Genomic DNA, 70,529 nt, shown 5'->3' with positions numbered 1-70,529 from the left:
AAAAAGTACCTGGATGTGCACTTGAAGTGCCGTAACCTACAGGGCTACGGACCGAGAGCAGGAAAGTGGGATTAGGCTGGGTGGCTCTTGGTCGGCCGGCGCGGGACACGATGGGCCGAAATGGCCTCCTTCCGCGTTGTAAACGTCTACGGTTCTGTAAGGACGGAGCGGAATAGTACGCCCCCCATGACACGGGGCCTGCTCAAAAAGGCTTTGCTCGGAGACCGAGGAGCTTTGCGGCTGAGGGGCTCAAGCCCGGCGGGTAGGCCCGGCTGGAGCCTGACTGTGGGGGGTGAGGTTGCTGCATTTGTGGAGGGCGAACCAGGCAAAGGGAATACACGTGGAGTGGGTAGGGCACTTGAGGAGGGCGGAGGGTGAGAAACGCAGCAAGTAGGCCCGGGCTGGGGCCTGAGTGGGCCGAGAGCCAGTCGCTCTCCTGCAGAGCAGGGCGATGATGGGCAAGGCCGAGGCCTCCCAAGCGGGACAGGTAAGAGCCTGTTTTTTTTTTTTTTCCCTGGGAGCTCAGCTGAGTCGGGTGAATCACGCTGAGTGACTCAGGCCCTGAGTTATCCTCCTCCCTGACCCTAACACGTTGTGACAGCTGCAATTGCCAGCCCTGGCCCCAGTGACTGGAGGGAATGCTCCACTGACGGCCTGGCGGGGGGGGGTTAAGAAAACCAGCCTGTTCCAACAAGATTCCTTTCGGGAAGAATGTTTCTCGCAACTTACAGCAGAATCAAGATTCAACCGAGATTCTGACGGAGGGGGCCTCCCGATCATCTTAACATTGTACAGGGAGCTTTACTCTGTATCTAACCCCCTGTACCTGCCCTGGGAGTGTTTGATGGGACAGTGTAGAGAGAGCTTTACTCTGTATCTAACCCCCTGTACCTGCCCTGGGAGTGTTTGATGGGACAGTGTAGAGGGAGCTTTACTCTGTATCTAACCCCGTGCTGTACCTGCCCTGGGAGTGTTTGATGGGACAGTGTAGAGGGAGCTTTACTCTGTATCTAACCCCGTGCTGTACCTGCCCTGGGAGTGTTTGATGGTACAGTGTCGAGGGAGCTTTACTCTATCTAACCCCCTGTACCTGCCCTGGGAGTGTTTGATGGGACAGTGTAGAGGGAGCTTTACTCTGTATCTAACCCCCTGTACCTGGCCCCTTTTTATTACGCTAAAGGTACTATATAAATGCAAATTGTTCGGGGTGAATGCAGCTATGAGAGGGAGCTGGGATCTGCTGAAACCGCCCCCTACTCATTCCCCCCCCCCCCCCCCCGCTACCCCCCAGAGAATCAGTCGGTCAGTGCAATCTCGTGGATGAGCCCCTGAGTCCATTGACTGCATGTTTGACCTTTGGCCCCGAACCACAGACATGGACCGACCTCTGAACCTTGCCCAGAGGCACTCTATGGGCGACTGCCTCGTGCAGTGGGGGTGGTCATGACCCGAGCTCGACCTGCCTTGGGACCCTCTGGGGTTCCCACACCCACACCCTCACGACGGGCGTGTGTCCCGCTGCCGCTCCTGCACCCGTTGGGGGTGGGGCCGAGGAGGGGCAGGGGGATCGTTGGCCGGGGAGGGCCAGAGGCCTCCTCTCCGAACGCAACTCTCCCGCTGGCTCTCTCCGCTGTCGCTCGCGCGGGAACACGATGTACGGTTGTATGAAAGGGAGGCGCTGGACCAATCGTGGAGTTGAACACAGTGTGTCGGGGGGGGGGGGTGGGTGGTGGGAGGCTTGCATTTATATAGCGCCTTTCACAACCACCGGACGTCCCAAAGCGCTTTGCAGCCAATGACGTACTTTTGGAGTGTGGTCACTGTTGTATTGTGGGAAACGCGGCAGCCAATTTGTGCACAGCAAGCTCCCACACACAGCAATGTGATGATGACCCAGGGCACAGTGGGTGGCAGGAGGGGGAGGGGGCATTAAAAAGGGCTAGGCCCAAAAGCCTCACTTTAGTTTTGTTCGAGCCTGTCCTGCCCTTGGCCTAACGCGAAGCGGGGTGGGGCAGGGGGGGGGGGCGGGGCGGTGGCTGGAGAAGGAGCTAAGGCTCTACCTCCTGGTTGTAATCTGTGTTTACATAATTTCCTGAGAGGTGACATTGATGTGTAACGACAGTGCGATAACAGATCTACTTTTCTGAAGGCCTCAGGCTATCTTCTGCACACTTTCTGGGCTTCAGCTGGCTAAAGTCTGCCGAGCCCCTGTTTCTGGGCCCCCCCCCACCGTTTCGAGGCCCCCCTCGCTCTCCTGTTTCTGGGCCCCCAACCCGTTTCTACGTTCCCCTAATCCTTTGCAAAATGGCATAATTCTGTGATGGAATAAAGAACAAAACTTGCATTTCTATAGCGCCTTTCACGACCACCGGACGTCCCAAAGCGCTTTACCGCCAATGACGTACTTTTGGAGTGTAGTCGCTATGGTATTGTGGGAAACGTGGCAGCTTAATTTGCGCACAGCAAGCTCCCACACACAGCAATGTGATGATGACCCAGGGCACAGTGGGTGACAGGAGGGGGAGGGGGCATTAAAAAGGGCTAGGCCCAAAAGCCTCACTTTAGTTTTGTTCGAGCCTGTCCTGCCCTTGGCCTGATGCGAAGCGGGGCGGGGGGGGGGCGGGGTGGCTGGAGAAGGAGCTAAGGCTCTACCTCCTGGTTGTAATCTGTGTTTACATAATTTCCTGAGAGGTGACATTGATGTGTAACGACAGTGCGATAACAGATCTACTTTTCTGAAGGCCTCCGGCTATCTTCTGCACACTTTCTGGGCTTCAGCTGGCTGAAGTCTGCCGAGCCCCTGTTTCTGGGCCCCCCACCCCACCGTTTCGAGGCCCCCCTCGCTCTCCTGTTTCGGGCCCCCCCCCCCCAAACCGTTTCTATGTTCCCCTAATCCTTAGCAAAATGACATAATTCTGTGATGGAATAAAGAACAAAACTTGCATTTATATAGCGCCTTTCACGACCACCGGACATCCCAAAGCGCTTTACAGCCAATGAAGTACTTTTGGAGTGTGCTCACTGTTGTATTGTGGGAAATGTGGCAGCTCAATTTGCGCACAGCAAGCTCCCACAAACAGCAATGTGATAATGACCGGGATCATCTGATTTAGTGATGTTGGTTGAGGGATAAATATTGGCCCCAGGACACCGGGGAGAACTCCTCCTGCTCATCTTTGAAATAGGGCCATGGGATTTTTTACGCCCACTTGAAAGGGCAGACAGGGACTCGGTTTAACGTCTCATCCGAAAGTCTTTTCTCTTAGGTGGTCCCTCGAATCGAGGATGACTTGACGTCTCATCTGAACACGGCACTTCCGACAGTGCGGCACTCCCTCAGTACTGCCCCTCCGACAGTGCGGCGCTCCCTCAGTACTGCCCCTCCGACAGTGCGGCGCTCCCTCAGTACTGCCCCTCCGACAGTGCGGCGCTCCCTCAGTACTGCCCCTCCGACAGTGCGGCGCTCCCTCAGTACTGCCCCTCCGACAGTGCGGCGCTCCCTCAGTACTGCCCCTCCGACAGTGCGGCGCTCCCTCAGTACTGGGAGTGTCGGCCTGGATTTATATGCTCAACACCCTGGAGTGGGGACTCCATCCCTCTCCCCAACTCCTGTCTGAGGCTGAACCAGACTGTTCGCAACCTCGGCATCATATTTGACCCAAAATTAGCTTCCGGCCACATATCCGTAGCATAACTAAACCCGTCTATATCCCCCTCTGTAACATCGCCCGTCTCCGCCCCCCCACCTCAGCTCATCCGCTGCTGAAACCCTCATCTGTGCCCTCGTTACCTCCAGACTTGACGATTCCAACGCACTCCTGGCCGGCCTCCCACATTCTACCCGACGTAAACTAGAGGTGATTGAAAACTCAGCTGCCCCCGTGTCCTAACTCGCACCGAGTCCCGCTCACCCATCACCCCGTGCTCGCTGCCCCCGTGTCCTAACTCGCACCGAGTCCCGCTCACCCATCACCCCCTGTGCTCGCTGCCCCGTGTCCTAACTCGCACCGAGTCTAACTCGCACCAAGTCCCACTCGCCCATCACCCCCTGTGCTCACTGCCCCGTGTCCTAACTCGCACCGAGTCCCACTCACCCATCACCCCCTGTGCTCGCTGCCCCCGTGTCCTAACTCGCACTGAGTCCCGCTCACCCATCACCCCCTGTGCTCGCTGACCCCGTGTCCTAACTCGCACCGAGTCCCGCTCACCCATCACCCCCTGTGCTCACTGCCCCCATGTCCTAACTCGCACCCAGTCCCGCTCACCCATCACCCCCTGTGCTCACTGCTCCCATGTCCTAACTCGCACAGAGTCCCGCTCACCCATCACCCCCTGTGCTCACTGCCCCGTGTCCTAACTCGCACCGAGTCCCACTCACCCATCACCCCCTGTGCTCACTGCTCCCATGTCCTAACTCGCACCGAGTCCCACTCACCCATCACCCCCTGTGCTCACTGCTCCCATGTCCTAACTCGCACAGAGTCCCACTCACCCATCACCCCCTGTGCTCACTGCCCCGTGTCCTAACTCGCACCGAGTCCCGCTCACCCATCACCCCCTGTGCTCACTGCCCCCGTGTCCTAACTCGCACCGAGTCCCGCTCACCCATCACCCCCTGTGCTCACTGCCCCCGTGTCCTAACTCGCACAGAGTCCCACTCACCCATCACCCCCTGTGCTCACTGCCCCGTGTCCTAACTCGCACCGAGTCCCACTCACCCATCACCCCCTGTGCTCGCTGACCCCGTGTCCTAACTCGCACCGAGTCCCACTCACCCATCACCCCCTGTGCTCGCTGCCCCCGTGTCCTAACTCGCACCGAGTCCCGCTCACCCATCACCCCCTGTGCTCGCTGCCCCCGTGTCCTAACTCGCACCGAGACCCGCTCACCCATCACCCTCTGTGCTCGCTGCCCCGTGTCCCGCTCACCCATCACCCCCTGTGCTCGCTGACCTACATTGGCTCCCGGTTAAGTAATGCTTCTGTCAAAATTCTCCATCCTTGTTTTCAAATCCTTCCATGGCCCTCGCCCCCACCTCCCTAGCTCTGTAACCTCCTCCAGCCCCTACACCCCCTCCCTAGCTCTGTAACCTCCTCCAGCCTCACACCCCTCCGAGATATCTGCACCTTGAACGTTGTGAAACATCCCAAGACGCTTCACAGGGGCGATTATGAGATAAACAAAGTGACACCGAGCCACATAAAGAGAAATTAGCGCAGGTGACCAAAAGCTGGGTCAGAGAGGTCGGTTTTAAGGAGCGTCTTGAAGGAGGAGAGAGAGGCGGAGAGGTTTAGGGAGGGAGTTCCGGAGCCTGGGGCCCAGGCAGCTGAAGGCACGGCCACCGATGGTGGAGCGATTATAATCGGATGGTCAGGAGGGCAGAAATCTTGGAGGGTTGTGGGGCTGGAGGAGGTTACAGAGATAGGGAGGGGTGTAGGGGCTGAAGGGGGTTACAGAGATAGGGAGGGGTGTAGGGGCTGGAGGGGGTTACAGAGATAGGGAGGAGTGTAGGGGCTGGAGGAGGTTACAGAGATAGGGAGGGGTGTAGGGGCTGGAGGAGGTTACAGAGATAGGGAGGGGTGTCGGGGCTGGAGGGGGTTACAGAGATAGGGAGGGGTGTAGGGGCTTGAGGAGGTTACAGAGATAGGGAGGGGTGTAGGGGCTGGAGGAGGTTACAGAGATAGGGAGGGGTGTAGGGGCTGGAGAGTGTTACAGAGATAGGGAGGGGTGTAGGGGCTGGAGGAGGTTACAGAGATAGGGAGGGGTGTAGGGGTTGGAGGAGGTTACAGAGATAGGGAGGGGTGTAGGGGCTGGAGGGGGTTACAGAGATAGGGAGGGGTGTAGGGGCTGGAGGAGGTTACAGAGATAGGGAGGGGTGTAGGGGCTGGAGGAGGTTACAGAGATAGGGAGGGGTGTAGGGGCTGGAGGGGGTTACAGAGATAGGGAGGGGGCGAAGGCCATTGAGGGATTGAAAACAAGGATGGAGAATTTTGAAATCGAGGCGTTGCTTAACCGGGACCAAATGCAGGTCAGCAAGCACAGGGGGTGATGGGTGAGTGGGGCTTGGTGCAACATCTGGGAGTCTCTGGCCAAAGACCGCCCTAAGTGGAGGAAGACCATAAGAACATAAGAAATAGGAGCAGGAGTCGGCCATTTGGCCCCTCGAGCCTGCTCCGCCATTTAATACGATCCTGGCTGATCCGATCATGGACTCAGCTCCACTTCCCTGCCCGCCCCCTTATCGGTTAAGAAACTGTCTATTTCTGTCTTAAATTTATTCAATGTCCCAGCTTCCACAGCTCTCTCAGGCAGCGAATTCCACAGATTTACAACCCTCTGAGAGAAGAAATTCCTCCTCATCTCAGTTTTAAATGGGCGGCCCCTTATTCTAAGACCATGCCCCCTAGTTCCAGTCTCTCCCATCAGTGGGAACATCCTCTCTGCATCCACCTTGTTAAGCCCCCCTCATAATCTGATACGTTTCGATAAGATCACCTCTCATTCTTCTGAATTCCAATGAGTAGAGGTCCAACCTGCTCAACCTTTCCTCATATAAGTCATCCGGGAGGGCGCTGAGCACCTCGAGTCTCGTCGCCGAGAGCGTGCAGAAACCAAGCGCAGGCAGCGGAAGGAGCGTGCGGCAAACCAGTCCCACCCTCCCCTTCCCTCAACCACTGTCTGTCCCACCTGTGACAGGGACTGTGGCTCTCGTATTGGACTGTTCAGCCAGCTGAGAACTCGCTTCAGGATTGGAAGCAAGTCTTCCTCGATTCCGAGGGACTGACTATGGTGACGTTGTTGTGTGGTTATGCCACACCCCGGGTGCGAACCTGGTCAAAATGTTGGCAGAGCCTGGCCCAGTCGCTGGGCATGCCGCGACATCTGATTCGGAGCCGATTTGGGCCCTCCAGCACTTCCTGTCGAGCTAGAACAACGTGCTTTGCCAGGCGTGACCTCTTCCGGGCAAAGGAGGGGTGGGCACCTCTGGGGGTGATGTCCGAGACGTGGACCATGTACAGCAGGCACTTCCAAAGCACTGGAGAAGTACCCCCAACGCTGCCCCCGCACGATCCTGCAAATTTGTCGGCAGGATTGGTGCAGCAACGTCAGTATTCTCGCTCAGGCCAACATCCCCAGCATCGTCATCATCGGCAGTCCCTCGGAATCGAGGAAGACTTGCTTCCACTCTTAAAGTGAGTTCTTAGCTGACTGAACAGGCCAATCCGAGAGCCACAGTCCCTGTCACAGGTGGGACAGACAGTGGTTGAGGGAAGGGGAGGGTGGGACTGGTTTGCCGCACGCTCCTTCCGCTGCCTGCGCTTGGTTTCTGCACGCTCTCGGCGACGAGACTCAAGGTGCTCAGCGTCCTCCCGGATGCACTTCCTCCACTTAGGGCGGACTGGTCTTTGGGCCCAGGGACTCCCAGGTGTCGGTGGGGATGTTGCACTTTATCAGGGAGGCTTTGAGGGTGGTCCCTTGTAACGTTTCCTCTGCCCACCTTTGGCTCGTTTGCCGTGAAGAAGTTCCGAGTAGAGCGCTTGCTTTGGGGAGTCTCGTGTCGGGCATGCGGACAATGCCAGATCTGACCACATTTGACCAGCTCTGCTGGGCGGGCCACATTGTTCACATGCCCCCGACACGAGACTCCCAAGGCAAGCGCTCTACTCGGAACTCCTTCACGGCAAACGAGCCAAAGGTGAGCAGAGGAAACGTTACAAGGGACACCCCTCAAAGCCTCCCCTGATAAAGTGCAACATCCCCACCGACACCTGGAGTCCCTAGGCCAAAGACCAGTCCGCCCTAAGTGGAGGAAGTGCATCCGGGAGGGCGCTGAGCACCTCGAGTCTCGTCGCCGAGGGCGTGCAGAAACCAAGCGCAGGCAGCGGAAGGAGCGTGCGGCAAACCAGTCCCACCCTCCCCTTCCCTCAACCACTGTCTGTCCCACCTGTGACAGGGACTGTGGCTCTCATATTGCTCTCATCAGCCACCCGAGAACTGGTGTTAGTGTGGGAGCAAGTCATCCTCGACTCCGAGGGGCTGGCTGAGAAGTTGATGATGGTGATGTCATGTGACCGCCACCAGGCCACGCCCCCACACACTTCCGCCATTGGTCGACCCTTGTCGTGCGCCCCCAACCAATCGGAAATCGCACAGACTCTCCCTAACCCGATTGGACGGTTCTTGGTCTCGGCCGAACAGCCTAATTTCCCCAACTCGACATTTGTATTACCAATAACTAAAGTATTCAAGGACTGTGTTTTTTTTTTAAACCCCAATGTTACTTAAAGCCCCGATGGTTTTACTCCCGAGTGTTGCTCACAGCAGTGGCCTGGAGATGTATTTCCAGGGGCAATCGTAGAGACTTTGCAGCACTGACCTCGGTGTTGTGCCGATAAAAAATCTAGTCACGTTTGGTCGCATTTTTCGTTAGTGTCAGGTGCCCCTCCGACAGTACGGCACTCCCTCAGTACTGCCCCTCCGACAGTACGGCACTCCCTCAGTACTGCCCCTCCGACAGCGCAGTACGGTGCTCCCTCAGTACTGCCCCTCCGACAGTACGGCGCTCCCTCAGTACCGCCCCTCCGACAGTGCAGTACGGTGCTCCCTCAGTACCGCCCCTCCGACAGTGCAGTACGGTGCTCCCTCAGTACTGCCCCTCCGACAGTGCAGTACGGTGCTCCCTCAGTACTGCCCCTCCGACAGTGCAGTACGCGCTCCCTCAGTACTGCCCCTCCGACAGCGCAGTACGGTGCTCCCTCAGTACTGCCCCTCCGACAGCGCAGTACGGTGCTCCCTCAGTACTGCCCCTCCGACAGTGCAGTACAGCGCTCCCTCAGTACTGCCCCTCCGACAGTGCAGTACGGTGCTCCCTCAGTACCGCCCCTCCGACAGCGCAGTATGGTGCTCCCTCAGTACTGCCCCTCCGACAGTGCAGTACGGTGCTCCCTCAGTACTGCCCCTCCGACAGTGCAGTACGGTGCTCCCTCAGTACCGCCCCTCCGACAGCGCAGTATGGTGCTCCCTCAGTACTGCCCCTCCGACAGCGCAGTATGGTGCTCCCTCAGTCCTGCCCCTCCGACAGCGCAGTACGGCGCTCCCTCAGTACTACACTGGGAATGTCGACCTGGATTATGTGCTCAATTTCCTGGAGTGGGACTTGAACCCACGACCTTTACTCCGAGGTGAATGTGCTGCCCACTGAGCCACAGCTGACACTACACAATTAAATAATTGATCGCGATTGATTGCTAAGATTAGTAAACAGCACCATTTCAGTTGTATCCGGTGACTACCAGCATGGCAGAAGATGAACTAGATGAACCGGGGTAGTTTTATTTGACTTGTGTTCTTATTAGATAGTGATGTGACCTCCTCATGCTCCAACTCACAAAGTCCAAGGTTGAACCCATCAAAGCCCAGCAAGACCTTGCACCTGTTTCCCCCCCACCCTCCCCTCCCATATTCCTCCCACCTCACAAGGGGATATCGTCCTCATCATAGGCAGCCCCTCGGAATCGAGGAAGACTTGCTTCCACTCTTAACACGAGTCCTTAGGTGGCTGAACAGTCCAATACGAGAGCCACAGTCCCTGTCACAGGTGGGACAGACAGTGGTTGAGGGAAGGGGAGGGTGGGACTGGTTTGCCGCACGCTCCTTCCGCTGCCTGCGCTTGGTTTCTGCACGCTCTCGGCGACGAGACTCGAGGTGCTCAGCGCCCTCCCGGATGCACTCTCTCCACTTAGGGCGGACTGGTCTTTGGCCCAGGGACTCCCAGGTGTCGGTGGGGATGTTGCACTTTATCAGGGAGGCTTTGAGGGTGGTCCCTTGTAACCTTTCCTCTGCCCACCTTTGGCTCGTTTGCCCGTGAAGGAGTTCCGAGTAGAGCGCTTGCTTTGGAAGTCTCGTGTCTGGGGCATGCGGACAATGTGGCCCTGCCCAGCGGAGCTGGTCGAGTGTGGTCAGTGCTTCGATGCTGGGGCTGTTGGCCTGGTCGAGGACGCTAACGTTGGTGCGTCTGTCCTCCCAGGGGATTTGCAGGATCTTGCGGAGACATCGTTGGTGGTATTTCAACAGCGACTTGAGGTGTCTACTGTACACGGTCCAAGTCTCTGAGCCATACAGGAGGGCGGGTATCACTACAGCCCTGTAGACCATAAGCTTGGTGGTAGATTTGAGGGCCTGGTCTTCAAACACTCTTTTCCTCAGGCGGCCGAAGGCTGCACTGGCGCATTGGAGGCGGTGTTGGACCTCGTCGCCAATGTCTGCTCTTGTTGATAGGAGGCTCCCGAGATAAGGGAAGTGGTCCATGGAGTCCAGGGTCACGCCGTGGATCTTGATGAAAGTGATTAAGTGAATGGGCAAAACTTTGGCCACTACGGGCCAATGTGAGGTCAGACACTTTGGACCTAAAAAGGAGAGAACAGGGAACTTTCTAAATGGTAAAAAGCTATAAACATTGGAGGCCCAACGAGACCTGGGAGGGGCCCATGTAGATCAATCCTTAAAATATCATGTACAGGTACAGAAAATAATCAAAACAGCCAATGGAATTCTGGCCTTTATATTTGGAGGACTGGAACACAAGGCGGATAGATGTTAAACTGCAGCTGTACAAAGCCCTTTAGACCACACTTGGAGCACTGAGGGCAGTTGTGGGCACCATAAGAACATAAGAAATAGGCCATACGGCCCCTCGAGCCTGCTCCGCCATTTAATATCATGGCTGATCCGATCATGGACTCAGCTCCACTTCCCTGCCCGCCCCCTTATCGGTTAAGAATCTGTCTATCTCTGTCTTAAATTTATTCAATGTCCCGGCTTCCACAGCTCTCTGAGGCAGCGAATTCCACAGATTTACAACCCTCTGAGAGAAGAAATTCCTCCTCATCTCAGTTTTAAATGGGCGGCCCCTTATTCTAAGATCATGCCCCTTAGTTCTAGTCTCCCCCATCAATGGAAACGTCTTTAGGGAGAATATATTGGCCTTGAAGGGAGTGTAGCGTAGGTTTACCAGCACGATACCCGGACTTCAAGGATTAAGTTACAAAGGGGAGATTAGACAAACTAGTATTGAAGTCCCTGGAATTTAAGATGGTTATGGGGCGATTTGATCGAAGTTTCAAATTATTAAGGGGAACAGGTAGAGTGGATACGGTGGAATTCGCTGCCTCAGAGAGCTGTGAAAGCTGGGACATTGAATACATTTAAGACAGAGATACCGTGCGCAGTTTTGGTCTCTGTATTTACGAAAGGATATACTTGCTTCGGAGGCAGTTCAGAGAAGGTTCACTCGGTTGATTCCGGAGATGAGGGGGTTGACTTATGAGGAAAGGTTGAGGAGGTTGGGCCTCTACTCATTGGAATTCAGAAGAATGAGGGGTGATCTTATCGAAACGTATCAGATTATGAGGGGGCTTGACAAGGTGGATGCAGAGAGGATGTTTCCACTGATGGGGGAGACTAGAACTAGGGGGCATGGTCTTAGAATAAGGGGCCGCCCATTTAAAACTGAGATGAGGAGAAATTTCTTCTCTCAGAGGGTTGTAAATCTGTGGAATTCGCTGCCTCAGAGAGCTGTGGAAGCCGGGACATTGAATAAATTTAAGACAGAGAGAGACAGTTTCTTAACCGATAAGGGGCCGGGCAGGGAAGTGGAGCTGAGTCCATGATCGGATCAGCCATGATCGTATTAAATGGCGGAGCAGGCTCGAGGGGCCGAATGGCCGACTCCTCCTCCTATTTCTTATGTTCTTATGTAAACTATTCCCGCTGGTTGGGGAGTCTGGGACGAGGGTGCAGAGTCTAAAAATTAGAGCCAGGCCTATTCAGAAGTGAAATCAGGAAACACTTTTTTGACACTCAACAGTTGGTAGATGTTTGGAACTCTGTTCCAGTAACGGCAATCACTGCGGTGTCAATTAACTTTAAATCTGAGATTAATACATTTTTTGTTAACCAAAGGTACTGAGGGCTTTGGGGCAAAGGCGAGTAGATGGAGCTAGGTCGCAGGTCAGCCGTGACGTGTTCTCATTGAATGGCGGAGCAGGCTCGAGGGGCTGAATGGCCTACTCTTGTTCCTTCCACTATCATGGGTACGGTGGTGTTGTGGTTAAATTATTGGAGGAATAATCCGCAGGCCTGGGCTAATAATCCAGAGATTGTGTTCGAATCACACTGTGGCAGGCTCAGACTTTGAATTCAGTTTATATAGAAACCGAATCTAGAAACGAAAGGCTGGACTAGGTAAAAGTGACCAACTCCATCCCTCTCCTGCCTGAGATTGAACCAGTAAGTTGGTATACAAGAGTTCAGCTCAGTATCTCATCGCAACATAGACGCCTTTTAACGTAGCGAAATGTCCCAAGGTGCTTCACAGGAGCGACTATCAAACCGAATCTGACCCCGAGCCACATGAGATATTGGGGACAGGCGACCAAAAGCTGGGTCAAAGAGGTGGGTTTTAAGGAGCGTCTTGAAGGAGGAGAGCGAGGCGGAGAGGTTTAGGGAGGGAGTTCCAGAGCTTGGGGCCCAGGCAGCTGAAGGCACGGCCGCCGATGGTGGAGCGATTATAATCAGGGGATGCTCAAGAGGGCAGAATTAGAGGAGTGCAGAGATCTCGGGGGGGGGGGGAGGTTACAGAGGTAGGGAGGGGTGGTAGGGGCTGGAGGAGGTTACAGAGATCGGGAGGGGTGTAGGGTCTGGAGGAGGTTACAGAGATCGGGAGGGGTGTAGGGGCTGGAGGAGGTTACAGAGATCGGGAGGGGTGTAGGGGCTGGAGGAGGTTACAGAGATCGGGAGGGGTGTAGGGTCTGGAGGGGTTACAGAGATAGGGAGGGGTGTAGGGGCTGGAGGAGGTTACAGAGATCGGGAGGGGTGTAGGGTCTGGAGGAGGTTACAGAGATCGGGAGGGGTGTAGGGGCTGGAGGAGGTTACAGAGATAGGGAGGGGTGTAGGGGCTGGAGGAGGTTACCGAGATAGGGAGGGGTGTAGGGTCTGGAGGGGTTACAGAGATAGGGAGGGGTGTAGGGGCTGGAGGAGGTTACAGAGATCGGGAGGGGTGTAGGGGCTGGAGGAGGTTACAGAGATCGGGAGGGGTGTAGGGGCTGGAGGAGGTTACAGAGATAGGGAGGGGTGTAGGGGCTGGAGGAGGTTACAGAGATAGGGAGGGGGGTAGGGGCTGGAGGAGGTTACCGAGATAGGGAGGGGTGTAGGGGCTGGAGGGGTTACAGAGATAGGGAGGGGTGTAGGGGCTGGAGGAGGTTACAGAGATCGGGAGGGGTGTAGGGGCTGGAGGAGGTTACAGAGATCGGGAGGGGTGTAGGGGCTGGAGGAGGTTACAGAGATAGGGAGGGGTGTAGGGGCTGGAGGAGGTTACAGAGATAGGGAGGGGGGTAGGGGCTGGAGGAGGTTACCGAGATAGGGAGGGGTGTAGGGGCTGGAGGAGGTTACCGAGATAGGGAGGGGTGTAGGGGCTGGAGGAGGTTACCGAGATAGGGAGGGGTGTAGGGGCTGGAGGAGGTTAGAGATAGGGAGGTGTGTGGGGCTGGAGGAGGTTACAGAGATAGGGAGGGGTGTAGGGGCTGGAGGAGGTTACAGAGATATGGAGGGATGTCGGGGCGGGAGAGATTTGAACACCAGGATGAGGATTTTGAAATCGAGGTGTTGCTTAAACAGCTGCCAATGTCGGTCAGCGAGCACAAGGGATGGGTGGGGCCGCTGGGAACTCCTTTGAAACTCTGGTATCAGTGTATGAGTCACTGGGTCCAGTCTCGTAGTTTGAATGAACGTGCAGTATACACAATTGTGTCACATACGGCCTGGATCTTGACCAGCAGCAAACAATATCCTCATCCCATAATTTCTCTCCGACTCTCTTCAAGGCACTGACTTATTTCAGCAATCGTTACTTTCCCGAACTGTTAAACTTTCATTAGTGACTACATCGAGGAAATATTTACAGTGGCAAACCACCCGTGGCATTGCTCATGGTGCTAATTTTTTTTTTACATTCATTTTTTGCTGGATATTGCGGCCAAGGCCGGCATTTATTGCCCGTCCCTGCTCTCCCCTTGAGAAGGTGGTGGTGAGCCGCCGCCTTGAACCGCTGCAGTCCGTGTGGTGAAGGTGCTCCCACAGTGCTGTTAGGGAGGGAGTTCCAGGATTGTGACCCAGCGACGATGAAGGAACGGCCGATATATTCCCAAGTCGGGATGGTGTGTGACTGGGAGGGGAACGTGGAGGGGGTGGTGTTCCCATGCGCCTGGTGCCCTTGTCCTTCTTGGCGGGAGAGGACAATCTTTATGATAACCACGGTATTATCGACTAATTGTGATGGGGGAAGAGACGATACCCTGGGTGAGGTGTGCTAAGGCTAGTGTCGGCCGTGGATCAGTGGGGTAGCACGCACTCTCTCTCGCCGCCGAGTCAGAAGGACATGGGTTCAAGTCCCACCCCAGCATATAAACCAGGCCAACATTCCCAATGACTGTACTGAGGGAGCACTGCACTGTCGGAGGGGCGGTACTGAGAGAGCACCGCACTGTCGGAGGGGCGGTACTGAGTGAGCGCCGCACTGTCGGAGGGGCAGTACTGAGTGAGCGCCGCACTGTCGGAGGGGCAGTACTGAGGGAGCGCCGCACTGTCGGAGGGGCAGTACTGAGGGAGCGCCGCACTGTCGGAGGGGCAGTACTGAGGGAGCGCCGCACTGTCGGAGGGGCAGTACTGAGGGAGCGCCGCACTGTCGGAGGGGCAGTACTGAGGGAGCGCCGCACTGTCGGAGGGGCAGTACTGAGGGAGCGCCGCACTGTCGGAGGGGCAGTACTGAGGGAGCGCCGCACTGTCGGAGGGGCAGTACTGAGGGAGCGCCGCACTGTCGGAGGGGCAGTACTGAGGGAGCGCCGCACTGTCGGAGGGGCAGTACTGAGGGAGCGCCGCACTGTCGGAGGGGCAGTACTGAGGGAGCGCCGCAGGGAGGGGCTGTACTGAGGGAGCGCCGCACTGTCGGAGGGGCCGTCTTTCGGATGAGACGTTAAACCGAGGCCCCGTCTGCCCTCTCAGGTGGATGTAAAAGATCCCGGGGCCACTATTGGAAGAAGAGCAGGGGGAGTTCTCCCCGTTGTCCTGGGGCCAATATTTATCCCTCGACCAACATCACTAAAACAGATGATCCGGGTCATTATCACATCGCTGTGTGTGGGAGCTTGCTGTGCGCAAATTGAGCTGCCGCGTTTCCCACAATACAACAGTGACCGCACTCCAAAAGTACTTCATTGGCTGTAAAGCGTTTTGGGACATCTGGTGGTCGTGAAAGGCGCTATATAAATGCAAGTTTGTCTTTACTTTTTCTTTCTTTCTAACATAAGTACTGTGCTACTGTACCTGCTGTTCCCCTTCTCCCCCATGTGTTTATCCAGCCTCCCCTTAAACACATCGATACTATTCGCCTCAACCCCTCCCTGTGGCAGCAAGTTCCACATTCTCACCGCTCTCTGGGTGAAGAAGTTTCTCCTGAATTCCCCGTTGGATTTATCAGTGACTGTCTGATATTGATGGTCCCGAGTTCTGGTCTCCCCCACACACACAAGGGGAAACATTCTCTGTCTCTGTGTCTCTGTCTCTCTCTCTCTGTGTGTCTCTCTCTCTCTGTCTGTGTCTCTCTCTCTCTCTCTCTCTCTCTCTGTCTCTCTCCTCCCCCCCCACCCCTCTTCTCTCTCTCTCTCTCTCTCTCTCTCTCTCTCTCTCTCTCTCTCTCTCTCTCTCTCTCTCTGTCTCTCTCCCCGTTTCCCCTCTCTCCCCGATTCCTCTCTCTGTGTCTCTCTCTCTCTCTCTCTCTCTCTCTCTGTCTCTTCCCCTCTCTCTCTCTCTCTCTCTCTCTCCCCGTTTTTTCTCTCTCTCTCGCTCTTTCCTCTCTCACTCTCTCGCGCTCTCTCTCCTCTCTCCAAAACCTGTCAGAATTTCACAGGCCTCTCTTAGTGTGATTTATTCTTACGCTAATAAACACACTCGACAAGGTGGCTCTGACACAGATGTGGCTTTGTCACGTGACCCTTTCTTGTATTTGCGTCAGTAGTTGCAGTACCACAGTAGTCCACTGTGAGGAGCTCTATTACAATTGGGACAACCAGATACCTTGGACAATACAAACAGAATGCTTGAAATCTCAGTGATTCGGGCAGCATCTGTGGAGAGAGAAGCAGGGTTAACGTTTCTGGTCGGCGACCCTTCGTCAGAACTGGTGAATCTTTGAAAAGAACAGATTCTTAAGGAGCACTGAAAGAGGGAGGGAAAGAAAGAACAAGAGAGAAGTTCGGTGATCGGGGGAAGACAGGAGAGATTAGAGAGACAAAGGGGAAGGTCGGTGATCGGGGGAAGACAGGAGAGATTAGAGAGACAAAGGGGAAGGTCGGTGATCAGGGGAAGACAGGAGAGATTAGAGAGACAAAGGGGATGGTCGGTGATCGGGGGAAGACAGGAGAGATTAGAGAGACAAAGGGGATGGTCGGTGATCGGGGGAAGACAGGAGAGATTAGAGAGACAAAGGGGATGGTCGGTGATCGGGGGAAGACAGGAGAGATTAGAGAGACAAAGGGGAAGGTCGGTGATCGGGGGAAGACAGGAGAGATTAGAGAGACGAAAGAGAGGATGGACTGACTTGAGAAGGTAATGGCAAAAGTTAGAAAAAGGTTAGTCTGGATAGGGTGTGAATGGCGGGATAATTACCCGCTGCCATGGGAGACGAAGAGGAAAAAAAACATAAGATCGGTGGGGAAGGAGGGAGCGAAAAATAGGCAGAGGTTACGGTCTGAAATTGTTGGACTCGATGTTGAGTCCAGAAGGCTGTAAAGGGCCTAACCGAGAGCTGAGGTGCTGTCCCTCGAGCTTTCGTTGAGCTTTGTTGGAACAGTGTAGGAGGCCGAGGACGGAGAGATCGGAGTGGGACAGGGGCGGGGAATTAAAGTGACAGGCCACCCGGAAGCTCGGGGTCACGACTGCGGACTGAATGGAGGCGCACCGCAAAGCGGTCACCCCAATCTTGGTTATTGGGGTGCGAGACAGTCAGACAGACAGACCTAGACAGGCTAAAGTGAGTGGGCAAAAATTTGGCAGATGGAGTATAATGTGGGAAAGTGTGAGGTCATGCACTTTGGCAGAAAAAAAATCAAAGAGCAAGTTATTATTTAAATGGAGAAAGATTGCAAAGTGCCGCAGTACAGCGGGACCTGGGGGTCCTGGTGCATGAAACACAAAAGTTTAGTATGCAGGTACAGCAAGTGATCAGGAAGGGCCAATGGTATCTTGGCCTTTATTGCAAAGGGGATGGAGTATAAAAGCAGGGAAGTCTTGCTACAGTTATACAGGGTATTGGTGAGGCCACACCTGGAGTACTGCGTGCAGTTTTGGTCTCCATATTTACGAAAGGATATACTTGCTTTGGGGGCAGTTCAGAGAAGGTTCACTCGGTTGATTCCGGGGATGAGGGGGTTGACTTATGAGGAAAGGTTGAGGAGGTTGGGCCTCTACTCATTGGAGTTCAGCAGAATGAGAGGTGATCTTATCGAAACGCATAAGATTATGAGGGGGGCTCGACAAGGTGGATGCAGAGAGGATGTTTCCACTGATGGGGGAGACTAGAACTAGAGGGCATGATCTTAGAATAAGGGGCCGCCCATTTAAAACTGAGATGAGGAGGAATTTCTTCTCTGAGGGTTGTAAATCTGTGGAATTCGCTGCCTCAGAGAGCTGTGGAAGCTGGGACATTGAATAAATTTAAGACAGAGATAGACAGTTTCTTAACCGATCTGGGGGCGGGCAGGGAAGTGGAGCTGAGTCCATGATCGGCTCAGCCAGGATCGTATTAAATGGCGGAGCAGGTTCGAGGGGCCGAATGGCCGACTCCTGCTCCTATTTCTTATGAGACTGCCCCCTGGAGATATTAACCGATTTTCCACCCCCCTTCACCCCCTCCCCTTCACCCCCTCCCCTTGTTTCTCCCCCTGGCAGGATGTTGCAGACAATATACGAATGTTTCTGGTGGGACCGACTCTGGCTGCCGTACAACCTGACCTGGTCGGACCTGGAGGACCGGGATGGGCGCATCTACGCCAAGGCCAGCGACCTTTACGTCACGATACCCTGCGCTTTCGTCTTCATGATTGTCCGCTATGTCTTCGAAAGGTAAGACCCGCTTGCGGAGTGCTCGGGGTGGGGGGGGGCGGAACTGTCCCAGGGTAGTCATCATCCTCATTGGTTTCCATAGTTACGAAAGGATATACTTGCTTTGGAGGCAGTTTCAGAGAAGGTTCACTCGGTTGATTCCGGGGATGAGGGGGTTGACTTATGAGGAAAGGTTGAGGAGGTTGGGCCTCTACTCATTGGAATTCAGAAGAATGAGAGGTGATCTTATCGAAACGTATCAGATTATGAGGGGGCTTGACAAGGTGGATGCAGAGAGGATGTTTCCACTGATGGGGGAGACTAGAACTAGGGGGCATGGTCTTAGAATAAGGGGCCGCCCATTTAAAACTGAGATGAGGAGGAATTTCTTCTCTCTGAGGGTTGTAAATCTGTGGAATTCGCTGCCTCAGAGAGCTGTGGAAGCCGGGACATTGAATAAATTTAAGAGAGATAGACAGTTTCTTAACTCATAAGAGGGCGGGCAGGGAAGTGGAGCTGAGTCCATGATCGGATCGGCCATGATCTTATTAAATGGCGGAGCAGGCTCGAGGGGCCGAATGGCCGACTCCTGCTCCTATCTCTGATCTTATGTCATCATCATCGACTGTCCCTCATGTCGAGGATTATCCACTTCCACGCCAAAAAGGGATGAGTACACTGGCGTTGCAATGAAAGACATAAGAAACAGGAGCAGGAGTCGGCCATTCGGCCCCTCGAGCCTGCTCCGCCATTTAATACGATCATGGCTGATCCGATCATGGACTCAGCTCCACTTCCCCGCCCGCTCCCCATAACCCTTCACTCCTTTATCACTCAAAAATCCGTCTGTCTCCACCTTAAATATATTCAATGTCCCGGCCTCCACAGCTCTCTGGGGCAGAGAATTCCACAGATTTACAACCCTCTGAGAGAAGAAATTCCTCCTCCATCTCAGTTTTAAATGGGCGGCCCCTTATTCCAAGACGGTGTCCCCAAGCGCCCATCCAGGTACTTTTTAAACGGGGTGAGGGTTTCTGCCTCTACCCCCCCCCCCCTTTCAGGCGGTGAGTTCCGCCCCAGACCCCCACCACCCTCTGGGTGAAGACATTCCCCCCCCCCTCCTCTCCCCTCGAGGCCATCCTGCTTTCATGAACGGTGACCGAAAATAGTCGAGGCGTTTAATGGAATGCTGATCTTGCTATACCTGGAGGACTGGAACACAAGGGGGTTGAAGTTAATGCTTCAGCTGCACAAAACCCTGGTTGGACCACACCTGGAGATCTGGGCACCATACTCTCTGAAGAATAGATGGGCCTTCGAGGGAGTGGAGCCTCGTTTTACCAGAATGACACTACATAATTAAATAATTGATAGCGATTGATTGCTAAGATTAGTAAACAACACCGTTGTATTCTTGTTGTATCCGGTGACTACCAGGGTTATAGAAGGTGAGCTAGAAGGACTGTGGTGCTTTTATTTGACTTGTGTTCCTATGAGATAGTCAGGGGCCATCGCGTTCTACTCTGAACTCCTTCACGGCAAGCGAGCCAAAGGTGGGCAGAGGAAACGTTACAAGGGACCACCCTCAAAGCCTCCCCTGATAAAGTGCAACATCCCCCACCGACACCTGGGGGTCCCTGGGCCCAAAGAGCAGTCCGCCCGAAGTGGAGCGAGTGCATCCGGGAGGGCGCTGAGCGCCTCGAGTCTCGTCGCCGAGAGCGTGCAGAAACCAAGCGGAAGGAGCGTGCGGCAAACCAGTCCCACCCTCCCCTTCCCTCAGCCACTGTCTGTCCCACCTGTGACGGGGACTGTGGCTCTCGTATTGGGCTGTTCAGCCACCTAAGGGCTCCTGTTTCGAGTGGAAGCAAGTCTTCCTCGATTCCGAGAGACTGCCGATGATGATAATGATGAGCTTTAATGTAATTGAGGGGGAGGTTTCGAGGGGAAATGTCTTCACCCAGAGGGTGATGGGGGTCTGGGGTGGAACTCGCGGCCTGAAAGGGTGGTAGAGGCAGAAACCCTCACCACATTTAAAAAGTACCTGGATGTGCACTTGAAGTGCCGTAACCCACAGGGCTACGGACCGAGAGCGGGAAAGTGGGATTAGGCTGGGTGGCTCTTTGTCGGCCGGCGCGGGACACGATGGGCCGGAATGGCCTCCTTCCGCGCTGTAACGTTCTCTGATTCTAACTGTGCTTCCAAAAAAACAAAATAGTTATCCGAGGTCCCCGTTCTCTTTCTCTGTCCCAACACCCAACCTTCCCACTGCCAGGCCGATGAATTCTGTCCGGTGTCGTGCTGAGTAATCGGAAAAGTTCAGAGTCGCAGAATGGCTTGCCATGGAAGGGCCGGGAAGCAGGGGCAGCGTGACATGGGCTCGCGGGTCAATTGGACGGCTTTCTGGAGAAAGGAGGGATTGAATGCGCATATAATTATCAAATGAAATTCAGCTCCGAGGTATTGCATTTTGGTAGGAAGGTCGTCGTCATAGGCAGTCCCTCGGAGCGAGGATGACTTGATCCCACGCCGAAAATGGATGAGTTCACGGGTGTTTCACTGAAGGACCTAATATTCCAGATCCCGAACTACATCCTGAAGGGTGGAAGATGCCTGTGGGTGGATTTTTTTTTACGTGGGGTGACCGTTGCACACCAGCCACCACACGGGATTTAGACGAAGGAATTGAGTGTAATATCTCCAAGTTTGCAGATGACACTAAGTTGGGTGGCGGTGTGAGCTGTGAGGACGATGCTTAGAGGCTGCAGGGTGACTTGGACAGGTTAGGTGAGTGGGCAAATGCATGGCAGATGCAGTATAATGTAGATAAATGAGAGGTTATCCACTTTGGTGGCAAAAACAGGGAGGCAGAATATTATCTGAATGCTGACAGATTAGGAAAAGGGGGAGGTGCAACGAGACCTGGGTGTCATGGTACATCGGTCATTGAAAGTTGGCATGCAGGTACAGCAGGCGGTGAAGAAGGCAAATGGTATGTTGGCCTTCATAGCGAGAGGATTTGAGTATAGGAGCAGGGAGGTCTTACTGCAGTTGTACAGGGCCTTGGTGAGGCCACACTTTGAATATTGTGTTCAGTTTTGGTCTCCTAATCTGAGGAAGGACGTTCTTGCTATTGAGAGAGTGCAACGAAGGTTCACCAGACTGATTCCCGGGATGGCTGGACTGACATATGAAGAAAGACTGGATCGACTAGGCTTATATTCACTGGAATTTAGAAGAATGAGAGGGGATCTCATAGAAACATATAAAATTTCTGACGGGACTGGACAGGTTAGACGCAGGAAGAATGTTCCCAATGTTGGGAAAGTCCAGAACCAGGGGTCACCAGTCTAAGGATAAGGGGTAAGCCATTTAGGACCGAGATGAGGAGAAACTTCTTCACTCAGAGAGTGATGAACCTGTGGAATTCTCTACCACAGAGAGTTGTTGAGGCCAATTCGTTAGATATATTCAAAAGGGACTTAGATGTGGCCCTTACAGCTAAAGGGATCAAGGGGTATGGAGAGAAAGCAGGAATGGGGTACTGAAGTTGCATGATCAGCCATGATCATATTGAATGGTGGTGCAGGCTCGAAGGGCCGAATGGCCTGCTCCTGCACCTATTTTCTATGTTTCTGTGATAGAGCTCGGTCTTGGCCCAGTAGCAGTGGTATGCTGCCGCTCGCTCCTCCCTCTAATGGCCCCGGCCTGCTGATGGTCTTGCAGGCCGGGACTACGCCGAAGAATTATTACTTGGATGGTGCAAGTCTAGGTGGGGTAGAGGAACCAGGGGATCTCGGATACAAATACACAAACCACTACAAGTTGCGACACTGGTTAGCAAAGCCGTAAAATGGCAAACCAAGAACTAGGGTTTATTTCTAGAGGGCTAGAATTGAAAAGTTGGGAAGTTATGCTAAACTTATATCGAACCTTGGTTAGACCACACTGGAAGCACTGCGTACACTTCTGGTCGCCTTAATCATAAAAAGGATCTCTCTCTTACGCAGTTCCTCGGAATCGAGGATGACTTGCTTCCACACTAAAAATGAGTTCTCAGGCGATTTATAAATGGGAGTTGTTGTTTGGATATTGGTGAGGCCACACCTGGAGTACTGCGTGCAGTTTTGGTTTCCGTATTTACGAAAGGATATACTTGCTTTGGAGGCAGTTCAGAGAAGGTTCACTCGGTTGATTCCGGGGATGAGGGGGTTGACTTATGAGGAAAGGTTGAGTCGGTTGGGCCTCCACTCATTGGAATTCAGAAGAATGAGGGGTGATCTTATCGAAATGTATCAGATTATGAGGGAGGCTCGACAAGGTGGATGCAGAGAGGATGTTTCCACTGATGGGGGGAGACTAGAACTAGGGGGCATGGTCTTAGAATAAGGGGCCGCCCATTTAAAACTGAGATGAGGAGGAATTTCTTCTCTCAGAGGGTTGTAAATCTGTGGAATTCGCTGCCTCAGAGAGCTGTGGGAGTCGGGACATTGAATAAATTTAAGACCGAGATAGACAGTTTCTTAACCGATAAGGGGGCGGGCAGGGAAGTGGAGCTGAGTCCATGATCGGATCAGCCACGGTCGTATTAAATGGCGGAGCAGGCTCGAGGGGCCGAATGGCCGACTCCTGCTCCTGTTTCTAATGTTATGTTCTTAACTGTCTAGCTACGTCTCCCGCAATCTCTCTCCTCCAGGTCTGTCGCTACTTATTTCGCAAGTGCACTCGGCATAAAGGAGAAGACCCGGTTAAAGGTGAAGCCCAACCCGGTTTTAGAAAAGTCCTTTGCTGCGTCCTCGAAACATCCCAAACAGGTAGGTGCTGACCCAAAGACCGGCAACGCCCCTTGCGGTGGCTTCTGTCCCCTCCTCCTGCCCGACCCTGACTCGCTTCTGATTCGGCCTCCTGCGAAGCACCTCGGGGCATCTTTCTACGTCCAAGGCACCTCGCAAAGGCAGGAAGCCAAGGGTGTTTATGGGTGTTTATGCGACCGTAAGGCTGTTTTCAGTGGGCTTCCGCAGGGCTCGGTGCTAGATCCCTTGCTTTTTGTGATGTACGTCAATGATCTCGACTTGAATGTAGGAGGTATAGAAACGTAGAAAGTTACAGCGCTGAAGGAGGTCATCTCGGCCCATCGTGTCCGCGCCGGCCGACAAAGAGCCACACGGCCCTCGGCCAGCAGCCCTGAAGGTTACATATAAACCCATGAACAATGACGGAAGGGCAAAAGAGCACCCGGCCCAACCAGTCCGCCTCACCACACAACTGCGACACCCCTTACACTGAAACATTCTACACTCCACCCCACCCGGAGCCATGGGATCTCCTGGGAGAGGCAAAAACCAGATTAAAAACCCCGGCTGATTTTAGGGAGGAAAAAAAAATCCGGGAAAATTCCTCTCCGACCCATCCAGGCGATCGACACTAGTCCAGGAGATCACCCTGGCCGTATTCGATTCCTTGCAGTACTTAACCGTTATATCTGCACCGGCCAACAAGAGGTCATCCAAAAAGTATGATTACGAAGTTTGCAGATGACACTAAAATAGGCCGTGTGGTTGATAATTGAAGAAAGCTGCGGACTGCAGGAAGATATCAATGTACTGGTCAGGTGGGCAGAACAGTGGCATATACAGTTCAGTTCGGAGAAGTGTGAGGTAATGCATTTGGCGAGGGCTAACCAGGCAAAGGGAATACACAATAAATGGTAGGACACTGAGAAGTGTAGAGGAACAGAGGGACCCTGGAGTGCAGGTCCACAGATCCCTGAAGGTAGCAGGCCAGGTGGATAAGATGGTTAAGAAGGCATACGGAATACTTGCCTTTATTAACCGAGGCACAGAATACAAGAGCAGGGAGGTTACGCTTGAACTGTATACAACACTGGTTAGGCCACAGCTGGAGTACTGCGTGCAGTTCTGGTCACCACATTACAGGAAAGATGTGATTGCACTGGAGAGGGTGCGGAGGAGATTTACCTGGATGGTCCCGGGGGATGAGGGCCTTCAGTGACGGAGAGAGACTGGAGAAGCTGGGGTTGTTCTCCTTGGAGCAGAGAAGCTTAAGGGGGAGATTTAATCGAGGGGTTTTGACAGAGTAAATCAGGAGAAACTGCTTCTTGCCTCTGAGCCAATTTTGGATCCAACTCACCTGAGGGAGTGCAGCGAAGGTTCACCAGACTGATTCCTGGGATGGCAGGACTGACATATGAAGAGAGACTGGATCGACTGGGCTTATAGTCACTGGAGTTTAGAAGAATGAGAGGGGATCTCATAGAAACATATAAAATTCTGACGGGACTGGACAGGTTAGATGCAGGAAGAATGTTCCCGATGTTGGGGAAGTCCAGAACCAGGGGTCACAGTCTAAGGATAAGGGGTAAGCCATTTAGGACCGAGATGAGGAGAAACTTCTTTACTCAGAGAGTGGTGAACCTGTGGAATTCTCTACCACAGAAAGTTGTTGAGGCCAGTTCGTTAGATATATTCAAAAGGGAGTTAGATGTGGCCCTTACGGCTAAAGGGATCAAGGGGTATGGAGAGAAAGCAGGAATGGGGTACTGAAGTTGCATGATCAGCCATGATCATATTGAATGGCGGTGTAGGCTCGAAGGGCCGAATGGCCTACTCCTGTTTCTCTGTTTCTATGAAAGGGCGGTGGGAGCAGATTCAATCGGGACTTTCAAACGGGGGAATTGGGTAAATACTGGAAGGGGGGAAATGTGCCGGGCTGTGGGGAAAGAGCAGGGGGGGGGGTGGCGGGAGTGGGACTGATTGGATCGCTCTGCCACAGAGCCGGTGCAGCACGGGCTCCGTGGGGCCCAGTGGGATCCTCCTGTGCGGCGCTGTATTGTGCTGTGACACTTGAGTGCGCTTTCTCACAGACCGATATCGAAGGCCTTGCCAAGAAGTGCAGCCTCACCCCACGGCAAGTGGAGCGGTGGTTCCGACGTCGGCGCAATCAAGATCGGCCTAGCGTGTTGAAGAAATTCCGTGAAGCCTGGTAAGGGATTGACGCGGGGCGATCGGGCGCGAGACATCTCCGCCACGTATTTTAACGTTCGGGTCCTTTTTTTTTTTTTAGCTAGTCTTCTCCGTGCTCCCGTTTTTTTTCCCCCCGTTTGGAGCGCGGCTGGGGAGGTTTGGTTGACGTGGTTGATGTTCTGTGCTGAGTGGCAGCATTTTCCGACCGACTTGTGTTGCTGTCTGTTCAAGGTGTTTCGAGGGTTGGTAAATCTGTGGAATTCGCTGCCTCGGAGAGCTGTGGAAGCCGGGACATTGAACACATTTAAGACGGGAGATAGACAGTTTCTTAACCGATAAGGGGGAGCGGGCAGGGAAGTGGAGTTGAGTCCATGATCGGATCAGCCGTCATCGGCAGTCCCTCGGAATCGAGCAAGACTTGCTTCCACTCTAAAAGTGAGTCCTCAGGTGGCTGAACAGCCCAATACGAGAGCCACAGTCCCTGTCACAGGTGGGACAGACAGTGGTTGAGGGAAGGGGAGGGTGGGACTGGTTTGCCGCACGCTCCTTCCGCTGCCTGCGCTTGGTTTCTGCACGCTCTCGGCGACGAGACTCGAGGTGCTCAGCGCCCTCCCGGATGCGCTTCCTCCACTTAGGGCGGACTGGTCTTTGGGCCCAGGGACTCCCAGGTGTCGGTGGGGATGTTGCACTTTATCAGGGGAGGCTTTGAGGGTGGTCCCTTGTAACGTTTCCTCTGCCCACCTTTGGCTCGTTTGCCGTGAAGGAGTTCCGAGTAGAGCGCTCGCTTTGGGAGTCTCGTGTCTGGGGCATGCGGACAATGTGGCCCGCCCAGCGGAGCTGGTCGAGTGTGGTCAGTGCTTCGATGCTGGGGATGTTGGCCTGGTCGAGGACGCTAACGTTGGTGCGTCTGTCCTCCCAGAGGATTTGCAGGATCTTGCGGAGACATCGTTGGTGGTATTTCTCCAGCGACTTAAGGCGTCTACTGTACATGGTCCATGTTTTCAGATCAGCCATGATCTTATTAAATGGCGGAGCAGGCTCGAGGGGCCGTATGGCCAACTCCTGCTCCTATTTCTTATGTTCTTATGACCACTAGCTCGACCGGAGTCTCCCCTGTCTCTAACGGCTCCGACGCGGCGATATTTGTGGTCTTGTCGACACTTTTCTTTCTCAAAGAGGGAGAGGGGGGGGTGGGGGTTGTTGAATTAATTGCAATCAATGAACCTCCCTCCCCCCACCCAATGTTGGGATGGGCTTCTGTCAATGTCTGGTATTTTATTCCCGTTCTGTCCTCCCCTACATCCTCCCCCCGCCTGTGGAACATAACCCCTAGCTTCCCCTACCCTTGGGAACGCTGCTGGGGTGGTTCCAATCCTGGCCGAACATCCCCGCAGGTCGGCTGTTCGAATCTCGCCACGGGAAGTTCTGAAATTGAACCCCAGAAAACTGGTCATTTGTGGGATGGTAACCATATATATTTTTTTATATATTTATATATATTTATTTTTATATATATTTATTTATATGTTTATATATAAAAAGGAGGCCCATTCAGCCCCTCGAGCCTGTTACACAGGAACAGGAGGAGGCCCATTCAGCCCCTCGAGCCTGTTACACAGGAACAGGAGGAGGCCCATTCAGCCCCTCGGGCCTGTTACACAGGAACAGGAGGAGGCCCATTCAGCCCCTCGGGCCTGTTACACAGGAACAGGAGGAGGCCCATTCAGCCTCTCAAGCCTGTTACACAGGAACAGGAGGAGGCCCATTGAGCCCCTTGGGCCTGTTACACAGGAACAGGAGGAGGCCCATTCAGCCCCTCGAACCTCTTACACAGGAACAGGAGGAGGCCCATTCAGCCCCTTGGGCCTGTTACACAGGAACAGGAGGAGGCCCATTCAGCCCCTCAAGCCTGTTACACAGGAACAGGAGGAGGCCCATTGAGCCCCTTGGGCCTGTTACACAGGAACAGGAGGACGCCCATTCAGCCCCTCGAACCTCTTACACAGGAACAGGAGGAGGCCATTCAGCCCCTCGAGCCTGTTCCCCCATTCAGTGAGATCACGGCTGATTTGTGACCTAACTCCATCTACCCGCCTTTGGCCCATATCCCTTAATACCTTTTTGATTCACAAAAAATCTTAGCGATCTCGGATTTAACATTAACGATTGACCCCCAGCATCAATTGCAGTTTGCGGAAGGGAGTTCCAAACCTCTACCACAATTTGTGTGTACAGATGTTTCCGAACTTCACTCTAATTTTTAGACTATGCCCCCCTGGTCCTCGACTCCGCAACCAGCGGGAACAGCTATCTACCCTATCCGTTCCCCTTAATGTCCGATCAAGTCACCCCTTAAGCTTCTAACTTCCAGGGAATAAGAACATAAGTGTTGTGTGTATGTATAAAATAAGTGTACTCCGTGTACAGTTACATAAGACCACTGAATGTACCTTCACACTGTATACACTATGCCTGTACCACCAGAGGGCGCAACTGGTGCAGACCTAGGGGTTGCCTGCACACTGCAGGTAACCAGGTATAGAAGGGAGTTCACCATGCTGTACTCTCACTCAGGAGCTGCAATAAATGGACTGTCACCACAGTTCAAGTACAATACCTTGCCTCATGGAGTCATTACTTGACTGCTTACAGACACAATAAGGACAGAAGAAATAGGAGTCGGCCATCCGCCCCCTCAAGCCTGCTCCGCCATTTAATACGATCATGGCTGATCCGATCATGGGCTCAGCTCCACTTCCCTGCCCACCCTCTTATCCCCTTATCGGTTAAGAAACTATCTCAGTCATAAATGTATTCAATGTCCAGGCTTCCACAGCTCTCTGAGGCAGCGAATTCCACAGATTTACAACCCTCTCCGGGCGGCCCCTTATTCTAAGGTTACACTCCCCCTAGTTTGTGTGTAATCTCTTCCTTGTTATATTTAACCCTTGGAGTCTGGGTACCTTTCTGGTAAGCCTACGCTGCAATTCCTCCAAAGCCAGCCTATCCCTCCCCAAGGTGTTCTGCCCAGAACTGTCCAACCCTTTGAGAAGGTGGTGTGGTGAGCCGCCTTCTTGAACCGCTGCAGTCCCGTGTGGTGAAGGTGCTCCCACAGTGCTGTTGGGGAGGGAGTTCCAGGATTGTGACCCAGCGGCGATGAAGGAACGGCCGATATATTTCCAAGTCGGGATGGTGTGTGTGTGTGTGTGTGTGTGTGTGTGTGTGTGTGTGTGTGTGTGTGTGTGTGTGTGTGTGTGAGACTCGGAGCGTAACTTGCAGGCAGAGTCAACACGGTTTTATGAAAGGGAAATCGTGTTTGACAAATTTATTTGAGTCTTTTGAGGTTGTAACTGGCAGGGTAGATTAAAGGGGAACCAGTGGATGTAGTATATTTGCCTTTCCAAAAAGCATTCGATAAGGTCGGGATGGTGTGTGTGTGTGACTGGGAGGGGAACGCGGAGGGGGTGGTGTTCCCATGCGCCTGCTGCCCTTGTCCTTCTAGGCGGGTAGAGGTGGCGGGTTTGCGAGGTGCTGCCGAAGAAGCCTTGGCGTCTTCCCCCAATAGGATTCTAGCTGGTTGCTGGAATGTGTTCAAAAGCCTGAGGATCAGTTTTTCGTTCCTTGTCTGCGATAAAGCATCTCGACTCCCCTGCCTCCCTCGCACACAGGTGTTTGAGGCCGGTGGTCCATTGGTGACCCTCCCAGACCCAGGACAAAGCGGCCCCCTTGAAGGGCACGCTACCCACCACCTTCAACACTCACTCCCTCCACCACCGGCGCACCGTGGCTGCAGTGTGCGCCGTCTACAAGATGCACCGCGGCAACTCGCCAAGGCTTCTTCGGCAGCACCTCCCAAACCCGCGACCTCTACCGCCTAGAAGGACAAGGGCAGCAGGCGCATGGGAACACCACCATCTCCACGTTCCCCTCCGATACTCACTCACTCACACACACACACACACACACACACACACACACACACACACACACACACACACACACACACACACACACACCATCCCAACCTTAACGACTGCTTTTGGAAGTCCAAATATACTACATCCACTGGTTCCCCTTTAATCTACCCTACCAGTTGCAACCTCAAAAGACTCGGAATAATTTTATCAAACATGATTTCCCTTTCATAAAACCATGTTGACTCTGCCTGCAAGTTACGCTCCGAGTCACACACACCATCCCGACTTGGAAATATATCGGCCGTTCCTTCATCGCCGCTGGGTCAAAATCCTGGCAATCCCTCCCCAACAGCACTGTGGGAGCACCTTCAGCATAGAAACATAGAAAGTAGGTGCAGGAGTAGGCCATTCAGCCCTTCGAGTCTGCACCACCATTCAATAAGATCATGGCTGATCATGCAACTTCAGTACCCCATTCCTGCTTTCTCTCCATACCCCTTGATCCCTTTAGCCGTAAGGGCCATATCTAACTCCCTTTTGAATATATCTAACGAACTGGACTCAACAACTTTCTGCGGTAGAGAATTCCACAGGTTCACAATTCTCTGAGTGAAGAAGTTTCTCCTCATCTCGGTCCTAAATGGCTTACCCCTTATCCTTAGACTGTGACCCCTGGTTCTGGACTTCCCCAACATCGGGAACATTCTTCCTGCATCTAACCTGTCCAGTATTGTCAGAAGGAATTATATGTTTCTGTGAGTGCCCCTCTCATTCTTCTAAACTCCAGTGAATATCAGCCTAGTCGATCCAGTCTTTCTTCATATGTCAGTCCTGCCATCCCGGGAATCAGTCTGGTGAACCTTCGCTGCACTCCCTCAATAGCAAGAACGTCCTTCCTCAGACCAAACGGGACTGCAGCGGTTCAGGAAGGCGGCTCACCACCACCTTCTCGAGGGGCAATTTGGGATGGGCAATAAACGCCGGCCTCTCATCCCAGAAACAAATTGTAGAATTCCCGCGTTACCTGCCTTAGTTGCCTCTCCCTGATCTTTTTGAGCGCCGCGATATTTTGGAGACCTCCCCAGGCGTTTGCATCACATGACCCTGCTCCCCATCTCTATCCGCTCCGCCCAGTCCAACTGCTGATGGGATGAGAATGGAGAACTTGCTGCCACAGGGAGGGGTTGAGGCGAATACTATCGATGCATTTAAGGGGGAGGCTGGATAAACACACGGGGGAGAAAGGAACAGAAGGATATGGGGACGGGGTGGGAGGGGGCTGGTGTGGAGCATAAACCCCGGCACGGAGCGGTGGGGTCTATTTCTGCCTGTAGATTCAATGTAACTCGGTCATTATCACATCGCTGTGTGTGGGAGCTTGCTGTGCGCAAATTGGCTGCCGCGTTTCCCACAATACAACAGTGAGCGCACTCCAAAAGTACTTCATTGGCTGTAAAGAGCTTTTTGAGTCGTCCGGTGGTCGTGAAAGGCGCTATACAAATGCAAGTCTGTAACAGTTTTTTTTTTTCTCTCCAATTTGCCAAAACTTCTCCCATATTTTTATAACCAGTAGGCCCCAAGCGAATTAGAATTAAACACAATCTTCTTTTATGCCACTGTGATTTTTTTACCCCCCCTTTGTGGGAGGCTGTGCTCGACAGGTTTTAATCTGCGGGGCAGCTCTGGGGTGTTGGCAAATGCTGGGGGCAATAGGGGGGGGTCACCCTGTGGTTTCTGGACCCCAGCCTGGGACAAGTGTGACCGGGAACGTCCGGGTTTAATCGGGGATCGATCGAAAAGTGCTGCCTTTCTATAGCGCCCTTCACGACCGCCGGACGTCCCAAAGCACTTTACAGACAATGAAGTACTTTTTTTTTGGAGTGCAGTCACTGTTATGTTGTGGGAAACGTGGCAGCTCAATTTACGCACAGCACGCTCCCGCAAACAGCAATGTGATGACCGCCCCTCCGACAGCGCAGTGCGGCGCTCCCTCCGTACCGCCCCTCCGACAGCGCAGTGCGGCGCTCCCTCCGTACCGCCCCTCCGACAGCGCAGTGCGGCGCTCCCTCCGTACCGCCCCTCCGACAGCGCAGTGCGGCGCTCCCTCCGTACCGCCCCTCCGACAGCGCAGTGCGGCGCTCCCTCCGTACCGCCCCTCCGACAGCGCAGTGCGGCGCTCCCTCAGTACCGCCCCTCCGACAGTGCAGTGCGGCGCTCCCTCACTACCGCCCCTCCGACAGCGCAGTGCGGCGCTCCCTCAGTACCGCCCCTCCGACAGTGCAGTGCGGCGCTCCCTCACTACCGCCCCTCCGACAGTGCAGTGCGGCGCTCCCTCAGTACTGCCCCTCCGACAGCGCAGTGCGGCGCTCCCTCAGTTCCGCCCCTCCGACAGCGCAGTGCGGCGCTCCCTCAGTACCGCCCCTCCGACAGCGCAGTACGCGCTCCCTCAGTTCCGCCCCTCCGACAGCGCAGTGCGGCGCTCCCTCAGTACCGCCCCTCCGACAGCGCAGTACGCGCTCCCTCAGTTCCGCCCCTCCGACATCGCAGTGCGGCGCTCCCTCAGTTCCGCCCCTCCGACAGCGCAGTGCGGCGCTCCCTCAGTACCGCCCCTCCGACAGCGCAGTGCGGCGCTCCCTCAGCACCGCCCCTCCGACAGCGCAGTGCGGCGCTCCCTCAGCACCGCCCCTCCGACAGCGCAGTGCGGCGCTCCCTCAGCACCGCCCCTCCGACAGCGCAGTGCGGCGCTCCCTCAGCACCGCCCCTCCGACAGCGCAGTGCGGCGCTCCCTCAGCACCGCCCCTCCGACGGTGCGGTGCGGCGCTCCCTCAGTACTGCCCCTCCGACAGCGCAGTGCGGCGCTCCCTCAGCACCGCCCCTCCGACGGTGCGGTGCGGCGCTCCCTCAGCACCGCCCCTCCGACAGCGCAGTGCGGCGCTCCCTCAGCACCGCCCCTCCGACAGCGCAGTGCGGCGCTCCCTCAGCACCGCCCCTCCGACGGTGCGGTGCGGCACTCCCTCAGCACTGCCCCTCCGACGGTGCGGTGCGGCACTCCCTCAGCACTGGGAGCGTCGGCCTGGATTATGGGCTGAAGTCGGTCTGGAGCAGGGGCTCGAACCCACGACCTCCTGACTCTGAGGCGAGAGAGAGAGTACGACCCACTAAGGTGCCTCCCAACGCCCCACCACCTTCTGGAGGACAATTGGGGATAACCGAGATAGGGAACTCGGTACACGCGATTGCTGGCCTCTTGTGTAGGGGGCGCTGTTTAAAAGCAGGGGATAGTAAGTAAGTTATGGATGTTGACTCTTGGATGTCGCACGTGTTGAGGGGCTCTGTACTTTCTTTGCAGTTGGCGATTCACCTTTTACCTTCTTGCTTTCTCTGCTGGCATGGTGGTTATAGTGGATGTAAGTACCCCCTTATTCTACTGTTCGTGTTGGGGGAGGGGGAGGGGGGGTTTACTGCGCACACAGGAGGATGGGACCTCACAGCCGAGCTCAACCAAGACCCCTTGGTAAAGGATGCCAGCCAGACTGGGAGAAAAGGTGGGCGAGGTTGGCGCAGGGACGGGAAGAGGCCATTCAGCCCCTCGGGCCTGTTACACAGGAACAGGAGGAGGCCATTCAGCCCCTCGAGCCTGTTACACAGGAACAGGAGGAGGCCATTCAGCCCCTCGGGCCTGTTACACAGGAACAGGAGGAGGCCCATTCAGCCCCTCGAGCCTGTTACACAGGAATAGGAGGAGGCCCATTCAGCCCCTCGAGCCTGTTGCACAGGAACAGGAGGAGGCCCATTCAGCCCCTCGAGCCTGTTACACAGGAACAGGAGGAGGCCCATTCAGCCCCTCGAGCCTGTTACACAGGAACAGGAGGAGGCCCATTCAGCCCCTCGAGCCTGTTACACAGGAACAGGAGGAGGCCATTCAGCCCCTCGAGCCTGTTGAACAGGAGGAGGCCCATTCAGCCCCTCGAGCCTGTTACACAGGAACAGGAGGAGGCCCATTCAGCCCCTCGAGCCTGTTACACAGGAGCAGGAGGAAGCCATTTAGCCCCTCGAGCCTGTCCCACCATTCAATTCGATCAGGGCCAATCTGTATCTTAACTTCAATTACCTGTCTTGGTTCTGTGAAACTTAATCCCCTTGCCCAACAAAATATGTATCAATCTCCGCTCTGAACTTTTTAATTGGCCCCCCTCCTCACCACCGCTAAACTTTTTGTGGGGGGTGGGTGGGGAGAGAGTTCCAGATTCCCACGGCCCTTTGTGTGAAGAAGTGTTTCCTGACATCACTCCTGAACGGCCTGGCTCGAATTTTAAGGACATGCCCCCTTGTTCTGGACTCTCCCCTCATCATCATCATCATCATAGGCGGTCCCTCGAAGCGAGGATGACTTGCTTCCAGGCCAAAAAGGGATGAGTTCCCAGGTGTTTCAATGAAGGACCTAATATTCCGGATCCCGAACTACATCCTGAAGGATGGAAGGTGCCTGTGGGTGGATTGTTTTAACGTGGGGTGACCGTTGCACACCAGCCACCACACGGGCTTGACAGAGCGAGGTCTTGGTCCAGGGGCAAGGGTTAACCAGGACGACTGGAGACCAGCTCTGCTGCACGGACCCAGTGCGCCCACATATCGCACAGTGTGGGCTGGGCCCGTGCTGACCCTGGGCCCTGAACTCCCGCCTCTCCTGGGCCCCGAACCCGCACCTCTCCTCAGCCCCTACCGAGTTTGTGTTGGGGGTGAGGAAGTCTATAGATTGTTGAAAGGTGACCGGGGCATCCTCTGTTTTGAACTTCGGGGCTCAACACGACCCAGTTAAGGAACCATTGGGCTCATTGGGATGCAACGGATGTTAATCAGCAAGCTGTATGAGTACTTTGGCCTGTACCTAAAGGAAGGATACACTTGCCTTCAAGGCGATGCAACAAAGATTCACCAGACTGATCCCTGGGATGAGAGGGCTGGCCTACGAGGAGAGATTGAGTAGTTTGGGCCTATACTCTCGAGTTTAGAAAAATGTGAGGTGATCTCATTGAAACATACAACATTCTGAGGGGGGCTCGACAGGGTAGATGCAGGGAGGGTGTTTCCCCCCGGGCTGGGGAGTCTAGAACCAGGGGTCACACAGTCTCAGGATAAGGGCTCGGCCATTGAGGACTGAGAGGAGGAGGGATTTCTTCACTCGGAGGGTGGTGAATCTTCGGGATTCTCTGCCCCAGAGGGCTGTGGAGGCTCAGTCGTTGAGTATATTCAAGGCGGAGATGGACAGATTTTTGAGCGATAAGGGAGTGAAGGGTTATGGGGAGCGGGCAGGGGAAGTGGAGCTGAGCCCATGATCGGATCAGCCATGACCGTATTGAATGGCGGAGCAGGCTCGAGGGGCCGAATGGCCTGCTCCTGCTGCTAATTCCCGATGCGGAGGATTCGAATGCCGGGATGTACGGAGGGAATTTGGTGTGACAGAAAAGACTCGGAGGAGATCTGATTGAGGGGTTCAGAATCATGAGGGGGTAAGTTGAGGGGGTTGGGGGAGCTATACCTACTGGTTGGTTGGGTCAGTAACTAGAGGAAATGAGTTGGGAGATAACCAGCAAACAAAGAACAGAGGGATTTATCCAGTGAGTGCTTTTGGGATACGGAACTCCCGACTGGAGAACCCGTGGGGACAGGGGTGAGCCACAACTACTTGCGTTTATATAGTGCCCTTACCGTCCCGAGGAAGGGTAGGCGGGGCAGGGTTTAGAAGGGAGGCGAGGTGGGGGTGGGAATGAGCGCGGGAAGTGCAAAGTCCGGTAATCCCAGTCCTGGGAAGAAGGTTCCTCCTGATTTCGGGGCGGAGTCTTGCTAACCCCTGCTGTGTGCGTAGTAACCGTTTTATCGGCGGATGTCATTGGCGTTTTTCCCCCCCCCCCCCTTCTGCCCTGGATCGACACAGTAACGTCCGTTTACGTGTATGTGTACGGTGTACATGTGTGTGTGTGTACGTGCGCGCACGCGGGTACAGCTGACATTGGGGCCTGTTCCACGCGGACCACAAAGCTTCCCCCGTCTACTTCAAACTCTTAGTCAGGCTGGGCTCGCAGGCCTAGCAGGGGTAGGCCTCACAGCCTGGGGCCTGTCCGTGCCCTGGGTCCTGACATACAGCCCGCTTCCCAGTGGTTGGACGGCAATCGACAACATAGGTAGCCTCCCTGTCTTGATTTTTTTTTTTTTAACCCCCCGCCCCCGTCCTCCCAAACCCTGGGGGTGGATCCAACATTGGGAGGATAGTGGGGGAGGTTTAAAGAATATATGTCGGCCAGGGGCTACCCACTCGGCACAGGTAAGACGTCAAGCCTGAGGCCTACCTGGTGTGAGGTGCTTCCTTAGCCCTCACGAGGCCCCACTAATTGGGCGGAGGGGGAGCGAGAGAGCTTGCAATATTTTATCTGTGAATGAACATATTCCGAAATGGTCTTTGACACCAGAACATCAGAAACGGGAGCGGGAGTCGGCCATTCGGCCCCTCGAGCCTGCTCCGCCATTTAATACGATCGTGGCTGATCCGATCATGGACTCAGCTCCACTTCCCCGTAACCCTTCACTCCCTTATCGCTCAAAAATCTGTCTATCTCCGCCTTAAATATATTCAGTGACTCAGCCTCCACAGCTCTCTGGGGCAGAGAATTCCACAGATTTACAACCCTCTGAGAGAAGAAATTCCTCCTCATCTCAGTTTTAAATGGGCGGCCCCTTATTCTGAGACTATGTGCCCCCTAGTTCTAGATTCCCCCACAAGGGGAAACATCCTCTCTGCATCTACCCTGTCCAGCCCCCCCCTCAGAATCCTATACGTTTCAATAAGATCGCCTCTCATTCTTCTAAACTCCAATGAGTAGAGGCCCAACCTGCTCAACCGTTCCTCATAAGACAACCTCCTTTTTTTTTTAAATCGTAAATGAAGCTATAAATGTGGAACGAGCTCTGTACCTTGGCATCTAAAGGGCTCCCAGGGAGGATGGATGGGGGTGGGTAGATGGGGCCGGGGAGGGGGATGATACAGAGTGTCGTACGTCCCAATGTTTCGCTGTTCTGTTGTTTGCGAGCCAAAAGACTGAGCGGGGGCGGGGAGGCCGAGAACAAGGCCTTTAAGATGGCCGCCCTTTCACCCTGTGACCATTTTCACAGCTTGGCTGGTTTTAATGAGCACTCCGAGTACCAGTAGTGCCTGAAAGCCCGCCAAGAGCGTTTGTTATCTGTTTAAAACTGGGCCAAGATTGAGCTCCAAGTGGAACAGTGGCCCTCTCTGTTTACCTGCTCCACTACAACAGGGCTTCAGGGCGAGGGTTTCCGTGCAGGCCCTGGTTACCGCGGTAACGGGGCCTAGTCCACCCCCTTGACCCAACTCGAGCATTTCTTTCTTTCGTTTCCGCGCCCTTCCCCACTCCCCTGATTGTTTACAAACTCTTCCGTTTAATGCGAGTTGCTCTTTCTTGTATGTTTTCAGAAACCCTGGTTTTATGACTTACGAAAAACATGGAAAGGATTCCCGATACAGGTTGGTCGATAATTCTATTGCCGGCTTTATATTTGAATCCGTTCCAAGTCGGCTCAATCTGAGAGTGATTTCCTGACCCCCACCACCCCCCCTCCCCCCTACCATTCTGTTCTGTTCTAATGTTTTAATAATTTAAGAATTGTTCTCCTCGGAGCAAAGAAGGTTACGGTACAGATTTAATAGCGTTGTTCACAACCATGAGGGGTTTTGAGGAGTAAATCAGGAGAGACTGTTCCCGGGGGCAGGAGGGTGGGTAACCAGAGGGACACAGATTGACGATAATCGGCGATGGAACCAGAGGGGGAGATGGGGAGAATGTGTTTTTGACGCAGCGAGTTGTTGTGATCGGGAACGCGCTGCCTGAAAGGGCGGTGGGAGCAGATTCAATCGGGACTTTCAAACGGGGGAATTGGGTAAATACTGGAAGGGGGGAAATGTGCCGGGGCTGTGGGGAAAGAGCAGGGGGGAGTGGGACTGATTGGATCGCTCTGTCACAGAGCCGGCACAGCACGGGCTCCATGGGCCCGATGGGATCCTCCTGTGCGGTATTGTTCTACGGTTCGAAAGACGTTAAGAGCTCGTGTTTCTATAGAGCCCTTCACAACCTTGGAGTGTTCCAAATCCCTTTACAGCCAATCGTGCATTTTCAAATGTAGTCACTGTGATAATGTGGGAAACGCATCAGCCAATCTGTGCACAGCAAGCTCCCATAAACAGCAATATGTTAAATGGCCTGCTTTAGTGATGTTGGTTGAGGGATAAATATTGGCCCCAGGACCCCGGGGAGAACTCCCCCTGCTCTTCTTCCAATAGTGGCCCCGGGATCTTTTACATCCACCCGAGAGGGCAGACGGGGCCTCGGTTTAACGTCTCATCCGAAAGACGGCACCTCCGACAGTGCGGCGCTCCCTCAGCACCGCCCCTCCGACAGTGCGGCGCTCCCTCAGCACTGCCCCTCCGACAGTACGGCACTCCCTCAGCACCGCCCCTCCGACAGTACGGCGCTCCCTCAGCACTGCCCCTCCGACAGCGCAGTACGGCGCTCCCTCAGTACTGCCCCTCCGACAGTACGGCACTCCCTCAGCACCGCCCCTCCGACAGTACGGCACTCCCTCAGCACCGCCCCTCCGACAGTACGGCGCTCCCTCAGTACTGCCCCTCCGACAGTACGGCACTCCCTCAGCACCGCCCCTCCGACAGTACGGCACTCCCTCAGCACTGCCCCTCCGACAGTACGGCACTCCCTCAGCACCGCCCCTCCGACAGTACGGCGCTCCCTCAGCACCGTCCCTCCGACAGCGCAGTAAGGCGCTCCCTCAGTACCGCCCCTCCAACAGTGCAATACGGCGCTCCCTCAGTACCGCTCCTCCGACAGCGCAGTACTGTTGGAGGTGCCATCTTTCGGATGAGACGTTAAACCCAGGCCCCGTCTGCCCTCTCGGGCGGATGTAAAAGATCCCGGGGCCACTATTGGAAGAAGAGCAGGGGGAGTTCTCCCCGGTGTCCTGGGGCCAATATTTATCCCTCAACCAACATCACTCAAACAAATGATCCGGGTCATTATCACATCGCTGTGTGTGGGAGCTTGCTGTGCGCAAATTGGCTGCCGCGTTTCCCACAATACAACAGTGAGCACACTTCAAAAGTACTTCATTGGCTGTAAAGCGCTTTGGGACGTCCTGAGGGGGTGAAAGGTGCTATATAAATGCACTGTAACCCAATGACACTTGTTGCGTGTGCTGAAACTCTCTGCTTATCCCCTGTGCAGACGATGTTGCCGTCCCAGTATTGGTACTACATGATCGAATTGGGATTCTACTGGTCTCTGCTCTTCAGTGTTGCTTCTGACGTCAAAAGAAAGGTAAGAACATAAGAAATAGGAGCAGGAGTCGGCCATTCGGCCCCTCGAGCCTGCTCCGCCATTTAATACGATCATGGCTGATCCGATCATGGACTCGGCTCCACTTCCCTGCCCATCCCCTTATCGGTTAAGAAACTGTCTATCTCTGTCTTAAATTTATTCAATGTCCCGGCTTCCACAGCTCTCTGGGGCAGCGAATTCCACAGATTTACAACCCTCTGAGAGAAGAAATTCCTCCTCATCTCAGTTTTAAATGGACGGCCCCTTATTCTAAGACCATGCCCCCTAGTTCTAGTCTCCCCCATCAGTGGAAACATCCTCTCTGCATCCACCTTGTCAAGCCCCCCTCATAATCTTATACGTTTCGATAAGATCACCTCTCATTCTTCTGAATTCCAATGAGTAGAGGCCCAACCTCCTCAACCTTTCCTCATAAGTCAACCCCCTCATCTCCGGAATCAACCAAGTGAACCTTCTCTGAACTGCCTCCAAAGCAAGTATATCCTTTCGTAAATATGGAAACCAAAACTGCACGCAGTACTCCAGGTGTGGCCTCACCAATACCCTGTATAACTGGAGCAAGACTTCCCTGCTTTTATACTCCATCCCCTTTGCAATAAAGGCCAAGATTCCATTGGCCTTCAAAGTGAAGTATGGGGTGCTCCTAAAGGGGAAGCGAGTCTATGTTGTGGATCATATTTCTCCGGTTTTGTGTTCATCACCTCTACTCTCTGCCCGTCCTTCATTGGAACAGGGGGAGGCCGTTCAGTCCCTCGGGCCTGTCCCGCCATTCAATCTGATCGCGGCTTAACTTCATCAACCCGCCTTGGTTCCGTAACTCTATCCAGCCCTACAAAAAATGTAGCCGCCTCGGTCTTGAAAGCTCCAATCTGGGCTCTCTACCACCTGCCCCATCGTGGATCCCCCAAACCCAACTGGCTGGGGTTTTATTGAGTCTTGTGAACATCATGTGACTCGCTAAGCCACTTCCCACTCAACAGCTCTACAACTATTTTTAGTTGAAAACCATAAAACAAGTGCCCCCTTATTAACTGGGGCCACTAAAACCGACTATTAAATAAATTAACTTTTTACTGTAGACTTAAATCAAATTAAAATTTGGTTGCCGGGGGTGATGATGCACCCCAGTCCCTCCGGCGCCCACCTCTCGCGGAAGGCCGCGAGCGTACCGGTGGACACCGCGTGCTCCATCTCCAGGGACACCCTGGCTCGGATGTAACCGTGGAAGAGAGGCAGGCAGTCGGGCTGAACGACCGCCCGCTGCCTGGACCGGCTGATGGCCCCCTTGGCCAGGCCCACGAGGAGGCCCTCGGACTGCCCGCTCCCCTCCGCACAGGGTGCCCAAAGACCAGGATGTGCGAGGTTGCAGCCCCTTCAAATAATGGAACAGGGGCTGCAACCTCTCGCATTCCATAAAAACATGGAACACGGACTCCTCCAGACCGCAGAAATTGCAGGCGGCCCGGGAGCCCGTGAACCGACTCAAAAAGCGATTGCACGGGACTGCTCCGTGCACCACCCTCCAGGCCAAGTCCCCAATAAAAAGTGGGAGGACTCCCGCGTAGAGTGCACTCCATCGGGGACCCTCGCCTCCTCTCAACAGCTCTCCAAACCCGTGGCCATCCTCACAGGTGCTTACATTCCACCTTAACCCAACAAAAATTTGTCCATCGCAGTTTTGCCATTCTCGGTTGACCCCTGGCGTCTTGGGGGAGAGAGTTCCAGATTCCCACTGCCCTTTGTGTGAAGAAGAACTTCCTGTCACCAAGCTCATGGTCGACAGGGCTGTAGTGATACCCGCCCTCCTGTGTGGCTCAGAGACATGGACCATGTACAGTAGACACCTCAAGTCGCGGGAGAAATACCACCAACGATGTCTCCGCAAGATCCTGCAAATCCCCTGGGAGGACAGACGCACCAACGTTAGCGTCCTCGACCAGGCCAACATCCCCAGCATCGAAGTACTGACCACACTCGACCAGCTCCGCTAGGCAGGGCCACATTGTCCGCATGCCCGACACGAGACTCCCAAAGCGAGCGCTCTACCCGAACTCCTTCACGGCAAACGAGCCAAAGGTGGGCAGAGGAAACGTTACAAGGGACCACCCTCAAAGCCTCCCTGATCAAGTGCAACATCCCCACCGACACCTGGGAGTCCCTGGGCCAAAGACCAGTCCGCCCTAAGTGGAGGAAGTGCATCCGGGAGGGCGCTGAGCACCTCGAGCCTCGTCGCCGAGAGCGTGCAGAAACCAAGCGCAGGCAGCGGAAGGAGCGTGCGGCAAACCAGTCCCACCCTCCCCTTCCCTCAACCACTGTCTGTCCCACCTGTGACAGGGACTGTGGCTCTCGTATTGGGCTGTTCAGCCACCTGAGAGCTCGCGTTAAGAGTGGAAGCAAGTCTTCCTCGATTCCGAGGGACTGCCGATGAGGGAAGGGGAGGGTGGGACTGGTTTGCCGCACGCTCCTTCCGCTGCCTGCGCTTGGTTTCTGCACGCTCTCGGCGACGAGACTCGAGGTGCTCAGCGCCCTCCCGGATGCACTTCCTCCACTTAGGGCGAACTGGTCTTTGGCCAGGGACTCCCAGGTGTCGGTGGAGATGTTGCACTTTATCAGGGAGGCTTTGAGGGTGGTCCCTTGTAACGTTTCCTCTGCCCACCTGGGGCTCGTTTGCTGTGAAGGAGTTCCGAGTAGAGCGCTTGCTTTGGGAGTCTCGTGTCGGGGGCATGCGGACAATGTGGCCCCGCCCAGCGGAGCTGGTCGAGTGTGATCAAATAACAATGCGGTAGTATAGTGGTTATGTCACTGGACCAGTAATCCAGACCCTGGACTAATGACCCGGAGACCCCAAGCTCAAATCCCACCATGGCAGCTGGGGAATATAAATTCAGTTAATAAAATAAATCTGGAATGAAAAAGCTGGTGTCCGTAATGGTGACCATTGACTACTGGATTGTTGTAAAAATCCATCTGGTTCACTAACGTCCTTCAGGGAAGGAAATCTGCCGCCCTTACCCGGTCTGGTCAATATGTGACTCCAGACCCACAACAATGTGGTTGGCTCTTAACTGCCCTCTGAAATGGCCCAGTGAGACACTCGTTGTCACAACGGACTACAACGGTTCAAGAAGGCGGCTCATCACCTTCTCATGGGGCGATTAGGGATGGGCAATAAATGCTGGGCCTGGCAGCGATGACCACATCCTGTGAATGAATTTTTTGGTAAAAAGACATGCTCGACTTGACTCTCTCCTTCTCATCGTCGCAGTGTCAGCTGTGAGTCAATGGATAGCACTCGCGCCTCTGGGTCAAAAGGTTGTGGGTTCGAGTCCCACTCCAGGGACTTGAGCACAAAAATCTAGGCTGACACTCCCAGTGCAGTGCTGAGGGAGGGCCGCACTGTCGGAGGGGCAGTGCTGAGGGAGCGCCGCACTGTCGGAGGGGCAGTGCTGAGGGAGCGCCGCACTGTCGGAGGGGCGGTGCTGAGGGAGCGCCGCACTGTCGGAGGGGCGGTGCTGAGGGAGCGCCGCACTGTCGGAGGGGCGGTGCTGAGGGAGCGCCGCACTGTCGGAGGGGCAGTGCTGAGGGAGCGTCGCACTGTCGGAGGGGCAGTGCTGAGGGAGCGCCGCACTGTCGGAGGGGCGGTGCTGAGGGAGCGCCGCACTGGGAGCGCCGCACTGTCGGAGGGGCAGTGCTGAGGGAGCGCCGCACTGTCTGAGGTGCCGTCTTTCGGATGAGACGTTAAACCGAGGCCCCGTCTGCCCTCTCAGGTGGATGTAAAAGATCCCGGGGCCACTATTGGAAGAAGAGCAGGGAGAGTTCTCCCCGGTGTCCTGGGCCCAATATTTATCCCTCAACCAACATCACCTAAAACAGATGATCCGGGTCATTATCACATTGCTGTGTGTGGGAGCTTGCTGTGCGCACAATACAACAGTGACCGCACTCCAAAAGTACTTAATTGGCTGCAAAGCGCTTTGGGATGCCCGTTGTTCGTAAAAGGCGCTACATAATTGTAAGTCTGTCTTTATTTGCAACACCAATGACATGGCCACCATTTTGTATTGCAGGACTTTAAGGAACAGATCATTCACCATGTTGCGACCATTATCCTCATCAGTTTCTCCTGGTGCACAAACTATATCCGGGCCGGAACGCTGGTCATGGCCGTTCACGACGCGTCCGACTACTTTTTGGAGGTAATGCACGTGACAGCCCCGCTCCCACCCTGCCCCTCCTGTGGCTCTTTCATGCCCCTACTCCCCTCCCTATCTCTGTAACCTCCTCCAGCCCCTACACCCCTCCCTATCTCTGTAACCTCCTCCAGCCCCTACACCCCTCCCTATCTCTGTAACCTCCTCCAGCCCCTACACCCCTCCCTATCTCTCTAACCCCCTCCAGCCCCTACACCCCTCCCTATCTCTGTAACCTCCTCCAGCCCCTACACCCCTCCCTATCTCTGTAACCTCCTCCAGCCCCACAACCCCCTCGAGATCTCTGCGCTCCTCTAATTCTGCCCTCCTGAGCATCCCTGATTATAATCGCTCCACCATCGGTGGCCGTGCCTTCAGCTGCCTGGGCCCCAAGCTCTGGAACTCCCTCCCTAAACCTCTCCGCCTCTCTCTCCTCCTTTTAAGACGCTCCTTAAAACCAACCTCTTTGACCCAGCTTTTGGTCACCTGTCCCTAATTTCTCCTTATGTGGCTCGGGGTCAAATGTTTTAATCGCATAACACTCCTGTGAAGCGCCTTGGTACGTTTCACTATGTTAAAAGCGCTATATAAATATAAGTTGTTGTTGTCTCCCGCCGCCCCGTCCGCCACTCGCGAGGCGGTCTTGCCGAGTAATTCCTATTTAAAATGGCGGTTCCGGAATCTGGAGGGACAGACGCAAATCTCCAGGGAGGGACGAGCTGATCTAAGATCATAAGAAATAGGAGCAGGAGTCGGCCATTCGGCCCCTCGAGCCTGCTCCGCCATTTAATACGATCATGGCTGATCCGATCATGGACTCAGCTCCACTTCCCCGCCCGCCCCCCATAACCCTTCACTCCCTTATCGTTCAAAAATCGGTCTATCTCCACCTTAAATATATTCAGTGACCCGGCCTCCACAGCTCTCTGGGGCAGAGAATTCCACAGATTTACAACCCTCTGAGAGAAGAAATTCCTCCTCATCTCAGTTTTAAATGGGCGGCCCCTTATTCTGAAACTATGTGCCCCCTAGTTCTAGATTCCCCCGCGAGGGGAAACATCCTCTCTGCATCCACCTTGTCCAGCCCCCTTATACGTTTCGATAAGATCACCTCTCATTCTTCTAAACTCCAATGAGTAGAGGCCCAACCTCCTCAACCTTTCCTCATAAGACAAAACCCCTTCATCGCAGGAATCAACCGAGTGAACCTTCTCTAAACAGCCTCCAATGCAAGTATATCCCTCCTTAAATATGGAGACCAAAACTGTACTGGTTTTAGGGAGGGAGTTCCAGAGCTTGGGGCCCAGGCAGCTGAAGGCACGGCCACCGATGGTGGAGCGATGGAAATCAGGGGATGAGCGAGATCTGTGGAACACTTCGATTAAAGTGTCATGTGCAGTTGGATGTAGGCCGCTTGAATAATGGATTTTAACACCGACTATTTGCTGACCCCACAGTCGGCCAAGATGTTTAATTACGCTGGCTGGAAAACGACCTGCAACTCTCTCTTCATCCTCTTCGCTATAGCCTTCATCATAACCAGGCTAATCATCTTCCCATTCTGGTACGTATCCGACTCTACAATCACTCTCAATCACCACTCTGTATCTAACCCCGTGCTGTACCTGCCCTGGGAGTGTTTGATGGGACAGTGTAGAGGGAGCTTTACTCTGTATCTCACCCCGTGCTGTACCTGCCCTGGGAGTGTGTGATGGGACAGTGTAGAGGGAGCTTTACTCTGTATCTAACCCCCTGTACCTGCCCTGGGAGTGTTTGATGGGACAGTGTAGAGGGAGCTTTACTCTGTATCTAACCCCGTGCTGTACCTGTCCTGGGAGTGTGTGATGGGACAGTGTAGAGGGAGCTTTACTCTGTATCTAACCCCGTGCTGTACCTGTCCTGGGAGTGTGTGATGGGACAGTGTAGAGGGAGCTTTACTCTGTATCTAACCCCCTGTACCTGCCCTGGGAGTGTGTGATGGGACAGTGTAGAGGGAGCTTTACTCTGTATCTAACACCGTGTTGTACCTGTCCTGGGAGTGTGTGATGGGACAGTGTAGAGGGAGCTTTACTCTGTATCTAACCCCCTGTACCTGCCCTGGGAGTGTGTGATGGGACAGTGTAGAGGGAGCTTTACTCTGTATCTAACCCCGTGTTGTACCTGTCCTGGGAGTGTGTGATGGGACAGTGCAGAGGGAGCTTTACTCTGTATCTAACCCCCAGTACCTGCCCTGGGAGTGTGTGATGGGACAGTGTAGAGGGAGCTTTACTCTGTATCTAACCCCGTGTACCTGTCCTGGGAGTGTGTGATGGGACAGTGTAGAGGGAGCTTTACTCTGTATCTAACCCCGTGTACCTGTCCTGGGAGTGTGTGATGGGACAGTGTAGAGGGAGCTTTACTCTGTATCTAACCCCCTGTACCTGTCCTGGGAGTGTGTGATGGGACAGTGTAGAGGGAGCTTTACTCTGTATCTAACCCCGTGCTGTACCTGCCCTGGGAGTATTTGATGGGGACAGTGTAGAGGGAGCTTTACTCTGTATCTAACCCCGTGTTGTACCTGTCCTGGGAGTGTTTGATGGGGACAGTGTAGAGGGAGCTTTACTCTGTATCTAACCCCGTGCTGTACCTGTCCTGGGAGTGTGTGATGGGACAGTGTAGAGGGAGCTTTACTCTGTATCTAACCCCGTGCTGTACCTGTCCTGGGAGTGTGTGATGGGACAGTGTAGAGGGAGCTTTACTCTGTATCTAACCCCCTGTACCTGCCCTGGGAGTGTGTGATGGGACAGTGTAGAGGGAGCTTTACTCTGTATCTAACCCCGTGTTGTACCTGTCCTGGGAGTGTGTGATGGGACAGTGTAGAGGGAGCTTTACTCTGTATCTAACCCCCAGTACCTGCCCTGGGAGTGTGTGATGGGACAGTGTAGAGGGAGCTTTACTCTGTATCTAACCCCCTGTACCTGCCCTGGGAGTGTGTGATGGGACAGTGTAGAGGGAGCTTTACTCTGTATCTAACCCCGTGCTGTACCTGCCCTGGGAGTGTTTGATGGGGACAGTGTAGAGGGAGCTTTACTCTGTATCTAACCCCGTGTACCTGTCCTGGGAGTGTGTGATGGGACAGTGTAGAGGGAGCTTTACTCTGTATCTAACCCCGTGCTGTACCTGCCCTGGGAGTGTTTGATGGGACAGTGTAGAGGGAGCTTTACTCTGTATCTAACCCCGTGTTGTACCTGTCCTGGGAGTGTTTGATGGGGACAGTGTAGAGGGTGCTTTACTCTGTATCTAACCCCGTGCTGTACCTGTCCTGGGAGTGTGTGATGGGACAGTGTAGAGGGAGCTTTACTCTGTATCTAACCCCGTGCTGTACCTGTCCTGGGAGTGTGTGATGGGACACTGTAGAGGGAGCTTTATTCTGTATCTAACCCCCTGTACCTGCCCTGGGAGTGTTTGATGGACAGTGTAGAGGGAGCTTTACTCTGTATCTAACCTCGTGCTGTACCTGCCCTGGGAGTGTTTGATGGACAGTGTAGAGGGAGCTTTACTCTGTATCTAACCCCGTGCTGTACCTGCCCTGGGAGTGTGTGATGGGGACAGAGGCTGGAGAGGTATTGCTGAATTGTCTTGTCGTGTCTTCCACAGGATCATCCATTGCACAGTGATCTACCCCTTGGAGTTATACCCTGCCTTCTTTGGCTATTACTTCTTCAATGCAATACTGGTGGTGTTACAGCTGCTGCATATCTTCTGGGCAGCACTTATCCTTCGAATGGCACTGAAGTTCATGACTGGAAATGTAAGTCGGAGCAGTTCCCACTGTTGGCGATATGCCTGCGTGAATATTTGGTCATTGTAATCGGGAGGTGCTTATTCAACCTTGCCTGGGCGCAGCGCGGGAGGGCGGGCTAGTTAACGTGACACTGGGCATTGAAGTTTGAAGCCCTTGGGAAAACGGTCAGGAAGTTGGGCTTGTTTAGGAGGTTGTCCTCGTTGAGGCTTTCCACAAAGCATGAACAACTACATCAATTTACAGCGCGGAAGGAGGCCATTCGGCCCATCGTGTCCGCCCCGGCCGACAAAGAGCCACCCAGCCTAATCCCACTTTCCCGCTCTCGGTCCGTAGCCCTGTAGGTTACGGCACTTCAAGCTGCACATCCAGGTACTTTTTAAATGTGGTGAGGGTTTCTGCCTCTACCACCCTTTCAGGCAGCGCGACCCGCCCCAGACCCCCACCACCCTCTGGGTGAAGACATTTCCCCTCAAATCCCCTCTAAACCTCCCCCCAATTACTTTCAATCTATGCCCCCTGGTTGTTGACCCCTCTGCCAAGGGGAATGGCGGAGGTTACAGAGATGGTGAGGGGGAGCGAGGTCACGGAGGGTATTTGAAAATTGTTAAAAATGGAGGCGTTGTCAGACCCGGCGGGGGGGGGGGGTCCAATTTGGTCAGTGAGCACAGGGGGTGATGGGTGAGCGGGACTCGGTGCGAGTTAGGACACGGGGGCAGCGAACACTGGGTGATGGGTGAGCGGGACTCGGTGCGAGTTAGGACACGGGGCAGCGAGCACAGGGGGTGATGGGTGAGCGGGACTCGGTGCGAGTTAGGACACGGGGCAGTGAGCACAGGGGGTGATGGGTGAGTGGGACTCGGTGCGGGTTAGGACACGGGGCAGTGAGCACAGGGGATGATGAGTGAGCGGGACTCGGTGCGAGTTAGGACACGGGGCAGTGAGCACAGGGGGTGATGGGTGAGTGGGACTCGGTGCGAGTTCGGACACTGGGGCAGTGAGCACAGGTGGTGATGGGTGAGTGGGACTCGGTGCGGGTTAGGACACGGGGGCAGCGAGCACAGGGGGTGATGGGTGAGTGGGACTCGGTGCGAGTTCGGACACTGGGGCAGTGAGCACAGGGGGTGATGGGTGAGTGGGACTCGGTGCGGGTTAGGACACGGGGCAGTGAGCACAGGTGGTGATGGGTGAGTGGGACTCGGTGCGGGTTAGGACACGGGGCAGTGAGCACAGGGGGTGATGGGTGAGTGGGACTCGGTGCGAGTTCGGACACTGGGGCAGTGAGCACAGGTGGTGATGGGTGAGTGGGACTCTGTGCGGGTTAGGACACGGGACAGTGAGCACAGGGGGTGATGGGTGAGCGGGACTCGGTGCGAGTTAGGACACGGGGCAGTGAGCACAGGGGGTGATGGGTGAGTGGGACTCGGTGCGGGTTAGGACACGGGGCAGTGAGCACAGGGGGTGATGGGTGAGTGGGACTCGGTGCGAGTTAGGACACGGGGCAGCGAGCACAGGGGGTGATGGGTGAGTGGGACTCGGTGCGGGTTAGGACACGGGACAGTGAGCACAGGGGGTGATGGGTGAGCGGGACTCGGTGCGAGTTAGGACACGGGGCAGTGAGCACAGGGGGTGATGGGTGAGTGGGACTCGGTGCGGGTTAGGACACGGGGCAGTGAGCACAGGGGATGATGGGTGAGTGGGACTCGGTGTGAGTTAGGACACGGGGCAGTGAGCACAGGGGGTGATGGGTGAGCGGGACTTGGTGTGAGTTAGGACACGGGGCAGCGAGCACAGGGGGTGATGGGTGAGCGGGACTGGGTGCGAGTTAGGACACGGGGCAGGGGGTGATGAGTGAGCGGGACTCAGTGCGAGTTAGGACACGGGGGCAGCGAGCACAGGAGGTGATGGGTGAGCGGGACTCGGTGCGAGTTAGGACACTGGGCAGTGAGCACAGGGTGTGATGGGTGAGCGGGACTCTGTGTGAGTTAGGACACGGGGCAGGGGGTGATGGGTGAATCGGACTCGGTGTGAGTTAGGACACGGGGACAGCGAGCACAGGGGGTGATGGGTGAGCGGGACTGGGTGCGAGTTAGGACACGGGGGCAGTGAGCACAGGGGGCGATGGGTGAGCGGGACTGGGTGCGAGTTAGGACACGGGGGCAGGGGGCGATGGGTGAGCGGGACTCGGTGCGAGTTAGGACACGGGGGCAGGGGGCGATGGGTGAGCGGGACTCTGTGCGAGTTAGGACACGTGGGGGACAAGTGTTTACAAGAGCTGAAGTTTACGGAGGGGGGGTAGGAGTGCGTTAGAACAATGTCACAAGCTTGAAGTAGCTGCTCCCCAGGAGATTATCCACTGTGATGAAACCCATGGGGTCATGCAGTTAAAAATTAGGAATGAGAGAAGAAGCGTGATGGAGCTTGTTTGTCCAGAGCTTAACGGGAAGGCCCTGAAACTGACCAAACGAAATAGGAGCAGGAGTCGGCCATTCAATAAGATCACGGCTGATCTTCGACCTCAGCTACACTTTCCCGCCCGATCCCTCGATTCCCTTAATATCCAAAAATCTACCGATCCCGGCCTTGAATATACTCAACGACTGAGCCTCCACAGCCCTCTGGGGCAGAGAATTCCAAAGATTCACCCCCCTCTGAGTGAAGAAATTCCTCCTCATCTCAGTCCTCAATGGCCGAGCCCTTATCCTGAGACTGTGTGACCCCCTGGTTCTAGACTCCCCAGCCCGGGGGGAAACATCCTCCCTGCATCTACCCTGTCGAGCCCTCTAGAATTTTCAATGAGATCACCTCTCGTTCTTCTAAAGGCGAGAGAATATCAGCCCAGTCTCCTCAATCTCTCCTCATTATACAATCCCCCCATCCCAGGAATCAGTCTGGTGAACCTTCGCTGCACTCTCTCAATGGCAAGTATATCCTTCCTCAGCATGGTGTCATTGAGTCAAAGAGGCTTTTGGATGTGTTGCTAAGCAGAAATGATTGACGGAGATACTGATCCGAGATATCTTATGGACCCTGAGCAATGAGTCAAATATTTGAAATTGAATGCAGCTCTGACTCTAACCCTCTTAAAAAGCTATCAGCGTATCATTGGGAGGTCATTGATTGATTGCAGTGTTGAGATCCTGGGAAAGAATGGGTTAAAAAGGAGAATTGCATTTCTATAGCACCTTTCACATCTGGGCATCCCAAAGCGCTTTACAGCCAATGAAGCACTTTTTTGAAGGGTAGTCGCTGTTGTAACATGGGAAACGCGGCAGCTCAATTTGCGCACAGCAAGCTCCCACAAATCAGCAAGATGATAACGGCCAGATAATTTTATTTTTAGTGAGGGATAAATATTGGCCCCAGGACACCGGGAAGAACTCCCCCTGCTCTTCTTCCAATAGTGGCCCCGGGATCTTTTACATCCACCCGAGGGGGCAGACGGGGCCTCGGTTTAACGTCTCATCCGAAAGACGGCACCTCCGACAGTGCGGCGCTCCCTCAGTACTGCCCCTCCGACAGTGCGGCGCTCCCTCAGTACTGCCCCTCCGACAGTGCGGCGCTCCCTCAGTACTGCCCCCTCCGACAGTGCGGCGCTCCCTCAGTACCGCCCCTCCGACAGTGCGGTGATCCCTCAGTACCGCCCCTCCGACAGTGCGGCGCTCCCTCAGTACCGCCCCTCCGACAGTGCGGCGCTCCCTCAGTACCGCCCCTCCGACAGTGCGGTGCTCCCTCAGTACTGCCCCTCCGACAGTGCGGCACTCCCTCAGTACCGCCCCTCCGACAGTGCGGCACTCCCTCAGCACCGCCCCTCCGACAGTGCGGCGCTCCCTCAGCACCGCCCCTCCGACAGTGCGGCGCTCCCTCAGTACTGCCCCTCCGACAGTGCGGCGCTCCCTCAGCACCGCCCCTCCGACAGCGCAGTACGGCGCTCCCTCAGTACTGCCCCTCCGACAGCGCAGTGCGGCGCTCCCTCAGCACCGCCCCTCCGACAGCGCAGTACGGCGCTCCCTCAGCACCGCCCCTCCGACAGCGCAGTACGGCGCTCCCTCAGCACCGCCCCTCCGACAGCGCAGTACGGCGCTCCCTCAGCACCGCCCCTCCGACAGCGCAGTGCGGCGCTCCCTCAGCACCGCCCCTCCGACAGCGCAGTACGGCGCTCCCTCAGCACCGCCCCTCCGACAGCGCAGTACGGCGCTCCCTCAGCACCGCCCCTCCGACAGCGCAGTGCGGCACTCGAGTGCCAAGGCTCGCCCTCCTGTGAGAAAGTAGGGAGGCGGAGGCGTACGAACGGAGGAGCTGACTGCTTGTGTGGGGGGGTGGGGGCGGTGGGGGAAAGACACGTGGCCGATTGCCGGCGGTTAATTCGGCCTCCTTCTTTCCCGCAACGCAGACCGTGGAGGACGAGCGCAGCGATCGCGACGAGACCGACAATTCCAACGACGAGGAGGAACCCGTCAAGAACGGCCCCGTCTCCAACGGCCACCCCGTGCTCAACAACAACCACAGCAAGACCGACTAATGCCCTCGTACCCCCACCTCTGGGAAGGCGGGGGGGGGGGGGGGGGGTGGGGGCAGAGAGGGGGCATATTGGTGTCTTGGCCAACCCTGCCTCTCGCCCAGCAACCCCCCCCTTAACCCTACGGAAAGCACCTTGTCCCACCGCACAGCAAAATTAGCCAGCAGTTAGAGGCGTCTGTTTTTTTTTGTGTGTGTCTTCTTCTTTTTTTGGGGGGGGTTGGGGGGGGGGGGAAGGAAATCATTACGGCTTTCGAAGAAAAAAAAAACCAACAACCTGACCTGGTGCGGTCGCCATCAAGATAGAAAATGGAGAGCGGGTAGGGCGGGGAACAAAATAAAGATGGCCAATTTCCCTTCTGTTTTTTTTCTTTGGGGGGGGGAGGGGGGGGGGCCTTAGGGGTACCCTCTGGAGCTTTGAGTTGCTGTTCCCGCGTGCTTTTCTTCGAATCAGTATTTTTTTTTTCCACCCCTGCCACCAGCCAGGAACTAACCATTAGCCCCCTGCAGACGCCCCGGTGGGATTGCACCTTGTAACCTGCGACTTGCTTTTTCATTTAAGCTTTGCTTCGAGTTCCTGAACAAACCCCCCCCCAGATGCTTCTCCCACCCTAAAAACTCCACCAGCAAAAGGGGTGTTTTTTTTCATTAATTAAAGATGGTGGCCCTGACTCTCTCACTAAGAAAGGCAGCAAAATATGTCATAATTTAATATATTAAAATGTTTCCACCATGCTCGTTTCTCTCATCTCCCTTCCCCACCCCCCTGCCACCACTGCCCCTCCCACACCCCACACCACCATGATTCTGGAGCAGTGCAACATGAGGGGTTAAATATATTGGATTGGGTCGTCTGTTAGTGGCAATGTTCTAACCCCGCCCTCCGCTCTGCCGCCACGAATTCTGTCCCTCGCTCAACTGTTTCTTCACGTGTCAGTCCGTCGGCTGTTCAACCAAGTGGGGGGGGCGGGGGAAGGAAGGAAGGAGGGAGAGGAGGAGTGTCGGAGGAAGGGCACTGCAGCCAATCGCCATCTACCCATGGATGGGTGGGTGGGTTGGTGGGCATTGAGGGGCGAGCGTAGGCAGTCAGTGAGCAGCCTGTGGGGTGGGGGGGGAGGGAGGGAGGGGGGGAGATTGGGAGTTGGCAGGGCGGTGATTAGTGAGGGGTCAGAGGGCAGGGATCAGCCTGGGGTCAGAGGGCAGGGATCAGCCTGGGGTGGGGGGAGGGAAGAGTTGGCGGGCAGTGACTAGCGAGGGTAGTGGGGGGGGGGGGGGGCGGGTAAGGCGGGCAGAGACGAGCCTGGGGGGGATGGGTGGGGAGTTGTCAGGCTGTGTGACTAACGAAGTGGGGCTGGGGAGGGGTCAGAGGGCAGTGAGCAGCCTGGGGTCAGAGGGCAGGCAATGACTAACGAAGGGGGGGGGTGGGGGAGGGGTTTAGAGGGCAGTGACCAGCCTGGGGTCAGAGGGCAGGCAATGACTAACGAAGGGGGGGTTGGGGTTAGAGGGCAGTGACTAGCCTGGGGTCAGAGGGCAGGCAATGACTAACGAAGGATGGGGTCAGAGGGCAGCCTGGGGGTCAGAGGGCAGTGACCAGCCTGGGGTCAGAGGGCAGGCAATGACTAAAGAAGGGGGGGTGGGGGTGGGGGAGGGGTTTAGAGGGCAGTGACCAGCCTGGGGTCAGAGGGCAGGCAATGACTAACGAAGGGGGGGGGGGGGGTGGGCTTAGAGGGCAGTGACCAGCCTGGGGTCAGAGGGCAGGCAATGACTAACGAAGAGGGGGGGTGGGGTTAGAGGGCAGTGACCAGCCTGGGGTCAGAGGGCAGGCAATGACTAACGAAGGGTGGGGTCAGAGGGCAGTGACCAGTGTGGGGAGGAGGGTGTGGAGTTAGCGGGCAGTGATTCGCGGAGGAGAGGGGTGGAGGTTGAGTGGGCAGTGACCCGGGAGGGGTGGTGATGGGGCTCGGATGGGCCAGCGGGGGTAGCCCCACGCTGTCCGTCCAATGCCCTCCCTGGGCTGCAACCCAGTAACTCGCCTCGAGATTGGGGTACAAACGGGGGTGACATTCCCACCACCTTTTTGAAGTCCGCAGCAAACAAATGCACTTAGCCGACGGAGCGATCGTGGGCCTGGCAGGGGGGGAGGGATTATATAGTGGCTCCGTTAACCAAGCAATCCTCTCTCATTTCCCCTTCTATATGGGGTCGACCGACGCCTTGACTTGCGAGGAGCAGAATCGAAAGTGAAGCCATTGATGTAGAGTTTTGGATCGGTGGTCAAATGTTCCATTCCGCTTCTCCTTTCAGACCCACTGCACACGCCCCCTTCAGTCCATTTTTAACTCCGGGGGAAGTGGTTTTGCGAAAGGTTGGGTCACTGAAAGGCTTTATCGAAGGGGGGGTCGGGGAGGGGGGGGGGAAGAGAGTGCGGGTTGCCTTGGTTCAGTCCTCGCCTTGGAGTAGGGCTCATAATGACGATCGCTTAATTTAGGCCGACCTCCCAAGGGAAGAGAATGGGTCGGGTTGGGGAAATAACTTAAAGCATCTGTAAATTGAGTGGGAAAAGTGGGATGGGCCGGGGGTGGAGGGGGGGGGGGGTTAACAATAATGTTACAATTATGAGAATTATAATTCAAGAAAATTGTTGTAAATATGAGAATTAAATGAGATGTTGGGATGCCTACTTCATTTCAAGATTAATTTTTTTGATTAAAAATAAGTTTTAAAAAGACTGAATGTGTGTGTGTGTGTGTGTGTGTGTGTGTGTGTGTGCTGCCTGTATTCGTATTCAGTACTTTTGGGCCTTCAAGCCAGTGCAGCTCTTTTAAAGGACATAAGAAATAGGAGCAGGAGTCGGCCATTCGGCCCCTCGAGCCTGCTCCGCCATTCGGTAAGATCACAGCCGCTCTTTGACCAACGCTCTTCTCGGATCTTCCTCGCTGCCATGCCCCATCTCACTCGCAACAAGCTCCCCGCTGGAGTGGAACGAAACGCCAGAACCAGTGGGAACCTGTTCCACCTTCGTCGGCTCCAGGCCAGGTCCAAGTGCGTCCATCCTCGCGGCCGAGCTTCAGTACGCAGTCGACGCGTCTGTGCGCGTACAGAGGCCACCATCGTCACCACCTTCACCGGGGCGTGCGAAAGCATAAGCCTTACACTAAACATCCGTAAGACAAAGGTCCTCCAGCAACCTGCCCCCGCCCTTCCCCACCCCCCACCCCCCCCCAGTCATCAAGATCCACGGCGCGGCCCTGGACAACGTGGACCATTTCCCATACCTCGGGAGCCTGCTATCAGCAAGGGCAGACTATCAACGACGAGGTCCAACACCGCCTCCAGTGCGCCAGTGCAGCCTTCGGTCGCCTGAGGAAAAGAGTGTTCGAAGACCGGGCCCTCAAAACTGCCACCAAGCTCATGGTCTACAGGGCTGTAGTGATACCCGCCCTCCTGTATGGCTCAGAGACGTGGACCGTGGACAGTAGACGCCTCAAGTCGCTGGAGAAATACCACCAACGATGTCTCCGCAAGATCCTGCAAATCCCTCGGGAGGACAGACGCACCAACGTTAGCGTCCTCGACCGGGCCAACATCCCCAGCATCGAAGCACTGATCACACTCGACCAGCTCCGCTGGGCAGGGCCACATTGTCCGCATGTCCCCCAGACACGAGACTCCCAAAGCAAGCGCTCTACTCGGAACTCCTTCACGGCAAACGAGCCAAAGGTGGGCAGAGGAAACGTTACAGGGACACCCTCAAAGCCTCTCTGATAAAGTGCAACATCCCCACTGACACCTGGGAGTCCCTGGGCCAAAGACCAGTCCGCCCTAAGTGGAGGAAGTGCATCCGGGAGGGCGCTGAGCACCTCTAGTCTCGTCGCCGAGAGCGTGCAGAAACCAAGCGCAGGCAGCGGAAGGAGCGTGCGGCAAACCAGTCCCACCCTCCCCTTCCCTCAACCACTGTCTGTCCCACCTGTGACAGGGACTGTGGCTCTCGTATTGGATTGTTCAGCCACCTGAGAACTCAGTTTGAGAGTGGAAGCAAGTTTTCCTCGATTCCGCAGGACTCCCTATGATGGTGATGACTGAGGGAGCGCCGCACTGTCGGAGGGGCGGTACTGAGGGAGCGCCGCGCTGTCGGAGGGGCGGTACTGAGGGAGCGCCGCACTGTCGGAGGGGCGGTACTGAGGGAGCGCCGCACTGTTGGAGGGGCGGTACTGAGGGAGCGCCGCACTGTCGGAGGGGCGGTACTGAGGGAGCGCCGCACTGTCGGAGGGGCGGTACTGAGGGAGCGCTGCACTGTCGGAGGGGCGGTACTGAGGGAGCGCCGCACTGTCGGAGGGGCGGTACTGAGGGAGCGTCGCACTGTCGGAGGGGCTGTACTGAGGGAGCGTCGCACTGTCGGAGGGGCAGTACTGAGGGAGCGTCGCACTGTCGGAGGGGCAGTACTGAGGGGGCACCTTTTTGCAAGTGCAGAATTACTGCGTTAACGTGAATGGAAAGAGTTTTTAAGTCACTGATGACGATGTGGAGGGCTGTCCCTCGAGACCCCTCGTCTGGCGGTCTCTGCACTCTGTCCTCCAGCTCGGCCCGGTGGCGACCCACTCCCTGGGCTACTGGAGCCCGGGGCCGTGTCAGAGGCTCCGTGCATTCCTGTGGTTGAAGCCGTTTTATCGAATCAGAGAAATTTACAGCACAGAGGAGGCCATTCGGCCCATCGTGTCCCGCCCCGGCTGACAAAGAGCCACCCGGCCTAATCCCACTTTCCCGCTCTCGGTCCGTAGCCCTGTAGGTTACAGCACTTCAAGTGTTACATCCAGGTACTTTTTAAATGTGGTGAGGGTTTCTGCCTCTACCACCCTTTCAGGCAGTGAGTTCCACCCCAGACCCCCACTACCCTCTGGGTGAAGACATTTCCCCTCAAATCCCCTCTAAACCTCCCCCCAATTACTTTAAATCTATGCCCCCTGGTTGTTGGCCCCTCTGCCAAGGGAAATGTCCGTCCTATCCACTCTATCCAGGCCCCTCATCATTTTATACACCTCAATCAGGTCTCCCCTCAGCCTCCTCTGTTCCAAAGAAAACAACCCCAGCCTATCCAATCTTTCCTCATCGCTAACATTCTCCAGTCCAGGCAACATCCTGGTAAATCTCCTCTGTACCCTCTCCAGTGCAACATCCTGGTAAATCTCCTCTGTACCCTCTCCAGTGCAACATCCTGGTAAATCTCCTCTGTACCCTCTCTAGTGCAACATCCTGGAAAATCTCCTCTGTACCCTCTCCAGTGCAACATCCTGGTAAATCTCCTCTGTACCCTCTCCAGTGCAACATCCTGGTAAATCTCCTCTGCACCCTCTCCAGTGCAACATCCTGATAAATCTCCTCTGTACCCTCTCTAGTGCAACATCCTGGTAAATCTCCTCTGTACCCTCTCCAGTGCAACATCCTGGTAAATCTCCTCTGCACCCTCTCCAGTGCAACATCCTGGTAAATCTCCTCTGCACCCTCTCCAGTGCAACATCCTAGTAAATCTCCTCTGTACCCTCTCTAGTGCAACATCCTGGTAAATCTCCTCTGTACCCTCTCCAGTGCAACATCCTGGTAAATCTCCTCTGCACCCTCTCCAGTGCAACATCCTGGTAAATCTCCTCTGTACCCTCTCCAGTGCAACATCCTGGTAAATCTCCTCTGTACCCTCTCCAGTGCAACATCCTGGTAAATCTCCTCTGTACCCTCTCTAGTGCAATCATATCTTTCCTGTAATGGGGTGACCCGAACTGCACGCAGTGCGGTTAAGTTGTGGCATTATGTTGTGTACATAATGCAGGTTTAGAAACTGTAAATACATTTTTTAAAAGGAGGCACCGGCCTGGATTGTATTACTGTGGTATTTTCATTTGCTGTGTCAATACTTGAACAGACAAGCTATATAAGCTCTGATAAGCGGCTGAGTAATCGAGTGAGTAATGTGAGTGAGTAATGTGAGTGAGTAATGTGAGTGAGTAATGTGAGTGAGTAATATCCCTCTGCTGGCCTGGGAGCGGGCACAATTGACCTTGTTCGGAGATTAAGACAGAGTAAGGGGGGATTTTCACACCCACCCTCCAAAAAAAAAGCTAGGTTGATCCCCTGAGGTGTTGCAGTGAGAGTGAGGGACAGCCGGTTAAAGCTTGGATCTCATTGGATGCCTCTCAGAATAGCATCTGGTTTGGAACGAATCTCAAACACAACCTGCTTCCAACCTTTTGGGTTGGCCATGTAAACAGTAGGAGGCGGTTTGCTGACTATTTAACCACTGCTGGGTCGTTTATTAACTCTGTTCTGACGGGGTTGGACAGACTGGATGCGGGGAGGATGTTTCCCCGGGGCTGGGAAGTCTAGAACCAAGGGGTCATAGTCTCAGGATACGGGGTAGGAAATCTTAGGAGCGAGATGAGGAGAAATGTTCTCACTCAGAGGGAGGTGAACCTGTGGAACTCTCGACCACAGAAGGCCAAGTCACTGAATATATTGAAGAGGGAGATAGATTTCCAGACACAAAAGGTGTTATGTATTCAATAGAGTCTGAGCAGATACTATCAGCTCAAAGTAATGTGTGACCGTTGTCCTTTATTGCAGGTCTTCAGAGTGCCTCTCCAGCCTGTGAGGCCTCCTTAAGTACAGGTGCGTCCAAGGGATTGTGGGATTGAAGGGCCGAACGGCCTACTCCTGCTCCTATTTTCTATGTTAAAGGTGCTATCTGAATGCAGTAGATCTTGAATGTCTTTTAGCAGCGATTAGCAGCAAGATGTTCCAGGAGCTACCCTGGCTTGATCAGTCAAATCCAGAGCGATTGAATCGGGCCCATTTGGTTCCGATCAGACCGCCCTGCCGCTAACAATGGATTAGGAAACAATCCAGGGCGGAGGCCAAGGTGTCACGGGGTAGGTAGCATTCTCTCTCCTCGGGGTCGGGTCATGGCTTCCAGTCCCTGCTCCAGAGACAAGTGCCTGTAATCCAGGCTGACGATCCCAGAGGGCAGACAGGGCCTCGCTTTAAATGTTCATCCAAAACACAACACGTCCGACAGTGCGGCGCTCCCTCAGTATCGCCCCTCCGACAGTGCGGCGCTCCCTCAGTACTGCCCCTCCGACAGTGCGGCGCTATCTCAGTACTGCCCCTCCGACAGTGCGGCACTCCCTCAGTACTGCCCCTCCGACAGTGCGGCGCTCCCTCAGTATCGCCCCTCCGACAGTGCGGCGCTCCCTCAGTACTGCCCCTCCGACAGTGCGGCGCTCCCTCAGTACTGCCCCTCCGACAGTGCGGCGCTCCCTCAGTACTGTCCCTCCGACAGTGCGGCGCTCGCACAGTACTGCCCCTCCGACAGTACTGCCCCTCCGACAGTACTGCCCCTCCGACAGTACGGCGCTCCCTCAGTACTGCCCCTCCGACAGTGCGGCGCTCCCTCAGTACCGCCCCTCCGACAGTGCGGCGCTCCCTCAGTACTGCCCCTCCGACAGTGCGGCGCTCCCTTAGTACTGCCCCTCCGACAGTGCGGCGCTCCCTCAGTACTGCCCCTCCGACAGTGCGGCGCTCCCTCAGAAGCGCCCCTCCGACAATGCGGCGCTCCCTCAGTACTGCCCCTCCGACAGTGCGGCGCTCCCTCAGTACTGCCCCTCCAACAGTGCGGCGCTCCCTCAGTACTGCCCCTCCAACAGTGCGGCGCTCGCACAGTACTGCCCCTCCGACAGTGCAGCGCTCCCTCAGTACTGCACTGGGAGTGCAGCTTTACTTCCTTTGCCCAGGGAGGGTGAGGGCCCATTGTCACAACCCACCAGCTCATTGAGGGTCGAGCAGAATTGTGAATTACAGCCTCCTGGCCTGTGACGTGGCGAGTGTCTATGGCTGAGACACTTTGATTATTACAGGGCAGGGGCAAGTATTGGACCTCGTCCTAGGACCAATGTCGGCCTGCGACTTTTGCCTGCGCAAGCAATTATCACACACAATTTGACTCCAAGCCACATTAATGAGGAAAGGCTTGGTCAAAGAGATCTGTTTGGAGGAGCTTCTTTAAGGAGGAGAGGTTTAGGGAGGGAATGCCAGAGCTTGGGTCCGAGGTGGCTGAAGGCACGGCTGCCAATGGTGGAGCAATGGGAATCAGGGAGATGCGTAAGGGCAGAATTGAAGGAGCGCAGAGATCTCGGAGGTTTGTGGGGGCTGGAGAAGGTTACAGAGATAGGGAGGGGTGTAGGGGCTGCAGGAGGTTACAGAGATAGGGAGGGGTGTAGGGGCTGGAGGAGGTTACAGAGATAGGGAGGGGTGTAGGGGCTGCAGGAGGTTACAGAGATAGGGAGAGGTGTTGGGGCTGGAGGAGGTTACAGAGATCGGGAGGGGTGTAGGGGCTGCAGGCGGTTAGAGATAGGGAGGGGTGTTGGGGCTGCAGGAGGTTACAGAGATAGGGAGAGGTGTTGGGGCTGGAGAAGGTTACAGAGATAGGGAGGGATGTAGGGGCTGGAGGAGGTTACAGAGATAGGGAGGGGTGTTGGGGCTGGAGAAGGTTACAGAGATAGGGAGGGGTGTAGGGGCTGGAGGAGGTTACAGAGATAGGGAGGGGTGTTGGGGCTGGAGAAGGTTACAGAGATAGGGAGGGGTGTAGGGGCTGGAGGAGATTAGAGAAAGGAGGGGATTTGAACGCGAGGATGGGAATGATAAAATGAAGGAGTCCGTGGACTGGGAGCATGTGTCAGGCAGCAAGCGCAGGGGTGCTTTGAAGAATTGAGAGCTTGCCCAATGGTGTAACCTTGCCGGTGGGATCTGACCAAGTGCAACATTACCACCTGTTGGCAGAAGAAAGAACTGCAATTTTGATCAGCAGTGAATCCAATTGAGCTTCTTCTCTCACTGCACCATTTAAGATTGGTTCCTCCCCTCGTCCAGGGCATCCCTCAAGCAACATCAACAAACAGGCCATGGGGCCCCACTGCTCCGTGCCGGGGTTTATGCTCCAGGCCAGCCTCCTCACCGTATCTGCATACATGACCGTCTATATCTTTCTCCCGACACTGGCACGTTGGGAGGTGCCGAGGTTGAGAAAGGTGCTATAGAAATGCAAGTTCTTTCTTTCACTCCCTCATGTGTTCATCCAGCCTCCCCTTAAATGCATCGATACTATTTGCCTCAACCCCCTCCCTGTGGCAGCAAGTTCCACATTCTCACCGCTCTCTGGGTAAAGACGTTTCTCCTGAATTCCCCATTGGGTTTATCAGTGACTGATAGAGGGCCTCTATTTTGGAGTGGGGCTTAAACATAAAAATTAGGAGCACTATTCAGCCATTCGAGCCTGCTCTATTCGATGAGTCCCTGGCCAAAGACCAGTCCGCCCTACGTGGAGGAAGTGCATCCGGGAGGGCGCTGAGCACCTCGAGTCTCGTCGCCGAGAGCGTGCAGAAACCAAACGCAGGCAGCGGAAGGAGCGAGCGGCAAACCTGTCCTACCCTCCCCTTCCCTCAACCACTGTCTGTCCCACCTGTGACAGGGACTGTGGCTCTCGTATTGGACTGTTCAGCCACCTAAGGACTCATGTTAAGAGTGGAAGCAAGTCTTCCTCGATTCCGAGGGGCTGCCTTTAATGGGTGATGGCTGATCTTTGACCACAACTCCACTTTCCCGCCCGATCCCCATATACCTTGATTCCCCCAAGAGTCCAAAAATCTATCGCTCCCTGCCTTGAATATACTCAACGACTGAGCCTCCACAGCCCTCTGGGGCAGAGAATCCCAAAGATTCACCCCCCTCTGAGTGAAGAAATTCCTCCTCATCTCAGTCCAAAATGGCTGACCCCTTATCCTGACTGTGTGACCCCCTGGTTCTAGACTCCCCAGCCCGGGGTTAACCTCAACATCTACCCTGTCAATCCCCCTCAGAAGTTTGCATGATTCAATGAGATCACCTCTCATTCTTCTAAACTCCAGAGAACATAGGCCCATTCTACTCAACGAGCTCACGACCTTCTACGTAAGAACATAAGAAATAAGAGCAGGAGTCGGCCATTCGGCCCCTCGAGCCTGCTCCGCCATTTAATACGATCATGGCTGATCTGATCATGGACTCAGCTCCACTTCCCCGCCCGCTCCCCATAACCCTCGACTCCCCTGTTGTTCAAAAATCTGTCTATCTCCGCCTTAAATATATTCAATGACCCAGCCTCCGCAGCTCTCTGGGGCAGAGAATTCCACAGATTTACAACCCTCAGAGAAGAAATTCCCCATCTCAGTTTTAAATGGGCGACCCCTTATTCTGAAACTATGTGCCCCGTAGTTCTAGATTCCCCCGCGAGGGGAAACATCCTCTCTGCATCCACCCTGTCCAGCCCCCTCAGAATCTTATATGTTTCAATAAGATCACCTCTCATTCTTCTAAACTCCACTGAGTAGAGGCCCAACCTGCTAAACCTTTCCTCATAAGACAACCCCCTCATCCCTGGAATCAGCTGAGTGAACCTTCTCTGAACTGCCTCCAATGCAGGTATATCCAAACATCTTTGTTCAGGGCCAAGGGCCCAGGGGCAGCACGGGCCCAGCCCACACTGTGCGATATGTGGGCGCACTAGGTCTGTGCAGCAGAGCTGGTCTCCAGTCGTCCTGGTTAACCCTTGCCACTGGACCAAGACCTCGCTCTGTCAAGCCCCGTGTGGTGGCTGGTGTGTAACGGTCACCCCACGTTAAAAAAATCCACCCACAGGCACCTTCCACCCTTCAGGACCTGGAATATTAGTTGGTGTTCCAGATCCCGAACACCTGTGAACTCATCCCTTTTTGGCATGGAAGCACGTCATCCTCGCTTCGCAGGACCGCCTGTGACGATCCAAACCGCTGTCGATCTCAACCTTCAATGTATTCAACGACTGAGCCTCAAACGCGCAGCGGCGAGAGCGTTACCGACGGAGAACGAACTTGCGGTACAGTTGCACACGAGGCCTTGCGCGCTCAGCCCAGGAATGAAGACGCGTACACTTTGAATTTAAAAAAAAAAAATGATGATACCGTTTTATTTAAGAGGAGGAACGAAACACAAACGGGCTGGGGGGGGGAGGGGGGGTGAGCGAGCTGTGCAAGGGATGGCGTCCCGTGGTGAGGCGTGGCTGTGCAGAAACTCCGCCGCTTGGCGTGCAGGTCGCCAGCGTTTCACTGCAGCCCTGCGCGCACCAACTCGAGCGGTGCGCGCGCCCCCCCCCCCCCCCCGCAGCATCGCACTGACGTTATCCAAACACAGCCCGGGATTTGGAAGGACTTGGGGTGTTAAGACACAGTCTGACACAGTACAGCTCAGTGCAATCGTCACACTCACACATGCACACACACACGCGCACGCGCACGCGCACGCGCACACACACACACACACACACACACGTACACACGCGCACACACACACACACACACACACACACACACGTACACACACACACACGTACACACACACACACGTACACACGCACACACGCACACACGTACACACACACACACACGTACACACACACACACGTACACACACACACACGTACACACACACACACACGTACACACACACACACGTACACACACACACACGTACACACACACACACGTACACACACACACACGTACACACACACACACGTACACACACACACACACGTACACACACACACACGTCACACACACACACACACACCTACCACTTCACTATACAGGAAGCATTGGCAGCAACACTGGGTGGGCTTTTTGTAAAACACGTCAAGGGATCGGTTCCTGAGCCCAGTGGAGCACAGCTTCGACTGTAAGCATCGTGATGACTAGATCACCAATAAAAGGCCCGGTCTGCGAGCTGTGACTGGTGCAGGGGCCCCAAGCCCTGGACTGTGCCAATGGGACAGGGGATTGGGGGGGGGGGGCAGTGCTACACAATTGGCCTCAGTGCCTCCTGGGTTAAGGGAGCGGGTTACAAAAAAGAAGGGTCACGGTTGTCTGTCTTGATTACTGCCCAGTGGATGTGCGCCCCCTCCCCCGCCTAAACCCCGGGAGAGGACAAAACTGGGAGAGGGTTGGGTCGGGCTGCGATGCCCCCTGTAGCCAAACAGCCGACGCGGTCGTCCAGGCTCACGAGGTGGGGGGGGGGGGGGAAGACGGGGAGCGGGAGAGCAAGAGCAGCCGCCGCCACACACCAGCCCGGCGGGGGGGGGGGGGTCGACATGCGAGAGGGGCGAGATAAAATGGCGGGCAGGTGAGCAAAAAGACAGAACCAAATTCTGATTTCCTAAACTTGTGGCGGAAGGCTGTGCTGGGGGGCGGGCGGGAGAGGAGGAGGAGGAGACTGCGATGGCCCTGCTCAAACGGATCAGTTCCACACCGCCCTCAATTTTAGGGTGATGAATGCAGCTCGCGGGTGCATTTAGCGTCCCGGCGATCGCGGTGGAGGGGGAAAAAACGGGAATGGGGTGACTGCTTATAGCTGCTCCGACACTGGGGCGTACGGACAACAATGCCGGCAAGCCCACAATCAACCAGCTCGGTCTGGGTGGGTAGGCGAGGGTCAGATTCGCCTGCTCTCTCTCTCTCTCTCCGCCACCCCTCCCTCCTTCCCCCCCACCGCCCCCAAAGAGACTTATAGCCCAGAGAAGCCCGAGCGCAACAGGGTGCTGAAGCCAACCAAACCTCACGGCAAGGCAAACACTTAGCGCTCGGCCGACTCTCGCTGGCTATTCATTATAGTGTAGTGTTTTTCATTGGGGGGGGGGGGGGGGGTGGGGGCGAGTGGGGAGCCTGAGGGAAGGGTGGAGAAACAGAACGGAGGTAATATTCCACGCGTGCAGATCGGGTGCTTCTGTACACTCGTACACCGCCCCGCGCGCTCAACGCCTCGCTCGCTCCCTCCAGGACCCGCGGCACGAGCTGGACGATCGATTGGCGGCAGCTTCGAGATCATTTTGAGGCGGCGTCGTGTGTGTGTGTGTGTGTTCGGGCTTCAAATCCGACTCGCGTTGTTGCGGCGGGGGAATTCCGCTCCAGAGCCCACCAGCCGATGAGTTCCAGCCCTCGCTCCCGGCTCACGTGGATGTGCGTGCCAAGAGTCCACACGACTGCTCCCCGGGCCTTCCTCTCACACTCTCACACTCTCACACTCTCACACTCTCACACTCTCACACTCTCACACTCTCACACTCTCACACTCTCACACTCTCACACTCTCACACTCTCACACTCACAGCAGCCTCCCGTTCACCCCCACCCGAGCTTGAAATGGCGGACGAGGGTGGGGAGCGGTTCGTTTGTGAGTCGAGCAGTGGGCGATGGCAGGTGGGTGGGGGGCTTCACGATTGCTGGGAGAGATCGGAGGTCCATGGCGGTGGGGGGGAGGGGGGAGGGGGGGGTGTCTAGAGCAGTCGCCCCCTACATTCCGTGGAACCGCAGCAGCACAGTAACTGTTTGCCCTCCACGCTCCCTACTTCATAGTTGTAGTCCCAGGTCAGCTCGGTCCCAGCACGGATTCTCCTGGCGAAGTACAAAGGGGGAAGCAAGTGAGACACACGAACGTTCACACCGCTCCTCGGGTCTTGTGGGTACGCACACACTCACAAACACACACCCCATCCCACACCCCCCCACTCCACACACGCACACACACACACACACACATCCCCCCCACTCCACACACGCACCCCCCACTCCCACACCCCATCCCACACATCCCCCCCACACGCACACCCCACTCCCACACACGCATACCCCCCACTCCCACCCCCCCACCCCATCCCACACACACCCCCACTCCCACCCCACACACACCCCCACTCCCACCCCCCCACCCCATCCCACACACACCCCCACTCCCACCCCACACACACCCCCACCCCCACCCCCCCACCCCATCCCACACACACCCCCACTCCCGCCCCCCACACGCACACCCCCCACTCGCACACGCACACCCCCCACTCGCACACACCCCACCCCACTCGCACACACCCCACTCCCACACACACACTTCCCCCATTCCCACACCCCCCCACTCCCACACACCCCCCCACTCCCACACACCCCCCCACACGCACTTCCCCCACTCCCCCACACACACACTTCCCCCATTCCCACACACACCCCCCAATCCCACACCCCCCCACTCCCACACACCCCCCCCACTCCCACACACCCCCCCACACGCACTTCCCCCACTCCCCCACACACACACACACTTCCCCCATTCCCACACACACCCCCCCATCCCACACCCCCCCACTCCCACACACCCCCCACTCGCACACACCCCCCACACACACTTCCCCCACTCCCCCATACACACACACCCCCCACTCCTACACCCCCCACTCCCACACGCACACCCCCCACACACACTTCCTCCACTCCCACACACACACCCCCCCACACACACCCCCACACTTCCCTAGATTTACCCAGCCGAGAGGTACATACTAACGGGAAAAACAACGTGCTGAGACAAACTTACTTGCCAACACAGTAACATTGGACCATTCAGCCCCTCGAGCTTGACCCGCCATTCAATCACATTACGTCTGATCTGTATCTTAACTCCATCGACCCCCCTTGATCCCCTTACCCAACAACAATCTATCCAGCCCCGTCACGAAAGCGCCAACTGGCCTCCAGCATGTGCAGCCTCTGTGGGGGAGGGAGTTCCAGACTCCCACGGCCCTTTGTGTGAAGAAATGCTTCCTGCCATCACCCTCTGCCTCTAATTTTAAGATCAGCTACCCCCACCAAAGGAAGTAGTTTCTCTGTACCTACCCTTTCAAAATCCATTTCTAATCGTAAAACACCTCGCTCAGATCGCCCCTCAATCTTCGACACTCGAGGGAACACAAGCCCGGTCTGTGCGGCCTGCCCTCGGGATTTAACCCTTTCAGCCCCCCGGGGATCATTCTGGGGAATCTGCCCCGCTCCCCCCTCCGAGGCCAATATATCCTCCCTGAGGGGTGGGGCCCCAGAACTGGTCGCAGTTACTCCCCACGGGATCTGACCAGAGCTCTGTACAACTGAGACATCCCTTCCTCCTCTGGATTCCAGCCCCCTCGCTCCATCAGCCTTGCTTTTTAGTACGTGTCTGCTGACGTTTAATGATTTGCGTGCGTGGGACACCAAAGCTCTTTGCTCCTCGACAAACCCTAGTTTTTTGGGCGACGCGCACCGCCTGGGGTGACCTGCCCTGGGACCGGGAGCACGGGCGGGCGAGAGAAGAGATCTCGGCACACGGGTACTTACTTGCTTGCGAAGAATGCTACCCATGGGAAGCGGAGGTCGTGTGTATCCACGAAAACATTCTGCACAAAGAGGTTGGGGCTGCAGCTGTGCTGTAAGGAGAAAGAAGCACTTGGCGGTTACATCAGCTTCACACGCAATACAAGCAGGACGTTACCACGCAGGAGGCAGCCGTTTGGCCCATCACCACCCCGTGCTCTCTCTCAGTCCCCATTCCCCATGGGCCCATCACCCCCGTGCTCTCTCTCAGTCCCCATTCCCCATGGGCCCATCACCCCCGTGCTCTCTCTCAGTCCCCATTCCCCATGGGCCCATCACCCCCGTGCTCTCTCTCAGTCCCCATTCCCCATGGGCCCATCACCCCCGTGCTCTCTCTCAGTCCCCATTCCCCATGGGCCCATCTCCCCCGTGCTCTCTCTCAGTCCCCATTCCCCATGGGCCCATCTCCCCCGTGCTCTCTCTCAGTCCCCATTCCCCATGGGCCCATCTCCCCCCGTGCTATCTCTCAGTCCCATTCCCCATGGGCCCATCACCCCCGTGCTATCTCTCTCAGTCCCATTCCCCACGGGCCCATCTCCCCCCGTGCTCTCTCTCAGTCCCATTCCCCAATCGGTCCATCATCCCCCGTGCTCTCTCTCTCTCTCTCTCAGTCCCATTCCCCATGGGCCCATCTCCCCCCGTGCTATCTCTCAGTCCCCATTCCCCATGGGCCCATCACTCCCCGTGCTCTCTCTCAGTCCCCATTCCCCATGGGCCCATCACCCCCCGTGCTCTCTCTCTCTCAATCCCCATTCCCCATGGGCCCATCACCCCCCGGTGCTATCTCTCTCAGTCCCCATTCCCCATGGGCCCATCACTCCCCGTGCTCTCTCTCTCAGTCCCCATTCCCCATGGGCCCATCACCCCCCGTGCTCTCTCTCTCAGTCCCATTCCCCATGGGCCCATCACCCCCGGTGCGCTCTCTCTCAGTCCCATTCCCCACGGGCCCATCTCCCCCCGTGCTCTCTCTCAGTCCCATTCCCCAATCGGTCCATCACCCCCCGTGCTCTCTCTCTCAGTCCCATTCCCATGGGCCCATCACCCCCTGTGCTCTCTCTCTCAGTCCCATTCCCCACGGGCCCATCACCCCCCGTGCTCTCTCTCTCAGTCCCCATTCCCCACGGGCCCATCTCCCCCCGTGCTATCTCTCTCAGTCCCATTCCCCATGGGCCCATCACCCCCCCGTGCTATCTCTCTCAGTCCCATTCCCCATGGGCCCATCACCCCCGGTGCTCTCTCTCTCAGTCCCATTCCCCACGGGCCCATCTCCCCCCGTGCTCTCTCTCAGTCCCATTCCCCAATCGGTCCATCACCCCCCGTGCTATCTCTCAGTCCCCATTCCCCATGGGCCCATCACCCCCGTGCTATCTCTCTCAGTCCCATTCCCCATGGGCCCATCTCCCCCCGTGCTATCTCTCAGTCCCCATTCCCCATGGGCCCATCACTCCCCGTGCTCTCTCTCAGTCCCCATTCCCCATGGGCCCATCACTCCCCGTGCTCTCTCTCAGTCCCCATTCCCCATGGGCCCATCACCCCCATGCTATCTCTCTCAGTCCCCATTCCCCATGGGCCCATCACTCCCCGTGCTCTCTCTCTCAGTCCCCATTCCCCATGGGCCCATCACCCCCCGTGCTCTCTCTCTGTCCCATTCCCCATGGGCCCATCACCCCCCGTGCTATCTCTCTCAGTCCCATTCCCCATGGGCCCATCACCCCCGGTGCTCTCTCTCTCAGTCCCATTCCCCACGGGCCCATCTCCCCCCGTGCTCTCTCTCAGTCCCATTCCCCAATCGGTCCATCATCCCCCGTGCTCTCTCTCTCTCTCTCTCAGTCCCCATTCCCCATGGGCCCATCACCCCCCGTGCTCTCTCTCTCAGTCCCTTTCCCCACGGGCCCATCACCCCCCGTGCTCTCTCTCTCAGTCCCATTCCCCACGGGCCCATCTCCCCCCGTGCTATCTCTCTCAGTCCCATTCCCCACGGGCCCATCTCCCCCCGTGCTATCTCTCTCAGTCCCATTCCCATGGGCCCATCACCCCCCGTGCTCTCTCTCTCTCAGTCCCATTCCCCATGGGCCCATCTCCCATCGTGCTCTCTCTCTCTCAGTCCCATTCCCCATGGGCCCATCTCCCCCCGTGCTCTCTCTCAGTCCCCGTTCCCCAATCGGCCCATCACGCCCCATGCTCTCTCTCTCTGTCCCATTCCCCATGGGCCCATCACCCCCCGTGCTCTCTCTCTCAGTCCCCATGGGCCCATCACCCCCGTGCTCTCTCTCTCAGTCCCCGTTCCCCATGGGCCCATCACGCCCCGTGCTCTCTCTCTCTCTCAGTCCCCGTTCCCCAATCGGCCCATCTCCCCCCCGTGCTCTCTCTCAGTCCCAATCCCCATGGGCCCATCTCCCCCCCGTGCTCTCTCTCTCAGTCCCATTCCCCATGGGCCCATCACCCCCCGTGCTCTCTTTTTCAGTCCCCGTTCCCCAATTGGCCCATCACCCCCCGTGTGCTCTCTCTCTCGGACCCCATTCCCCATGGGCCCATCACCCCCCGTGCTCTCTCTCGGTCTCCATTCCCCATGGGCCCATCACCCCCCGTACTATCTCTCAGTCCCATTCCCCATGGGCCTTGTACATAAGAACATAAGAATTAGGAGCAGGAGTTGGCCATTCGGCCCCTCAAGCCTGCTCCGCCATTCAATAAGATCGCGGCTGATCTTCGACCTCAACTCCACTTTCCCGCCCGATCCCTCGATTCCCCGAGAGTCCAAAAATCTACCGATCTCAGCCTTGAATATACTCAACGACTGAGCCTCCACAGCCCTCTGGGGCAGAGAATCCCAAAGATTCACCACCCTCAGAGAAGAAATTCCTCCTCATCTCAGTCCTAAATGGCCGACCCCTTATCCTAAGACTGTGTGACCCCTGGTTCTAGACTCCCCAGCCCGGGGGAAACATCCTTCCTGCATCTACCCTGTCGAGCCCCCTCAGAATCTTATACATTTCAATGAGATCGCCTCTCATTCTTCAAAACTCCAGAGAGTAAAGGCCCGATCTACTCAATCTCTCCACACAGGACAACCCTCTCATCCCAGGAATCAGTCCAATGAATGGTTCTATTTCAAATACTTACCCACCTCCCTTTTAGGAGCGATTATACATACTGCTTCCCTCAATGTTTCTGATCGGACATTCCACACCCCAACAACCCCTTGTGTATTAAAAATGGCCACCTGTCCTCTCCATTCAGTTGCTCGCGATCTTAAATGTATTCACTCTCGTTACAGAGACACCAACCAGTGGAAATCAATTGTCCCGGTTTATGACCACCCTCAGCTACCATTAGATCTCCTCTTAACCATCCCACTTTTCTCAAGTAATCTCTCCTTGTTCTAAAGCTTCTCAACCCTGAGATCATAAGAATATAAGAGGAGCAGGAGTCGGCCATTCGACCCCTCGAGCCTGCTCCGCCATTCAATAAGATCATGGCTGATCCGATCATGGACTCAGCTCCACTTCCCCGCCCACTCCCCATAACCCTTCACTCCCTTATCGTTCAAAAATCTGTCTATCTCCGCCTTAAATTTATTCAATGTCCCAGCTTCCACAGCTCTCTGGGGCAGAGAATTCCACAGATTTACAACCCTCAGAGAAGAAATTCTTCCTCATCTCGGTTTTAAATGGGTCACCCCTTATTCTGAAACTATGACCTCTAGTTCTAGATTCCCCCACGAGGGGAAACACTTTCTCTGCATCTACCCTGTTATCTCGGTGAATCTCTGCTGCACCCTCTCCGTGACCTTCACACCATATATTCCAGCACCGGCCCACAAATGACCAAACGTGCCGAATTCAACTTCGCAGTTGGCGTGGGTGGCATTGGACCTCATGACCCCTGGCGTAAGGTATGCAGCTGTGAGCATGCCCACAGGGTTGTGGAGCTGTGGCGTTGTGAATGGCTTAGCCAGTCACATGCAGTTCACAAGACTCAATAAAACCACCAGCCAGTTGGGTCTAGGTCAAAGGTCATGCACTTTGGCAGAAAAAAAATCAAAGAGCAAGTTATTATTTAAATGGAGAAAGATTGCAAAGTGCCACAGTACAGCGGGACCTGGGGGTACTTGTGCATGAAACACAAAAGGATAGTATGCAGGTACAGCAAGTGATCAGGAAGGCCAATGGTATCTTGGCCTTTATTGCAAAGGGGATGGAGTATAAAAGCAGGGAAGTCCTGCTACAGCTGTACAGGGTATTGGTGAGGCCACACCTGGAGTACTGCGTGCAGTTTTGGTTTCCA

At 55.4% G+C, this 70,529-nt stretch overlaps 2 protein-coding genes across 5 annotated transcripts in view; one reads left to right on the top strand and one right to left on the bottom strand.

The window, feature by feature from the left end:
• Positions 1-18,001: 18,001 nt before the first annotated feature.
• Positions 18,002-51,187, top strand: LOC139240258 (ceramide synthase 2-like). The gene is made up of 10 exons (XM_070868739.1): positions 18,002-18,174; positions 22,847-22,964; positions 25,034-25,152; positions 32,400-32,457; positions 36,537-36,587; positions 38,356-38,448; positions 42,537-42,665; positions 44,117-44,223; positions 46,296-46,449; positions 50,834-51,187. The coding sequence occupies exons 1-10, from the start codon at positions 18,002-18,004 to the stop codon at positions 50,960-50,962; spliced, it is 1,131 nt and encodes a 376-aa protein (XP_070724840.1). The 3' UTR covers positions 50,963-51,187.
• A 12,500-nt stretch (positions 51,188-63,687) lies between these two features.
• setdb1b (SET domain bifurcated histone lysine methyltransferase 1b) overlaps positions 63,688-70,529 on the bottom strand; it is a 75,552-nt gene continuing 68,710 nt past the window's right edge. For all 4 annotated transcript variants that reach the window (XM_070868651.1, XM_070868653.1, XM_070868650.1 and 1 more), the window contains exons 21-22: positions 66,207-66,295; positions 63,688-64,460 (exon numbers count right to left, since the gene is read on the bottom strand). In XM_070868651.1, the coding sequence (XP_070724752.1) occupies positions 64,343-64,460; positions 66,207-66,295 (207 nt within the window). In that variant the 3' untranslated portion in view covers positions 63,688-64,342. The remainder of the gene's footprint in view (positions 64,461-66,206; positions 66,296-70,529) is intronic.

This window comes from Pristiophorus japonicus, chromosome 30 (genome assembly GCF_044704955.1).
Source record: "Pristiophorus japonicus isolate sPriJap1 chromosome 30, sPriJap1.hap1, whole genome shotgun sequence".
NCBI classification, from domain to species: Eukaryota; Metazoa; Chordata; class Chondrichthyes; family Pristiophoridae; genus Pristiophorus; species Pristiophorus japonicus.
The sequence above is the reverse complement of the archived record's forward strand: the minus strand, read 5'-3'. Positions and strand labels throughout refer to the sequence as shown.

Coding starts and splice junctions, on each gene's coding strand:
- LOC139240258 (XM_070868739.1), top strand. CDS start 18,002: ATGTTGCAGACAATATACGAATGTTTCTGGTGGGACCGACTCTGGCTG. Junction 38,449..42,536: donor CTTCTGACGTCAAAAGAAAG/GTAAGAACATAA, acceptor TTTGTATTGCAG/GACTTTAAGGAACAGATCAT. Junction 44,224..46,295: donor CTAATCATCTTCCCATTCTG/GTACGTATCCGA, acceptor TGTCTTCCACAG/GATCATCCATTGCACAGTGA.